At 35.9% G+C, this 72,089-nt stretch overlaps 1 long non-coding RNA gene and 1 other non-coding gene across 2 annotated transcripts; one reads left to right on the forward strand and one right to left on the reverse strand.

Moving 5' to 3' along the window:
• The first annotated feature begins 34,402 nt into the window (after positions 1 to 34,402).
• LOC121206342 (small nucleolar RNA R71) lies at positions 34,403 to 34,509 on the forward strand. Its single transcript, XR_005901414.1, has one exon. It is a non-coding gene; the product is annotated as a small nucleolar RNA R71 (small nucleolar RNA).
• Positions 34,510 to 36,775: 2,266 nt separating this feature from the next.
• On the reverse strand, positions 36,776 to 37,785 carry LOC121223763 (uncharacterized). The gene is made up of 2 exons (XR_005921111.1): positions 37,701 to 37,785; positions 36,776 to 37,181 (listed from the first exon to the last, which is right to left on the reverse strand). It is a non-coding gene; the product is annotated as an uncharacterized lncRNA (long non-coding RNA).
• Positions 37,786 to 72,089: the final 34,304 nt, after the last annotated feature.

Genomic DNA, 72,089 nt, shown 5'->3' on the forward strand with positions numbered 1-72,089 from the left:
ATTAATTAATGAATAAATTATGTAATCGAAGCTCGATGAGTCTATTTTCATATAGAAGAAACGAAACGACCATATGAGCTGTATGTTAGGAGATAATTGAACTCTTGTGAAACAGGGCCAGAGCGATTTCTGGATTCCCTATTCCGACTTTGGAAATTCATTATAAATTAACCAGAGATAATTAGAAGTCATGCCATATGTTCATAGATTCCCCTTTGAGTCTAGTTTCTATAGAAACAAACGACATCAGTATTGAAGCCCTGTACAGGGAGATATCCAAGTCGTAATGCGCAAAGGTCAGTGTAGTCGATCCCTGTAACATGGGAGACTTTGACTAATAAACTGTACTAATTGGCCCAACCAAAAATTCTAGAAAAAAAATATGTAGATGGGTATATGAGTCTAGTTCCAGGGAAAATTTACGGAACTGGATTTCGAGTTTCAGAACTCAAGATATGATTTTTAAAGCGACTAGTACGCAGATTGGCAGCTTGTCTGGGAATTTTTTTTATAAGTGGTTTGAAGTCTGTTAACACCTCGTGTTCGACTCCGGCAACGGTCTCGGGTTCGGGGTGTTACAGTTATGGTTGATAGAGTGTGTAAGAATTGTCCTTTGATGATTCGAGATTTGTGCTTTTCGGCTGATTTGATGTTGCTGCCATTTGATGAATTCGACATAATTCTGGGTATGGACTGGCTGACTTTACATGATGCTATTGTGGATTGTAAGAGCAAGACCATTGATCTACAGAGCCAGAATGGTGAGGTTATTCAGATTGAATCTAGTGATTTGAATAGTTTACCAGTAGTGATTTCTTCGATGCTAGCTCAGAAATATGTGAGAAAAGGTTGTGAAGCTTATTTTGCCTATGTGCTTAACAGTAAAATGGCTGAAAGAAACATTGAATCAGTGCCAGTGGTATGTGAGTATCCAGATGTGTTTCATGAAGAATTATAGGGTTTGCCACCTATTCAAGAGGTAGTGTAACATCCCAAAATAGGGCCTTAATGGAACAGTGGTTGCGAAACCACGAATCCGAGATAGAAAAGTTTATTCCAATTAATTTTATAAATTACCAAGTGATTAGATGCATGTGTTAGAGTATCGATGGAAAATGTTATAGATAGCATGCTTAATTTATCTACTAGGGCTTAATTGCAAAAGTTGATAAATATGAGTTTTAGATGCTAAAGGATTAAATTGAAGAGTATAATTGAAGTAGAGGTCCTTAAATGATAATTAGACCATTAGGTTTTCAAGGACAAAAATGGGCATACATAGATAAAAATAACTAAAATTTTAATGAAGGGTATTTTAGTCATTTGGCAATTAAAAGATTTAAAAAGGGAAAAAGACGGCAAAATGTGCCCATCTTCTTCATTAGGCCAAAATTTCAAGTGTTCTTCATAGCTAGGGTTTTGTCAAGCTTCCAAGCTTCATAGTAAGTGATTCCAAGCCCCATTTTTAATGTTCTTTATGTTTTTGAAGTCCCGGTAACTTGATTTAGCTTATTCTAGCAATAATTTAACCTAGGGCTCATATTTGGAAAAATACCCATAGGTGAAATGTGTTTATTTTGATGTTTTATGGTAGAATATGAAGCTTGAAATTATGTTAAACGACTTGAGCTAAGCGATTTTAAGCGAAAACGAGTAAAACGACATAATTGAAAAAAATACCTAATGGTCATAAGTACATGTTAGAGTGGTAATTTGATGTTTTCGTAGGTAAATAAATGATCAGCATGTCATAAAACATAAGAATTAGGGATAAAGTTTCATTTCCGAGCCTTGGGGCAAAAGTGTAAATATGCAAAAGTTTAGGGGTAAAATCATAATTTTTCCAAAGTTAAAGTTAAGGACTGTTTTGATAAATGTGAATATTAAATAAGTTAAATTTGCTATTATAGATCAAGAAGAACAAAATTTGGGGTTAGACCAAGAAAAGAAAAAGGTTGAGGACTAAATCAAAATATTTGATCGTATTTTGTATCGAGGTAAGTTTACGGTAAATAAATGCAATGTTTTATTATTTATAATTAATGATGTTATTTTTCAGCATCTATATATTTATTTTGTAAATTTATTCCTTGATGATTCAAGTAAGAATTGACGGAGAAATGATACTTAAAAGTCTTGGTTGAACCTTAGGAATGTATAGGATAAAAATGTCATGACATTAGGGTTTAAGGATACCAAGTAAGACCATGCCAAGGCATGACATTGGTAAGTTTTACAAGGTAAGGAAATCATGTAAGACCATGTCAAGACATGGCATTGATAAACTACTATAAGGTAAAGATCCCATGTAAGACCATGCCAAGGCATGGGAATGGTGAGTTCATAAAGCAAGGATACCACGTAAGACCATGTCAAGACATGGCAATGGTAAGTTTGAAAAGGAAAGGTACCCATGAATCTTTAGTATTCCAAATGGTTCAACGGAAAATTTAAAGAGTGTACCAAAGGGAAGGTAAGATAAGTCTATGTTCGAAAGATTTAGGTTATCTTGATAATTCATTTAGAATGTTGTTATTTATTTACATGCAAACTTACTAAGATTTATGCTTACACCCTTTCTTTTCTCTCTTTTTTTATAGTATCACAAAGCCAATTCAGAAAATCGTAAGGACGTCGGGGATTGCCTCACACTATCAACGAGCTATCTCGGTATTTTGTGACTAGAAATACTTTAAGTTATGGCATGTATAGGGACTTGGCTATTTTGTGTGTATGTCCTTATGATATGACTAAAGAATGGTATGTGAATACTTGGTAATGATTAGCTTATGATAACTAAATAAGAACATATTTTGGTATTATGTATACCTAAATGAGGTTTGATGCAAAGAAACGATGAAAGAGTAAGAGTTGGCCATGGAACAGTTAGGAAATAGCAACAGTGATGTGGTTTTGAAAAATCACTAAAAATTTTAGAAATGGAATTAAATGGTGAGTGAGACATAGAATTAAATATCATTGAGTCTATTTTCATAGTTAAGAAACAGAGTAAGTAAAGGAAGTCTATATTCTGAGATATTTAAATTTCTGTAAGACTGGTTTAGAGTGACTTCTTGATCCCCTTTTCCAACTTTGGAAACTCACTAGAAATTTTAAAAAAAGAAGTATAAGTCAAATTTTATATGTATAGATTTATTAGTGAGTCTATTTTCATTAGAAACAAACAGAAACATTATCTGATTTCTGTAAAATGAGATAATCAATTGTTAGTGAAGAGAGGTCAGGTCCGATGAACTACAAAATAGGGGAAAAATTAATGAATAAACTGTACTAATTGGCCAAACCAAAAATTCTATAAAACTTATGGTAAGAAGATATATGAGTTTAGTTTCATTGAAAATTTACGGATTTAAATTTCAAGTTTTGTAACTCGAGTTATAATTAATTTAGCGACTGTTATGCAGATTGACAGTTTTATTATGAATAGTGAAATAAATTGTTTTGATTTGTGTAATTAATTGAAAAATTTTTAATATTCCTGGTTTGGTTCCAAACCGTTGCAATTTCACATTTTAGGGCCTCGGGGGCCCTTTTTATGGATTTAGTGGATGAATACGAGCGAATTAATTTAAAAAAATAAAAAATTATGCCCCGAACAAGTAAGATAAGTGTGGTAATGCCTTGTGCTCGACTCCAGTGACGGTCTTGGGTAAGGGGTGTTACATTTATTGATATTAGAGAAAGAGTTTAGTCGGTTCTAGGAATATTTTAGTATGAGTAAGAGTCTAGCAATACATGCCATACTTATATTTTGATAGTGTGTGTAACACCTCAAACACTTGGCTAAATCTGGTGTGTTGCATCAAAGCATCGTTCAAAAATTGAGTTGTCGGTAAAAGTTTATTTCTAAAAGTAAAACCTTTTGTATGGGGTTAGCAAATCATCTCGTCACAAACGTTTGCTCAAAATATTTTCCTTTGGGATATTAATTCAACTTAAATCGCGAATGCTCTTTTGAAAACTTTGTTGTTTAAAGCTCTTGTTCTTTAGAAAACTGTGAATAGTTTGAAAACTCGAGTTTTCCTAGACTAGAAGTTTAATATAAGAAATCAAAAGCCCATTAAAAGTTAAAAACCCCCAAATGGCCTTATTACATAACTAAAACCCAAATACGAAAGCTTAAATAAATTGAGTTATTAACAACCAACCTGCGGACGTGTGGCCACCACTGAGTCCCTCGCGGCTCCAAATCGTCTAAGGCTGGGGATTACTTGCACAGTAAAAAGAAGGGTGAGTTTACGAAAACTCAATGTGTAATCCCCTATCGGTCAATAGTAACAGTGCATACAGTAACGGTCTGGGCCTGAGCCCTATTCATTAACAGTACAGTCAGGGCCTAAGCCCTATGCAGTAACAATATGGGCCTATACCCAAAATAGTATAATCACAATACAGGTATGCAACCCAACCCAATCCATCCTACTCACCACCCTTACCAACCAACTCACCATGTAGGGATTAAATCGACCTACCTAGCCAACTCACCAATATCGTAGGGTAGCTGCTAATAGTAACGCATCAAAGCTGCTAATAGTAACGCAGCAAAGCTGCTAATAGTGGTAAATGTGGCGTAGCCACTAATGTCAAAATACGTGTCAAAGCCACCAGAACAGTACTTCCTCTAAATCAGAATCCCAACCCCAATGCAGTATGTCATGTCATGGTTTCATACTCAGATACAGTTATGCATATATCATACACTCATCAATTAACCTACCTTTAAGGTATAACAGTCATTTCCACCCATTAGGGGTAGAATAGTAATTTTTACCCCTCAAGGGTGTTTTGGTCATTTTACCCTCTAAGGTCTTGGTACAGATAATCGACCTCTTGGAATGTCCACAGTCGCCTCGAGCGACTTAAGTAACCTAAACAGACCTAATGGTGTAAATGGGCCTAAGACCCATTATTCGGCCCAAGTGGGCCCACACGCTCGTATGGCCCACTTAGCCCAAATTTAGCTAGGGCTATGTGACCTACATAGCCCAGTTCAAAATTTATCACTTACCATGGATTTAATCTGTATGGGGCCCATGAGCCAATTGGGCCCTCCTGGCCCGTTTCGACCTAACGAAGCCCTTAACGGCCTATGCCATGCACATGACATGATAAGCCCAACTACTTCCCACCTATCAATTAGATTTACACAAGTGGGCCCATTCGGCCCATTTGACCCATCAAAGCCTGTCAAGGCCCAGTACACGAGAACGCTCGTGGTGGCCTCTAAAGTCTATCGCCCATGGTTTGTGGGCTCAGTTTACCCCACGAGCAGTCGTACGCTCGTGAGGCCTCATATGCCAAAGTTTCGGCTTTTCAGGTTTTGCCGATTTCCAACAAAGAAGGGCGTGAATACACACCTGTTTATGAGAACACGCTGAAGTCCACGATCACCAACTTTGGCACGTCCTGCATTGAGTCTTAATCACTTCCCCCCTCACCAACTCATCTGGTTCGCTCTATTTAAAGCCAGCTTCTCACCAATGCTCATGTTAGCTTCCCGATATGGGATTACTTTCAACCATTAGGAAAATTCCTTATTTTTCTTTTTTTTGTGACCACTTCAACCACAGAGTTCCAGTCCAACTCCACCTCCTACCCTGCTCAAATAGAAAAATAAATACTCCATTGTGCATCCCAGGACTTGAATCTCAGACCTCACAGTTACACAACATGCCACCTTGCCACTCCACCACGGGCTCTTTCTGTGTCACAAAATATCCTCAATTAATTATAAGGTCTATATGCCAAAGTCCAGGTTCCTTTAAAAGAAAAACCAAAATAAATTGCAAGAGCCAAGAGTTGAACCCAGGCTCCCTTGCAACCTTAATGATGCCACAACCACTAGACCACATGCTTCCTTGTGTCATTTACTTAACACAATAATTTAAAAGGCCATCATTCAAGCATCCAGGGTTTTATTCACTTAAAACCAAAATTTTTGCTAAAGCCCAGGTTTGAACCCAAGATTTCTCAGAAACTTCATAGAGCACTTAACCACTGAAGCAGATACACAGTTGTGTCATTTCCTTGCATAATTAACTATCTATATACAACCTCCCTACGGACCCATACTCAAGGCCTAATACTTTTAGGCCCAAATTCAGGGCGTTACAGTGGGACGACTCCTGACGATTTTAAAATGTTTTCTTTTATAGTTATAGATCTTGAATGAGTTGGTGCACATAGTGTAGAAAGTAACGCGCTTGCTCCCGCAGAAGGGACGGTGCCACCAGATAGTAGTGAAAGGCCCATTATAGTTAGTTAGGGAGGAAGGGCTCGAGAAGCCTTCTTCCAAGCTATGACTGAATGGTTTGCTGAGTTCGTTCGTACGAATCCGACCGTTAGACCTCCACCCCCTTATGATCCGCAAACTACCCATGTAGCTTCCCTAGTTACAGATACAGTTAGAAGAGAGAAGCCACCAGTTGATAAAATTAGAAAACAAGGGGCCGAAGAGTTTCGGGCTACTAAAGATGACGATGCAGAGAAAGTTAAATTTTGGCTCGAGAATACTATCAGGGTCTTTGATGAGTTATCCTGCACACCTGAGGAATGCATGAAGTGTGTTGTATCACTTTTATGAGACTCGGCCTACTATTGGTGGAAGACACTTATGTCAGTAGTACCGAAAGAGAGGGTTACATTGGATTTCTATCAAGAGGAGTTCCGTAAGAAATAAATTAGTCAGAGGTTCATCAAGTAGAAAAGAAAAGAATTCCTTGAACTAAAGTAGGGTAAAATGACAGTGACTGAATATGAACGTGAATTTGTTAGACTCAGTAATTATGCTCGAGAGTTTGTGTCTACTGAAGCTATTATGTGCAAGAGATTTGAAGATCGGCTCAATGATGATATTCGTCTGTCAGTCGGTGTTTTAGAAATAAAAGAGTTCGTCATTTTAGTTGAAAGAGCTTGTAAGGCAGAGGAGTTGCTGAAAAGAAAGAGTAAAGTTGGAATTGAGATGCAAGACACGAAGAAAAGACAGATGAGCAAGTCATTTTAGTCTACATCCAAGAGGCCTAAAGAGTTCTCTACAAGATCTAATTTTTCAGCAGGGTATTCTAGCTGAAACAGAGGTAGAAGATTTATGGGTCAGAAAGCTCAGACCACTTCAATTGCGAGTGTTGGCAGTATTCAGCCTGATAGACCCAAGTGTCCTCAATGTGGTCGCTGTCATCTAGGTTAATGTCGAGCAATTGAGACTGGTTGTTTCCGATGTGGTGCATCAGATGATTTCATTCGGGAGTGTCCTAAGATGGTTAAAAGAGAAGTAATAGCAAGTGTAAGATCAGACAATGCCCCCATTAGAGGCAGACTTCAGAGAAGTTCGGGAATAGGGGCAGCTAGACCCGATGTTAGAGCACCTGCAAGGACCTATGCTATCCATGCTCGCGAAGAGGCATCCTCTCCAATGTAATTACGGGTACATTTTCTCTTAATGATGTTAATGTTATTACTTTGATTGATCCGGGTTCGACCCATTCCTATGTTTGCATGAAATTGATGCCTAGTATGAACATGTCCATAAAGTCTACGGGATTTGTAATTAAAGTATCGAATCCATTGGGTTAGTATGTATTAGTAGAAAATGTATGTAAAAATTGCCTTTTGATGATTAGAGGTTACTGTTTTCCGACTGATCTCATGCTATTTCCATTTGATGAGTTTGATGTGATTCTTGGTATGGATTGGTTGACTGCACATGACATGATAGTGAATTATGGAAAGAAATTTACTGAGTTGAAATGCAAAAATGGTGAAATTCTTCAGGTTAATTTAGATGAATCAGATAGTTCAATTGCCATGATTTCTGTTATGTTTGCTCAGAAATGCTTGAGAAAAGGATATGAAGCTTATCTTGCTTTTGTGTTGAATAATAAAGATCCAAAGTTGAAAATTGAATCAGTGCCTGTGGTATGTGAGTTTCTTGATGTGTTTCAGGAAGAACTACCAGGTTTGCCTTCTATCAGAAAAGTTGAGTTTAGTATTGAATTGGTTCCGGTACAACATCCATTTCTATTTCTCCTTATAGAATGGCTCTAATGGAATTGAGAGAATTGAAAGTTCAGTTGCAGGAACTAACAGAGAAAGGCTTTGCAAGACCTAGTTGTTCACCATGGGGTGCACCAGTGCTCTTTGTGAAAAAGAAAGATGGTTCGATGAGATTGTGCATAGATTATCGGCAGCTTAACAAGGTGACTATTAAGAACAAGTATCCACTTCCTAGAATTGACGATTTGTTTAATCAATTGAAGGGAGCTACTGTGTTCTCTAAGATAGATTTGAGATCCGGATATTATCGGTTGCGAGTTAAAGAGTCAGATGTTCCGAAGATTGCTTTCCGGACTAGGTATAACCATTAAGAGTTCCTTGTGATACCATTTGGCTTGAATAATTCTCCTGCCATCTTCATGGACTTAATGAATCGAATTTTTAGACCTTACTTGGATAAATTTGTAGTTGTGTTCATTGATGATATCTTGATTTATTCTCATGATAATACTAAGCATTCAAAGCATTTGAGAATAGTTTTACAAACTTTGAGAGATAATCCGCTTTATGCCAAGTTTAGCAAAAGTAAGTTCTGATTATGGGAAGTTGGTTTTCTTGGACATATAGTCTCACGTGAAGGTATTAGAGTTGATCCGAGTAAGATTTCAGCCATTGTTGATTGGAAGCCTCCTAGGAATGTATCAGAGGTCAGAAGTTTTCTTGGTCTCGCCAGTTATTATAGACGATTTGTAGAGGGATTTTCCATGATAGCTACTCCATTGACAAGATTGCTACAGAAAGATGTCAAGTTTGAATGGACTGAAAAGTGTCAGTAGAGTTTTGAGAAGTTAAAGGCATTGTTGACTGAAGCTCCTGTCTTAGTACAACCAGAATCGGGTAAAGAGTTTGTAATTTACAGTGATGCATCCTTGAATTGACTAGGCTATGTACTTATGCAGAAAGGAAAGGTAATTGCTTATGATCTAGACAGCTAAAGCCACACGAGAAAAATTATCATACATAATTTAGAACCAGCAGCCATTGTATTCGCGTTGAAAATCTGGAGACATCACTTGTATGGTGAGAAGTGCCGAATATTTTCTGATCATAAAAGTTTGAAATACTTGATGACTTAGAAAGATTTGAACTTAAGGCAAAGAAGATGGCTAGAGTTGATTAAAGATTATGAACTAGTGATCGATTATCACCCGGGCAAGGCAAACGTAGTTGCTGATGCTTTGAGTAGAAAATCTTTATTTGCATTAAAAAGTTTGAACACTAGTTTAACCTTATTGGATGATGGTTCTATCTTAGTCGAATTAAGAGCTAAGCCAATATTTCTTGAAGAAATTTTTGAAGTTTAGAAAGATGACAGTGAGTTACAAGCCAAAAAAGCTCAGTGTGAGTCGGGTATAGAGTCAGATTTTTAGATCAGTTCTGACGGTTGTTTAATGTTCAGAAATCAGATGTGTAACAAAGAATGATGAGCTTATTCGAAAGATTTTAGAGGAAGCACATAGCAGTTCTTTGTCTATTCATCCAGGTATAATGATTTGAAGAAAATGTATTTGTGCGCAGGAATGATGAGAGATATCTCAGAGTTTGTTTCTAGATGCTTGATCTGTCAACAAGTAAAAGCTGAACATCAGGTACCTTCAGGTTTATTGTAGCCTATGTTAGTTCCTGAGTGGAAATGAGACCGAGTTGCCTTGGATTTTGTGACAGGATTGTTGTTGACATTGAGAAAGAAAGATGCAGTATGGGTTGTGATTGATAAGCTAATGAATTTGGCTCATTTTATTCCAGTTCGTATGGATTATTCACTTGACAAGTTGGCCGAGTTATATATTTCAGAGATAGTCAGACTACATGGAGTACCATTATCGATTATTTTAGATAGAGACCCGATATTCACTTTACAATTTTGGAAGAAGTTACAGGAAGCTTTGGGCACAAAGTTGAGTTTTAGTACAGCTTTCCATCTTCAGACTGATGGTCAGTCAGAGAGAGTTATTCAGATAATTAAGGATATGCTCAGATGTTGTGTCTTAGAATTTCAAGGTAGTTGGGAGACATATTTACCGTTGGTAGAGTTTGCTTATAATAATAGTTACCAGTCGAGTTTGAAAATGGCACCTTATGAAGCTTTGTATGGACGTAAATGTCGCACACCTTTGTATTGGACAGAGCTTAAAGAAAATCAGATTTACGGGGCTGATTTAGTTAAAGAAAGTGAAGAGAAAGTGAAAGTTATCAGAGATTGCTTGAAAGAAGCTTTAGATAGACAGAAGTCTTATGTAGACTTGAAAAGAAAAGAGATTGAGTATCAAGTTGGTGACAAAGTGCTCTTGAAAGTATCTCCATCGAAGAAAGTCTTTAGATTTGGCAAGAAAGGCAAACTAAGTCCACGTTTTATTGGACCGTTTGAGGTGATTGAAAGAGTTGGACCATTTGCATATATGTTAGTTTTTCCACTAGAGTTAGAGAAGATTCATGATGTGTTCCATGTGTCCATGTTACGTCGTTATCGTTCTGATCCTTCACATGTGATTTCCCAGACAGAGGTTGAGATTCAGCAAGATATGACTTATGGTGAAGAACCGGTAAAGATTTTAGCTCGAGAGGTCAAGCAACTAAAGAACAAAAGTATTGCACTTGTGAAAGTATTATGGAATAGGCATGGGGTAGACGAGGCTACATGGGAGCCTGAAGAGGTTATGTGAAAATAGTATCCAAATCTTTTCACAGGTAAGATTTTTGAGGACGAAAATCCCTAAAGGGGGGAGAAATGTAACATCCCAAAATAGGGCCTAAACGGAATAGTGGTTGTGAAACCACAAATCTGAGACAAAAAAGTTTATTTCGATTAAGTTTTATAATTTACCGAGTGATTAGATGCATGTGTTAGAGTATCGATGGAAAATTTTATAGATATCATGCTTAATTTACCTACTAGGGCTTAATTGAAAAAGTTGATAAATATGAGTTTTAGATGCTAGAGGATTAACTTGAAGAGTATAATTGAAGTACAGGTCCTTAAATGGTAATTAGACCATTAGATTTTCATGGACAAAAATAGACATACATAGGTAAAAATAACTAAAATTTTAATGAAGGGTATTTTTAGTCATTTGGTAATTAAAATATTAAAAAAGGTAAAATGAGGGAAAAATGTGCCCATCTTCTTCATTAGGCCGAAATTTCAAGGGTTCTTCATAGCTATGGTTTTTAATGTTCCAAGCTTCATAGTAAGTGATTCCAAGCCCCGTTTTTAATGTTCTTTACATTTTTTAAGTCTCGGTAACTTCATTTAGCTTATTCTAGTAATAATTTAACTTAGGGCTCATATTTGGAAAAATAACCATAGGTGAAATGTGTTTATTTTGATGTTTTATGGTAGAATATGAAGCTTGAAATTATGTTAAACGACTTGAGCTAAGCGATTTTAAGCGAAAACGAGTAAAATGACATAATCGGTAAAAATACCTAATGCTCATAAGTACATGTTAGAATGGGAATTTCATGTTTCCGTAGGTAAATAAATGATCAGCATGTCATAAAACATAAGAATTAGGGATAAAGTTTCATTTCTGAGCCTTGGGGCAAAAGTGTAAATATGCAAAAGTTTAGGGGCAAAATCATAATTTTACCAAAGTTAGAGTTAAGGATTGTTTTGATAAATATGAATATTAAATAAGTTAAATTTGCTTTTATAGATCAAGAAGAATGAAATTTGGGGTTATATCGAGGAAAGAAAGAGGTTGAGGACTAAATCAAAATATTTGATCGTATTTTGATCAAGGTAAGTTTGCGGTAAATAAATGCAATGTTTTATTATTTATAATTAATGGTGTTATTTTTCAGCATCTATATATTTATTTTGTAAATTTATTCCTTGATGATTCAAGCAAGAATTGACGGAGAAATGATACTTAAAAGTCCCGGTTAAACCTTAAGAATATGTAGGATAAAAATGTCATGGCATTAGGGTTTAAGGATACCAAGTAAGACCATGCCAAGGCATGGCATTGGTAAGTTTTACAAGGCAAGTAAATCATGGAAGACCATGTCAAGACATGGCATTGATAAACTACTATAAGGCAAAGATCCCATGTAAGACCATGCTAAGGTATGGCAATGGTGAGTTCATAAGGCAAGGATACCACGTAAGACCATGTCAAGACACGACAATGGTAAGTTTAAAAAGGAAAGGTACCTGTGTATCCTTAGTATTCCAAATGGTTCAACAGAAAATTTAAAGTGTACCGAAGGGAAGGTAAGATAAGTCCATGTTCGAAAGGTTCAGGTTATCTTGATAATTCATTTAGAATGTTTTTATTTATTTACATGCAAACCTACTAAGCTTTATGCTTACTCCCTTTCTTTTCTATCTTTTTTTATAGTATTGCAAAGCCAATTCGAAAAATCGCAAGGACATCAGAGATCGCCTCACATTATCAACGAGCTATCTCGGCATTTTGTGACTAGAAATACTTTAAGTTATGGCATGTATAGGGACTTGGCTATTTTGTGTGTATGTCCTTATGATATGATTAAAGAATGGCATGTGAATACTTGGTAATGGTTAGCTTAAGATAGCTAAATAAGAACAAGTTTTGGTATTAATACTTGGTAATGATTAGCTTATGATAGCTAAATAAGAGCAAGTTTTGGTATTATGTATGCCTAAATGAGGATTGATGCAAAGAAACTATGAAAGAGTAAGAGTTGGAGATGGAATAGTTAGGAAACAACAGCAGTGATGTGGTTTTGAAAATTCACTAAAAATTGTAAAAATGGAATTAAATGGTGAATGAGATATAGAATCAAAGATTATTGAGTCTATTTTCATAAGAAAGAAATAGAGCAAGTAAAGGAAGTCTATATTCTGAGATATTTAAATTTCTGTAAGACTGGTTCAGAGTGACTTCGTGATCCCCTGTTCCAACTTTGGAAAATCAATAGAAATTGTAAACAAATAATTATAAGTCAAATTTTATATGTATAGATTCCATAGTGAGTCTATTTTCATTAGAAAAAATAGAAATATTATCCTATTTCTTTATAATAAGATAATTGATTTTTAGTGAAGAGAGGGCAGGTCCTCTGAACTGCAAAATAGGGGAGCTTTTAATGAATAAACTATACTAATTGGGAAAACCAAAAATTCTGGAAAAATTATGGTAAGAAGATATGTAAGTCTAGTTTCAGGAAAAAAATTATGGGTTTAAATTTTGAGTTTTGTAACTCGAGTTATAATTAATTTAGTGACTGTTATGTAGATGGACAGTTTTATTTTGAATAGTGAAATAAATTGTTTTGATTTGTATAAGTAATCGGAAAATTTGTAATGCTCCTAGTTTGGTCCCGAACCATTCCAATTGCACGTTTTAGAGCCTTGGGGGCCCTTTTTAGGGATTTATTGAATGAATGCGAGCGAATTAATTTTAAAAAAATAAAAAAATTTATGCTCTGAACAAGTAAGATAAGTCTGGTAACGCCTCGTGCTCGGCTCCGGCAACGGTCTTAGGTAAGGGGTGTTACAGGTAGAGTTTGGTATTGAGTTAATGCTTAGGATGAATCCGATATCTATTGCTCCGTACAGAACGACACCTACTAAATCAAAAGAATTTAAAGCTCAGTTGTAAGAGTTGACATATAGAGGTTTCGTGCGACCGACTTTCTCTCCGTGGGGTGCACCTGTGTTGTTTGTAAAAAAGAAAGACGGGACTATGAGAATGTCCATCGACTATAGATAGCTTAATAAGGTTCCTATAAAGAATAAGTATCCGTTGCCACGGATTGAAGATCTGTTTGACCAACTGAAAGGGGCTATAGTGTTTTCGAAGATAGATTTGAGATCAGGCTATTATCAGTTGCGAGTTAAAGACTTTGATGTGCCAAAGACTGCTTTCCGAACAAGGTATAGCCATTATGAGTTTTTAGTTATGCCTTTTGGATTTACTAATGCACCTGCTGTTTTCATGGATTTGATGAATCGGATCTTCAAACCGTATCTGGATCGATTTAATGGTTGAGTTTATAGATGACATTTTGATCTACTCTCATAATGAAATTGAACATGCCGAACATTTGAGTCTTGTGTTACAAACTTTGCAAGATAAGCAGTTGTATGCGAAGTTCAGTAAATGTGAGTTCTGGTTAAGCGAAGTCAGTTTTCTGGGCCATGTTGTATCAGCATTGGGTATTCGGGTTGATCCGAGCAAAATTTTAGCTATACTTGATTAGAAACCTCCGAGGAATGTTTTTGAAGTCTGAAGTTCTGTAGGACTTGCTGGTTATTATAGATGATTCGTGAAAAGTTTCTTTATGATTACAGCCCCGATGACGAAACTATTGCAGAAAGATGTTAAATTCGAGTGGTCAGAAAAGTGCTAGAAAAGTTTTATCAGTTGAAATCCCTATTGACCGAAGCTCCAGTACTAGTTCAGCCATAATTGGGCAAAGAATTTGTTATCTATAGTGATGCACCTTTAAATGGTTTGGGTTGTGTTTTGATGCAGAAGGCAGAGTTATAGATTATGCCTCGAGACAGTTAAAGGCACATGAAAAGAACTATCCGACACACAACTTATAATTGGCGACTATTGTGTTTACATTGAAAATATGGCGCCACTATCTGTTCGGTAAGAAATGTCATGTTTATTCTGATAAAAAAAAGTTTGAAATACTTGATGAATCAGAAAGATCAATTGCTAAAAGACTATGAACTTATGATTGACTATCACCCGAGTAAGGCTAATGTTGTTACTGATGCTTTAAGCCAAAAATCACTGTTTGCTTTGCTTGTAATGAATACGCATTTGGCTATGTCTGATGATAGTTCGATAATAGATGAATTAAAAGCAAGACTGTTATTTGTTTAACAAATTTGTGATGCGTAGAAGGTTGATAATGAGTTGATAGCAAAACGAGCTCAATGTGATTCAAATGCTGATTCAAAATTCAGAGTTGATGCTGAGGGTTGTTTGAAGTTCAAAAACCGAATATGTTTCCTGAGAAATTTAGAGTTAATTCAAATGATTTGAATGAGGCTCACAGCTGTCGATTATCTGTTCACCCAGGTAGTACAAAGATGTATAATGATCTGAAACAACTTTACTGGTGGCATGGTATGAAACGAGATATTTCTGACTTTGTTGTAAGATGTTTAGTCTGTCAACAAGTAAAAGCTGAGCATCAGGTACCTTCTAGATTGCTTTAGCCGATTATGATACCTGAGTGGAAGTGGGACAGAGTCACGATGGATTTTGTATCTGGTTTACCGTTGACACCGAGCAAGAAAGATGAATTTGGGTTATTGTTGATAGATTGACTAAATCGACTCATTTTGTTCTGATACGTACAGATTACTCGCTTGATAAGCTGGCTGAATTATATGTTTCTCAGGTTGTGAAATTACATGGTTTTCCTATTTCTATTGTTTCGGATAGAGGTTCGAGGTTTACATCACGGTTTTGGAAGAAACTACAAGACGCACTAGGTACGAAATTACATTTCAGCACTCCTTTCCATCTGAAAATAGATGGTTAGTCTAAGTGAATCATTCAGCTACTTGAGGATATGTTGAGATGTTGCATTCTCGAGTTTGAAGGTACGTGGGAACGATACCAATCTCTGATTGAATTTGCGTATAATAATAGCTTTCAGTCGAGTATCAAAATGGCACTTTATGAGGCTTTGTATGGTCGTAAATGTCGTACACCATTGTACTGGACTGAGTTCAGTGAAAATAAGATACACGGGGTCGATTTGATCAGAGAAATTGAACAGAAAGTAAAAGTGATCCGTGACAGTCTGATAGCAGCATCAGATCGTCAGAAATCATATGCGGACTTGAAACGTAAAGATATAGAGTTTTAGATCAGAGATGAAGTTTTCTTAAAAGTCTCACCATGGAGAAAATACTCAAATTCGATTGCAAAAGCAAATTGAGTCTGAGATTCATTAGGCCGTATGAGATTATGGAGCGTATCGAGCCAGTTGCTTATAGACTATTGTTGCCACCTGAGTTGGAAAAGATCCACAATGAATTCCATGTTTTGATGCTTCGTAGATATCGATCTGACCCTTCACATGTGATTAGTACGTCTGAGATTGAGATTAAGCCCGATATGACGTACGAAGAAGAACCGATTCGTATTCTAGCTCATGAAATTAAAGAGTTACGAAATAAGAAAATTTCGTTGGTTAAAGTACTGTGGCATAAACACGGAGGTTAGGAAGCAACGTAGGAGCCAGAAGATGAAATGAGAGAACGCTATCGGAACCTATTCACCGGTAAGATTTTCGGGGACGAAAATCCTTAAGGGGGAGAGTTGTAACAGCCCGATTTAGACCCTAATCAGAATGGTGGTTTTGGGATCACGAATTTGAGTCAGAAAAATATTTTAAAATTATTTTCTGTGTTTATTTTGTGTGAATTTATATCTGTGGAATTTTCGTGATTTAATTTTGTTGTTTAGGTATCTGATTTAATAAAAAGGACTTAATTGCTAATGGTTTCTTAAATGGGAACCTTTATGCTGTAAATAGTCCACTTATACATTAGTTGGACGGTATTAGGTTTATTATATAAAGTTTTTATATTAATTCATTAAGGTTATATTGGTAAATTAAACTTAAGTTATAATATGTTATAATATATATAATAAAACATAAAACAAAGTTAATATATGTGTTTTATCATTTTTCTTGCCAAAACTAAAACAAAGAAAAGAAAGAAATATAAAAGCTAGTGTTCAACACTTATTCAAGCTCAATCAAGGTTTGTTTTTGTTCGGTTTTTGATAATTTCTACGTTTTTGAGATCGTTGCTTCGAGTACTACAAAACCCATGCTTGAATTTTTGATTTTGATGAATATTTTGAGTTACGCCATTGATGAGAGCTTGTGATTTTTTTTGTTTGATGATGAAATATGAAAGATATGTTTTAGATTAACATGTTTTGTATTGGAGTTTTTGATGATTTTGAGTAATTAGGACTAAATTGCAAAAATAATAATTTGAGGGACTAAAATGTGAAATAAATGAATTATATGAGCTTGTATGGATATGGGGAATATTCGGCCTAGCTTGGATATGGAGAAATTTTGTGTATTTTGTGTTTTGTACAATAGGGACTAAATTGTAAAAATTGTAAATGCCAGGGGTAAAATGGTAATTTGCCCATTTATGTGTTTTTGGACTAAATTGAATGAAAATATGTTTGAATGGGCTTAATTTTAATATGTTTAGATCAAAAACCAAAGAAATCGGATTTGGATCGGGGAAAAACGAAAGTTTTCGACTAGTCGCTCCGTTCCGTTTTACATCGTTCGGGGTAAGTTTATAAGCAAATAGACGTGTTTAATTGTAGTTAAATGCTAGATATATATGCTATTATGAAATATATGAATTTATAGTTGTTATGGTCGAATATGAAAAGGCTTGACTACTACATCTCTGAATTCGTTTCGTCCGAGTTACGACGCCCGAAAGCCCCGTATGAACCTTAGGAATAGTTAGGATACATATGTCATGACATAGGATTCTGATTTATGTGTGCGAGTAAGACCATGGTATCGATATGTGATTTCGATATATGTGTGCGAGTAAGACCCTGTCTGGGACAGTGGCATCGATATGTGATTACATGTAAGACCACGTCTGGGATGTTGGCAATGTACGACATATGTGTGATTATCCCCAAATGGTTCATCGGGCAAAGGTAAATTGAGTTCGAATGTGTAAAACGAGCTAAATGCTAGGTATGAATTAACTTGTTACCTACTTGAGAAAAGGTAAGTAAACACCTTGGCTATTTGTTACAAATCTTATAAAGTGCAAATAAAGAAAAATATGTGTATGTGATATGTGTATTTGGTTTTGTGAATAAGTAGCAAGTATGTTATGAAAGTTCTTATATATATGTATATATGATGAGATATATTCGGTTATATGATTAGTATGTGTATATGAAACTATATTGTGACACATGAGCTTATGTGTTTATGGTATGTGAACTAGGTTTGTGATGATTATTTGGTTGTGAAAGTTAAATGGTGAAATGATAATTAGTTAGATGAGCATTCGACCAAAGTGATATTTAAGAACGAAGGTACATATAATATGAATTTTATATGTTTGGATTCGAATGTGTTATAAAATTATAAGTTGTCTTGGTTTAATTTGGTTGATAATGTTATTGAGTTTTTTATTTGCTTACGACTTACTAAGCTTCCAAAGCTTACTCTGTGTTTTTATGTGTGTTTCTATTTTTTTTAGATTTAGGATTCAAGTTACAAGCTCGGGGATCGTCAGCAAAGTCTATCACACTATCTACAACTTCTGTATTTAAACAATCAAACTCGAATTATGGCGTGTACAGGCTGGAATGTGTTTTGATATGTTGGATTTTGGTTTTGTATAATTTGAGCCATGCGAAAATAGATTAATTTCCATGTTAATTTCAGTTATGTTTGCTTATGTTTTGAGTTTATTTTGGCTATGGTATCTTATGCTATGGATGAATAATATTTGTGATATGTTTTTTGTGGTGCATTGAAGTTGATTAGTAATTTGGATGTGTTTTGAAAGATTCGACTATAGTATACCTATAAGTATGAACTATATTTGCTATGTTACTCTCGATTAAAATGATTTGGCTATGACTTGTAATAATAATAATAATAATAATAATAATAATAATAATAATTTCATGTGGTTGACAAGTACATTCGGTTGATTGTTGAAATAAGATAATGAATATATGTTTGGATATTAGTTCGGTATATATATACTTGTGATATGTGGTTGATTATAATGCTAATGGTTGTTTGTACAATTGGTCATGTTAATTTTGTTATTCAGTTATTATTTCCATGTGATATATGCTTTAGAGTTGGTTGATGATTACGGGTATATATATAAATATTTGTAGATGAAAAATCGGCAATGGTGTACATATATGTATATTCATAGTTGTATTTAATTGACTCAACCATGTTTCATGATAACATAAAATATATATATGTGTAATTATAATATGGATGATATGTTTACGGGTTTTGCTATATAAATTCATTGGTTACTTGTAAGATTTATGTTTTGAATATATGACAACTTGTGATTCGGTATTTTTTATATAAATATTATGCACATGATGAATGGATTTTATATATATATTTAACTCATCTTAAGGTAGATATTTATATAGGTAAACTTTGTTATTCGAATAAACAAAAGATAAATACGGTTTTTGTATCAATCTCTAATGGTATATTATTTTACAATTCTAGTTAGTTTATTTAAGTAGTATAATTTGGTTGGTAAGTACACTCAATAGAATGTGAATTTAGGTAATGAAAATGTTGATTGATGATTTGGCTTTTGCACTTATGTAATTAAGTATATAATGTTTCGGTTTGATATATGTAAGTGTATAAATATGATGTTGAATATATGTATTTAGTTTTAGTGAATAAATATGGTTGTTCGAGGTATTTTGGTTGAGGTTCATTATTGACTTATATTTTAATATGATTTGTATATTATATTATGGTTAATAAAATCATGCTTATTATTTTAATTGAACTTATGTTTTATATATATATATAAATATGACTTCTATAAATGTGTGGTTGTTTGAAAATGTGTTTTTGTTCGTTAATGCCTCGTAATCGTAATCCGACGACGGATACGGGTTAGGGGTGTGACAGTTCACGCTTTCGCCTAGCCGCCGAAAGCCTAAACTAGCTTTTCCTTTCCTTTTTCCTTTCTTGTCAAAGGCTCCAACGAATTTGATTCTTCACTAAAATAAATCATACAGAAAATACAATTAATATTCAACCATAGACTCACCTAAAACAACCAACAACACAGGTCTAAGTTAGTTCCTGCTGGAACTGAAATTTTTGACTAGCCTAGCCAAAACGTAGAAATATCAATTCCTACTCATTCCCTTTTCTTAAAATCAATACTCTAAACTACTCAAAAACTTGGTTTTAATATTTCGACATACAATGGCCATCTTTTGTTAAAACTTAATAAAACCTTAAAAATTTTAATGAAACTTTAAAGAGAGTTTAGAAACCTTCTAATCACATAAAATTGAGTTGAAAAACACTTTGAAACATTAATTACATTAAAAATGCCAGATTTCACCATTAATGACCCAAATTCTGACATTTACACAATTTAATAACTTAAAACTCGATTTAAATAGCTAGATTACATTAAAAACTAATAGAAAAATGAAACATTGCCTTAGTTGGGGAAAGAACGAACGTTTGGTGCAAATCCAAGAAAACCCACAAGTTACACAATAGTAAAATCAGTAGTGTTTTTTATGCTTTTTGTGGAATTTTAGGGAGGTTTAATGCTTGAAAGATGATGAAAATCAAGAGAATTGAAGTTTGGAAAGTCAAATTGGGTGAATGGTGTTTAGGAAATTCAAGGGATGACAACAAGAGATGGGGGGAAATAATTTTCGTGAGTTTATTATATGTAGGTGGGGGAAAAAATAAGGCAATTTTTAAAACTTTGGGATATTTACCTTTGTGGTACTCCTAACTTTGACCTAATTTTCAAAACAACCTACTTTTTAAATTAAAGGTCTTTTCTATATTATTTTCAAAAATTGATTTAAGTTCCTAAAAGCTATAGTCGAATATATTTTCAAGTTACCATATTTCTAAATTTCTGAACTCATTTTAAGCTAAAATCCCTAAATTACCCTTGAAACTTCTAGCCCAATTTTTGGGTGTCACATGGTGATAAATTAGAGAAGATGTTTGAGGTCATCAAGTGGTTGAAGCTTCTATCTTACTTTAGTATCTCAACGTATGATATTCTACCATTTTCTGTCACTTCTGAAGAGCATAAAAAAATTAATTTATTATCAACATGCTTAATAATATTTGGAAAAATATTCCATGGAAACTCGATCTTTCATGAGTTTGGAAACCACATTACGTCCTTTCGAAATCTTTTACTTAGTAAATACACATTTTACTGATCCTTATTTACTAAGGGTTTCTTAGCATTCGTGTGAGGTAACAGGGACGTGTTAGGTTTGAAACAGTTTAATCACACAAATCTAAAAACTATGCAGATAATAGAGCCTGGTTAGGGTTGTCATGCAACTTGCAATTTAATCGGGTTAGGATCTAAATTGAGCATGCACATTTCAATTATGCGTCCACTAGCCGTCGACTGGTTAAGATCGCATAGCTAATTCAGGTGCATTTCAATCACGTATGAACGAAATACAGGCTTGATTTTAATTGAAAACATGATCGATTGAGGCACAAACATCATAAGCATGAATCTAATAAATGTTATTTAATCAAAGCAATCATCCTAGCTTAAATAAAATTAAGCTATAATTTTTGTAAACAATAACATTGAACACATAGCTAACATTTTTAAATTCAATTAAATAAAAGAAAAATTAAACCAAATTCAGAGTGGCTGTCACCCAAGACTCTGACTAACGAGGCTTCTTCGTTCCTTTGCTTCGCTTATTTGCTGATGGCTCTCCAAGGTGGCCGACCAAGGGTTATTTAAGAAGCTCAAATGCTAAAATCTTTATGAAAAGATGATAATAGGTGTGGGGAGAAAAGAAGAATGCTAAGAGAATTTAGGAAGGAGAGAATGATGAATGATGAGGGATAATTAGAAATGCGAGAATAAGGTCTTATTTATAGGTGAGGAGAAGGGGATAGTTTACTAAAAATAAGAGTTTTCATCTTTTGAAGCATCTTTCATGGGTGGCTGGCCATAAATTCAGAAAGTTGAGCTGATTTTTGCTTTATTTTTGGTCTATTTGAGTGCCACAACAACTCAGGACTGAGACTCGATCAAGTGCAAATCTTCAGGTAAATCTTTAATTTCTTCAACTCTTGAAGGACCTTGTGCAATTAAACCAAAAAGTGGTTTATGGACAGCCATGTGCAGCCGAATTTTTGGTTGACTTGGTCCCCAAGTTGGATGGTTTTGTAATCCAACAAAGCTATCAGACCTGTCCAGAATAAATCAACAAGTTATAGGACCAAAGAATAAAATTATCTAATTTAATTTATTAATTTAAAACCCAAATTATTAATGAAAATATTTTAAAATGAATTATTAAATATAATTTTATATTTTAATTTAATAATGCATGGCCCACTTTATGTCTTAAAAAATATAATGTATTCAAATTAGTATAAAATAAGCCATTTATTGCATGAAAACTATATAATAAAGCATAAAATCACATTTTAATAATTTCTATGTCCTAATTTCATATTTTCACATATTTCATTAATTTATTACTTAGTTTTACCAACGGATTTAAGTAAAAAGGTGATAAATTACATAGGAAAATTTCTATATATTTTTTTCCGTTTACACACCCCCAAACTTAAATCATTGCTCATCTCGAGGAATGTTTATGCACAACAAAAGGTCTTGCTAAGGCAAAAATTGCTAATTGTGTAAGTAGCATCAATATATATCCCATAATCATGCATTAATAACTTCATGCTCTTTGATCTTCTTTATTAACAACTAATTCATATGCAAACATTCCTTAAGATTACCCTAAGCTTCAAAATATGCCAACATGAATCATAGTTTGCATGTATGTCACAGCCGTAGACAACATTCTTCATTCAACATAATTTCCTATCAATCAAGCAAATAATCACAAGGCTTATTTATGATCTTCATATGTTGAACTTAGGACTTCCTCTCCATTAATGTAGTTGACATAATTATGAAATTAATGGTCTTTTATAAAGTTGTAATGGGGCTCGGTTAAAGGTAGGGATTTTAAGAGATGGGACATTTCGGTTTTGAAAAAAAAATCTTAACCTTTAACTTTGTCTTGGTTTTCTCGTAATACAACCTTTTTCTTTAAGTGAACATTTGGAACACCCCCAAACTTATTTTGATCTTAAGCTCATACATTTTTCCTTTTTGGAGACTGAGCGAACTTTTCTTCGCTCTTTTTTTTTAAGCATGAGCACATACATCTTTTTGAAAATTCCCTCCAATGTTGATTACTAAGAAAAATTTAGCTAAGATGGATGCACAAAATTAGGATAACTTAAAAAGATGGTAATTAGCTTATAATGTGGGTTCATTGCAATAAACAGGCCTTTAAGCTCAAAATTACAGTTTCAGGGGTCTAATATCATAAGGTTGGCTTGAAAAGGCTCAAACGGTCCAAAGAAATAGTGCCTATATCATTTTAGATTTTTATGTCCCCTAGGATTTCACCTCAAGAAAATTATTAAGTCAATTCTAAAGATATAAACCTTCATGCATGTCTAATCTCAAAAGGAACTAAGTTTTCATGGCAAACATTACTAAGGCTAAGATCATACAAGCATTCCATTTTTCATGATAACATACTTTCACACAGATAAAATCATCATTCATACTTGCATACAAATTATCTCATTAACAAAAAATATCTCTAAACATTCATTTATTAAAACATACTTATGAAAGAAATGATTGAAACATACTTGAAATTTTCTTTAAAAGTTTGAGCAATTTATTTGCCTTACCCCCTTTAAAAAGAAGCAATGTCCTCATTGCAAGAACAAAGTAATGAATGAAAATTGAAAACCATGTAGGGTTGTAAAGAAAGAGAGGTGAGTCATTAAGACTGCTTAAATACCAAGTCTTTCCTAATAACCCAATCCTAGACATGTTCATTCCCATTACCACATCATTTAGTCTTTTACTTTCTAAAGAAGTGTTAAGTTTATTCATGCTTGTTATGTTTTATTCTACACAAATTAAATCCTAATTACGAAAGAAATAAATTCCTAAGGACCTAAAAATAAATAAATAATCAGACAAAAATCCCTCCTTTTATTTTCTTGACTCATTCCCCTTGCCTTTTTCAACTCCATCTCCGCTTGCATCGTCAGTATCTTCTGTCCATGTCTCAAAGATAGCATCTGGGAACTCAGGAACAAAAGTATTAGAGATATTCTTAAAACAATTTTGAATTGAGTCATCTCTAATTTTTGCATATTTCCAGTAAGTTTGTTGTTGATTATGCATGAACTTGCACATATCCATCAAAATTGACAACTTCGATGTCCTTGAAGTACTTGCAGAAGTTAGCATGAGAGTTGTATATTCAGGTTCAAGACTTAGCTTGACTGGTTCTTCTTCTGGCTCAACCCTTGGTTCAGGGTTTTCAGATCCTTCAACTGGTTTAGGACTGTTTAGTTCCTTATCAGATTCTTCCTCTTCAATGTCTGTAACTGAATTAGCTTTAGTCTCAGTCCTATCTGTTGATTCCTCGGTATCCGGCTCAGTTGGCTCTTCTTGCTCACCTTGATTTAGCTCATGCACCCTCCCTACTAACCTTTCAAGATCATAATTTGAAATTCAGCCTTGAACATATAGCCCTTTCAGATCTACTTGTGTTTTAACACGGGCCCTTAAGCAAAGTGAAATGATTAATAATGGGAAATAAGTACTTCCTGCTTTCTTTTTAGTACAATCATGAATCTTCTTGAGAATAATTTTCCTAACATAGACTTTTCCATCAAGATTGCATATAACAAGAGCATCCGTTCCATCGAGATGGTAGAACTATGAGAGATAGGTATAAAATTGTAGCGAACAAAATAAAACCATGCCTTTGCTACTGGTTTTAGGTATTCCTTTCGGCAAGAATGGCTCCCATACTTCCTTATAATCCATTGGAATCCCGGATTTGTCACAATATCAAGCACTTGTTGAAGAAAATCCCTATTGATATTGTTCATCATAGGGTAGTACTCATCTTCTTCAACAACAGGTAAATTAAACAAATCATTGATGAACTTAGAAGTAAGAGGTACCTTTTTCTTTCTAATGATGACCTGAGTAGCATCTTGTATCGTCAAACATGCATAGAATTCTAGAATTAGTTCATCGAGGAGTGAACGAGCATCACAAAATCATTCTTACTTGAGAGTATTGATTATCTTTCTAATAGGCACAGGAACAACCATCAAATCATTACTCTTTAAGTTAAAACCTTTTCCGGCATCATAGGTTGATGCTTGAAAATTGAATCAAATCTCTCTTTCACTTCTTCATCGATCAAAATTGAGTTTTCAGAAGTAGTCTTTGACGATCTAGTTCTTTTGCGAGACAAGGTATCTTTTCCAAAAAATTCGGCAAAGTTTTTGCTTACTGGGGAAGAAGAGAAATCAGCAAGTGGGTAGAACGTGCTACAACAGAAATTTTACGACGGTAAGAATGGTGTGGCAGTGACGGTAATGTGCGGTAGTGACGGTGATGTGTGGCAGCGGCAACAGCTATGTGTGGCAGCAACGGCAGTGCTTTGGCAATCTCTTTGCGACGGCAATAGGGAATTTTGGAAAAAGGGAAAGAGAACTAGGTTTTCCTTCCGAATTTGAGGTTTACGGCACAAAAGAGAGATTTAGGGATTTTTACGGTGTAAGCAAATTGCTTTGAGGGATATGAAAATTTGTGGAATGGAGAGGGGTTTGTATAGGGAAAAATTAGGGCATCATGTAGCAAAAAATTAGCTACATTAGGGTTACTTGGGTGGCAAGTAATGGGAGTGGCGGCTATAGGTATGGATTTTCCCTCCTTTTTGCTGTCTTGGGCCTCAAATTCAGACTGTATTTTCAGGCTTACTCAAGAGAAAAAAAACTGATTAGTACTTGGGCCAAATTTGACCCCCTTTAGAAATTTAAAATTGAAACAAAAAAAAATTAAACTTAAAAATTTTAAATCTCAATTAGAAAATTTCTTCTCAATAAATTACATTAAATTAATTCCCAGGAAAGGTTGGAGGGGTCACAGTGGTCCCGCTTAAGTTCCAATCTCCTTAGACAGAATTATTTAAATCTACTTAATTAAAAAAAATTCTAACTATTTATTTATTTGCAAAACAAGTTCATGAAAAACTAAGGGTTTGTTAATTTGAATGAGGATTCAACTCGCTCAACTTCACCATCCCAATAATGTTTGAGACGTTGACCATTAACTTTAAATGTGCCTCTGTCATTGTCGTATAATTCAACAGCTCCATAAGGATACACTTGGTAGATGGTATAGGGACCATTCCATCAGGATTTAAGCTTCCCAGGAAATAACTTCAACCTTGAATTAAAAAACAAAGCCTTCTAACCTTCTTTAAACTCGCGAGGTTGTATATGACCATCATGCCATCTTTTTTATCTTTCTTTACTCATTTTGGAATTCTCATAGGAAAACAGCCTAAACTCTTCCAAGTCATCCAGTTGTAACATCCTTCTCTCACCGGCTTGCTTAAGATCAAAGTTCCATTGCTTCAAGGCCCAGTGAGCTCTATTCTCCAACTCTAATGGCAAATGACGTGCCTTTCCAAAAACTAACTGATAAAGAGTCATTCCTAACGGTTTCTTAAATGCTGTTTGATAGGCCCATAATGCATCATCGAGCCTTCGAGACCAATCTTTTCTGCTAGGGCGTACTACCTTTTTCAAGGATACCTTTGATTCCACAGTTTACTCTCTCAACTTGCCCATTGGACTGGGGATGATAGGCAGTAGCAATCTTGTGCTTCATATCATATTTTTCAAGCAACCACTTAAGCCATTTGTTCACAAAGTGAAAACCATCATCACTAATAATAGCTCTTGGTGTCCCAAATTATGTAAACACATGCTTATGTAGGAATCGCATGACTACCTTAGCATCATTTGTAGGGTATGCTTCAGCTTGAACCCACTTAGATACATAGTCCACAACTACTAAGAAGTATTTTTTCCCGTACGAAGAAGGAAATGGGATTAAGAAGTCAATGCCCCATACGTTGAATAATTCAATCTCCAAAATGTTTGTCAAGGGCATTTCATTCCTCCTTGATATATTCCCGGTCCTTTGGCATTTATCACAGTTCTTCACATAAGCATAAGCATCTTTAAATAGTGTAGGACAAAATAAACCTGCTTGCAAAATCTTAGCTATAGTACGTGAACCACCAAAGTGTCCCCCACTTGGGAATGAATGGCAATGATACAAGATCTCAGTAATCCCACTTTTAGCTACACACTTTCAGATTATATTATCTATACACTGTTTAAACAAAATTGGATCCTCCCAAAAATAATACCGACTATCATGAACGAATTTTTTCCTTTGTTGGTATGTCATTTCTTGAGGAATTATTCCACATGCAAGATAATTGGCAAAATCAACAAACCAAGGTGTTTCATGAATTTGATTTACCTCAAACACTGTATCTTTCTCTCACAACAAATAGAACAGTTTAGAAACTTTTGAAAAATCATTGATAAAACTTTGGTAAAAATCGGCATGGCCTAAGAAACTTCTGACTCCCTTCACATTCATTAGGGCTGGTAATCTTTCAATTATGTCCACCTTTGCTTTATCGACTTCAATTCCTCTCTTCGAGATTTTATGCCCTAAGACAATCCCTTCCTTAACCATAAAATGGCATTTTCTCAATTAAGGACAAGATTCATCTCTTCGCATCTCTTCGGTACCTTAGCCAAATTACTAAAACAAATATCATAAGTGTTACCAAAAACAGAAAAATCATCCATGAAAACCTCAAGAAAATTTCGACCATATCAGTAAATATTGCCATCATGCATTGTTGAAAAGTTGTAGGTGCATTGCATAAACCAAAAGGCATTCGCCTAAAAGAAAACGTACCATATGGAAAAGTAAAGGTTGTCTGATGTTGGTCTTCTGGGGCTTCAACTATTTGGTTATACCCAAATAGCCATCTAAAAACAAAATAGAATTCATTACCTGGCAGTCGATCTAACATCTGATCCATAAAAGGCAATGAAAAATGGTCCTTCTGAGTAGATTTTTTCAACTTTCTGTAATCAATACAGATTCTCCAACCAGTAACAGTTCTCATTAGAATTATCTCGTTCTGCTTATTTTCAACAATCGTGATTCCACCTTTTTTCGGCACACACTACACCGGACTTACCCATGAACTATTAGAAATAGGATAGATGATTCCTGCATCTAACCATTTGATTACTTTCATTCTCACAATTTCTTTTAAAATAGGATTGAGCCTCCTTTTCCCATCAATTCGAGCTCTTTCCCCTTCTTCTAAAATAATATTATGCACGCAAAAAGAAGGGCTTATACCTTGAATATCAGCTATGGTCCAACCAATTGCTTTCTTAAATTTCTTTAGAACAATAATTAGTTGCTCTTCTTGATCTTTCTTCAGTTCTATTGAAATAATCACAGACAAAGTAGAACAGTCACCTAAATAAACATATTTTGTGACACCCCTAAAGTGACCCTAGTCGAAAAGTGGTTTCGGGACCACGAAATCGAGTCACAAAAATAATTAGATGTTATATTCTGTGCTTATTGTATATGGAATTTGTATGTGTGAATATTTCGTGCCTTGATTTTTATCAAGGCGGTGTTAATTTATAAGAAAGGACCCATGTGATAAGACTTGATAATGTGATAGGTGAAATTTAAAGTGGCCAAATAATGCATGAGTTATTGACATGAGGGACTTGCATGTCAAATGGACCACTTTTAATTAGTGGCCGGCCATAATGATAGTTGATAGATATTATATGCATTTCATTTTAGCATGATAATAGTTAGTGGCTTTATATTATGGAAGAAAGAATAATTAAAAGAAGAAATGGGTGATAAAAACAAAGGTGGTTCATCCTCACTCTACCATTGTCGTAACTTGAGATTAGAAAGAAAAAAAAAAAGAGAACATGCATGTAGTTCATCTTGGAGGCCGAACAAAGGAGAAAGAAAATAAAATTTGTGGCTTTGAAGTTTCGGCCATTTGGAAGCAACAATTCAAGGTGAAATTCAAGTTGTTTTGTTAATTTTTAGTATCATTGAATCCCTTACTTAATTTTCTCTAAAACCCATGAGTTAAAATTTGTTTTGGTGAATAATTGTTGTTCGGCCATGAGTTGATGAGCTAAGAAATTTGAGTTTGATGTTAGAATTTATAAATCAAGTGTTAGATGAATGCCTTTTGTGTTACGATTTTATGTGATTTTTCCTAAATTGTCTATGAATTTTTGGTTGTTGATTTCATGGTAATGGTATATTGAATCCATGATTTGAATTCATGAAAATTTAGTAAGGTTGCATTCGGCAACTTGCTTGGAATTAAGAAATGATGTCTAAGCTTAGGTGATTTCGATGATGATATATATATTCATAAGTATATTTAGCTGATTCGGCTTTGGTATTTGCATAGAAAAAAATATGTGTGAAGTTAGTTGTTGTGTTTGGTTAAGGTACTATAAATAGCTTATGATTAATTCATCTTTGGTAAGTTTCATGTATGATATGCTATGGCTTTGAGAATGCATTTTATAAATTAGTTCGAAAAGGAGTGAAATAACAATTATATGTTTGACTATGTATTGGATATTTTGGTTTGGTTTGTCAATGCAATGTATGCGCTTAGGTTATGCTTAAATGGTTAGTGGAAGTAAATGATGTAATGTCAACCATAATTTTATATGTTAACAAATATTATGCTATTTGTTATGATTGGTATGAGTTAAAAATGCGGATATGTATAGATAAGCAAAAGGATATGTTTAGTATTTAGTTAAAGTAACGAAATTGTACTAAAGAGAGTATTAATGCATGTTTGGTACTTGAGATGATTGAGGTGGTGATCTCGAAGCTAAATGTTATAAGGAATAAGTGTATTTCTTGCTAACCGAATTATAATATAATCGAATGTGGTTTTACACAATAGTGATGTGATAAGTTTAAATTTGGTTCATTAGCTCAAGAACTCAAGGAAACAAAGTCGGATCGTGGAAAAAGGGAAATTGGTCGAATAGTCGGAATTGACGTACATTAGCGATCGAGGTAAGTTTTAAGTATTAAAGCCTATAATGTGATTGAGTATGATATGTTAAGCACATATTAAAAGAATCATAACTCTATTGTAAATCTTTATGCATATAGCCTAATGGTTATTATGAAGTATAGGTAAGTTATTGATATGATATGTTGCCAAATGGATATGATATTATGAAGTGCTGAAAGGATATGTCAGAAGAGTAAAATTGTGATAAACCTGCTCAGGACAGCAGCAGTAACATGAATTTAGAAAATCACCATAAATTCATGGATTTGAATTAGAGGCTGAATGAGACATGAAATTAAATCTTAATGAGTCTAGTTTCTTATAAAATAAACCGTGTAAGCAAAGGAATTTCTGATAATGAGAAATTTGATTCGTAGTGAAGAGTGGTCAGATTAGTCAAGCAGTGAAACAGGGGAAAACTTTAAGAAAAAATCTGGTATTGATTGGCCAAACCTAAAATTCTGGAAATTTTATGGATGGAAGACATACGAGTCTATATTCAGGAAAAATTTACGGAAAGTGATTTGGAGTTTTGTAGCTCCAGTTATAAATAATTTAGTGACTATTGCTCAGGAAAAACAGCTTGTGCTGAATTTGAGATTGTGTTGTAAACCTTGATAAACTTGTTTTAGTTGCTTATAAGCTATTGATTAAACCCATATGTGAATTCTAAATTGTGATAAGGCCTAATGGCCGATGTGATGAATGTGAAAGTGTATATATGTGATAAGGCTTAATGGCCGATGTGATGAATGTGAAAGTGTATATATGTGAATAGGGCCTAATGCCCGATGTGATGAATGTGAAAGTGTATATATGTGATAAGGCTTAATGGCCGATGTGATGAATGTGAAAGTGTATATATGTGATAAGGCTTAATGGTCGATGTGATGAATGTGAAAGTGTATATGTGCGATAAGGCCTAATAGCCGATGTGATGAATGTGAAAGTGTATATATATGTGATAAGGCTTAATGGCCAATGTGATGAATGTGAAAGTGTATATGCGTGATAAGGCTTAATGGCCGATGTGATGAATGTGAAAGTGTATATATGTGACAGGGCCGAGTGGCCAATGTGATGGATGTGAAAGTGCATAAATGTGATAAGTCCCGAAGGGCATTTGTGTCAGTACTATATCCGGGTTAAAACCCCGCAGGCTTTATGCGAGAATATTATCACTGATTAATGTCCTTAAGCTTCGTGCTTGTACTATATCGAGCTCTAAAGACCCGATGACTACGTGTGGGGATTTTGTCCGGGTAAGACCCGATAACTTCGTGTGGAGATTATGTCCGGGTAAGACTTCGTAATAAGAATTGCTTATAAATATATTCAATGCGAAAGGTTAAACAGGTATGTACTCCAAGTTTATATGTGAGCTTGATTTGCACTAAATCATAAGGTAGTTATGTGATGCATACGAGAGCAATCTATGAGACTATTCCTATGATTATGTGACATCGGATCAGTGTGAGAGGTGATGTGAAATCATACGATATATCTATGTCACATGAGCTCACTTTTATGTGAAAGTTTATCTGCCTATTGTATATGATGAGATGTGCAGATTCGGTAAAGGGATGGTATGCCCGAAGGAAGAGTGAAATAAAAATACGAACAACTATGTTATAATTTGATTGTTATCTGTTGACACTGCTTAAAACTTACTAAGCATTGTAATGCTTACTCCGTTTACTCTGTTTCCTCTGTTTTATAGATCTCATTGCGAAGCTACAGGCTCGGGGATCGTCAGCAACTAGTCACACTATCACTATCCACTGTTTGGTACTGCTATGTTTCGGATTGTCTTATGGCATGTATAAAATAGACTAGTGGCGGAAGAATATTTTGGTTAATGTATATAGCCATGCGAAAATGGCTTATATATGTTCGAGCATAATGTTATAATCATTTGGTATGGAATGGTTAATCGCTATCATGATTTGTGCTATTTATGCAAAAAGGGCTAGTTGAATCATGGAAACTATGAAATAGGTAAAGTCTACCTTAAAGGCAGATGCTGGCAGCAGCAGTGATGTAGATTTGGAAAATCACTAAAAATAGTAGGATTGGAATTAAATAGTGAATAAATTATGTAAACGAAACTTGATGAATCTATTTTCATAGGAAAGTAACGAAATGATCATATGGACAGTATGTTAAGAGATATTCAGGTTCTCGTGAGACAGGGCCAGAACGGTTTCTGGATTCCCTGTTCCAACTTTGGAAATTCATTATAAATTAACCAGAGATAATTAGGAGTTATGCCATATATGTCTGGATTCCTCTCTGAGTCTAGTTTCTATAGAAACAAACGGCATCAGTATTGAAGCCCTGTGCAGGGATATATCCAAGTCGTAATGCGCAAAGGTCAGTGTAGTCGATCCCTGTAACATGGGAGACTTTGACTAATAAAATGTACTAATTGGAATGACCAAAAATTCTAGAAAAAATTATGTAGATGGGCATATGAGTCTAGTTTCAGGGAAAAATTACGAAACCGATTTTCGAGTTGTGAAACTCAAGATATGATTTTTAAGGTGACAGTGTCGCAGTTAGCCAACTGCCTGGAAAATTTTAAAATGGACTGCGATAGTAAGCGAATTTAGTCTGTGAACCCCTCGTGTCCGACTCCGGCAACGGTCTCGGGTACGGGGTGTTACATATTTCAAATGGGAAGGAAGTACCTTTAGTTTGAGTTTAGGTGGTTCTTCGATTGACAACTTGGGTTGCACAAATTCTTTGACTTCTAACTGTAACGATTCAAACCGTGTGGATTGAGTAAAATTTCTTGGATTGGCTTCCATCAAAGCCATGCTTTCTCCACCTTTTTCATCCTCCAAAGGGTCAAGATCTAAACCTTTCTCCAATGGATCTTCTTCAAAATTGCTTTCCATAGAAACCAAGGTTTTTATCTATTCCATAATTGAACACTTGCATAGTGAGTTCACCTTTCTGCACATCAATTAATGTTCTTTCCGTGGTTAAGAAAGGTCTCCCAAGGATGATTGGCACTTCCTTATCTACTTCAAAATCTAAGACAATCAAATCAATAGGAAAAATAAATTTATCGACTCTTACCAAAACATTCTTGATTTTTCCTTTGGGATATGCTAAAGATCGATCCGTTAGCTGAAGCGTCACAATTGTAGGTCTCACATCACCTATCCCTAACATCTTGAAAATAGACTTAGGCATCAAGTTGATACTCATTCCTAAGTTACACAAAGCTTTACCACAGTAAGATTCACTAATGTCACAGGGTATAGTAAAGCTTCTTGGGACTTTTAATTTCGGTGGTTGTTTGTTCTGCAAGAACACAGTGTCCTCCTTTGTCAAGGCAACAGTCTCATACTTATTCAATTGTTTCTTCTTGGACAGTATATCCTTCATAAACTTCACATAATTTGACATTTATTCTAAAGCCTCCACCAATGGAACATTGATGTGTAACTGCTTTAGAACATCCAAAAACTTCTTGAATTGCACCTCATGTTTCTGCTTGTCTTGCTGCAATCTTTGCGGATATGGAGGTGTTGGAACTTTCAGTTGAACCAGACAACTTTTCTGGGTAGGTAAATCTGCATCCAAAGAAGATGTTAAAGTCTCTAAATTCATTAAGTTAGGATTTACCTTGTAGTCTTTACAGATTCTGATTCCTTTGGTGTAGGAATTCCAACACCTGGTTGATTATTCTCAACGGGCTTATCATCGACATCAATCAATTGGGGTTCCAAAATTTTGCCACTTCGCAATGCCACTGCCTTGATATGTTCTTTACCCAAATTTCTTGGATTCCACCAGTATCACTCGACAAGGTTCCTTGGGGTCTATTATGAAGCTATGCAGCTAACTGACCCATTTGGTTTTCCAAATTTTTCAATGTTGCTGATTGGCTTTGGATCAAAGCGTCATTTTTTGCCATGTACGCTTTCAACAAGTTCTCCAAACTGTTTGATGCCTCATCTTGAGGAGGTTTTGGAGCTTGCTGATTAAACCCTTGAGATTGGTTGGGTCTATGCTGCAATAAGTTGTTTTTTGGTCTGTTTCCTTGGTTGCTCCAAGAAAAGTTAGGATGATTATGCCATGAAGGATTGCAGAAGTTGGATTGGGGTCCTTGTCCACTCCTAATTTGATATTGGTTGCCCACATAGTACACTAACCCGAGATTTGATGGACAATTTTCAAAAGAATGACCTTCCCCACGGTACACACAGGAAACTACTTCATACGAACTTGGTAAACTGTTTTAACATAGAGGAAATAGACGATACCTGAGCTGATAACGAAATGAGGGCATCAACTTCATGAACTCCGGCTACACATCTTCTTGAAGCTGTTTGATTTTTTGGCCATTGATAGTTATTACTCATGATCCTCTCGAGATCTCATTAGCGTCATTATAAGACTTAGAAAAAATTGCACCATTCGCAGAAGCATCTACCATCAATCTTGTATGTGCATTGAGACCATTATAGAATGTCTCCAGCTGGATACAATGAGGAATCCCATGATGAGGACACTTACGAAGTAACTCCTTGAATTGTTCCCAAGACTCATACAAAGACTCGTCATCGAATTGTTGGAAAGTTGTGATCTTGTTCCTCAACTTAGCATTTTTGCTAGGTGGGAAATACTTAACAAAAAATCTTTCTGCTAATTCTTGCCATGTAGATATGGAACTTAGTGGCAATGAATTTTTCCATGCTCGTGCTTGATCTTGCAACGAGTATGGAAAAACTTCAACCTTAGTGCGTCTTTAGTCACACCGGCTGTCTTAAATGAATCACTCACCTCCATAAATAATCGAAGATGGAGATGTGGATCTTCCATGGGCATACCACTGAATTGGCCCACTATTTGGAGCATTTGAAACATCACTGGTTTCAATTCAAATTGGGTTGCCTCAATATCCAACCTTCTAATCCCTGGATTTAATTCACTGAAAAGTGGCATAGCATATTGTCTGATGCATCGATCCCTGTCATGGCAATGAGGATAGGATATCACACATGATCGACTTTATTACCTTGGTCTTGATTCTGATTTCCAAGGTCCATCTTGACTTGTATTTGAGCTATTTGTTCATGTTTTCTTTGTGTGAAAGTTCACTCAATTTTAGGGTCTACTGGGAGTAAATCGATAATTTGATCTATGCTCATAAACCCTTGAAAATAAAATAAAAAATTAAAAAGAATAAGTTAGTAATGTTAGAAATAAATCAAATTGAAAATAAATCAAATTGAAAATAAATAATTTCATGAAAGAAATGACTATGGCAACACCTGACAATCCCCGACAACGGTGCCAAAAACTTGTAACGCGTAGGTTTGTGCAAGTGTACACAGTCGTTATCAAGTAATAAGTAAGTATCGAGTTATCATCTCCACAGGTATTGTATTTGTGCTAAGTTACTTAATTTGTAAAATTATATTAACAATTTGGTAAATAAAAACACAATATAGTTGAGAAGTGATGATTAAAATATATGAAACTAAATGCAATAATCCCTATTGCAAATTATCCTAAGTATGCAAACTATATGAATGAAATAGATTTTAGCAAAATTAAACACAATTTCTAACAATTGTAACATAAATAAACTAGGAAAATTACTTTAAGTAAACTCAATTGTTTATCAACATGCTTAATAATATTTGGAAAAACATTCCATGGCAACTCGATCTTTCATGAGTTTGGAAACCACATTACGTCCTTTTGAAATTCTTTACTTAGTAAATACACATTTTACTGATCCTTATTTACTAAGGGTTTCTTAGCATTCGTGTGAGGTAATAGGGACATGTTAGGTTTGAAACAGTTTAATCACACAAATCTAAAACCTATGCAGATAATAGAGCTTGGTTAGGGTTGTTATGCAACCTGCAATTTAATCAGGTTAGGATTTAAATTGAGCATGCACATTTCAATTATGTGTCCACTAGCTGTCAACTGGTTAGGATCGCTTAGCTAATTCAGCTGCATTTCAATCACGTTTGAACGAAATACAGACTTGATTTTAATTGAAAACATGATCGATTGAGGCACAAACATTATAAGCATGAATCTAATAAAATTATTTAATCAAAGCAACCATCCTAGCTTAAATAAAATTAAGCTATCATTGTTGTAAACAAGAACATTGACCACATAGATAACATTTTTAAATTAAATTAAAGAAAAGAAAGATTAAACCCAATTCAGAGTGGCTGTCACCTAAGACTCTGACTGATGAGGCTCATTCGTTCCTTTTCTTTGCTTCCTTGCTAATGACTCTCTAAGGTGGTCTACCAAGGGTTCTTTAAGAGGCTCAAATGCTAAAATATTTATGAAAAGATGATGATAGGAGTGGGGAGAAAAGAAGAATGCTAAGAGAATTTAGGAAGGAGAGAATGATGAATGATGAGGGATGATTAGAAATGTGAGAATGAGGTCTTATTTATAGGTGAGGAGAAGGGGATAGTGTAACACCCCTCGCCCGCATCCGACGCCGGGACGGGGTTCGAGGTGCTACTTGACTTTTACTAACACTTCCATACTAAACAGGGCCATGAAATCTCAAATAATTAAAAACTTTTATTTTCACATATAATCTGTCCCATATACGGGCTTACGAGGCCCAAAACATACATCCGGAGTGGTTCGGGACCCAACTAAGAACTCATGAAAAACTTAGGAAATCTCTTGTATTAAGGCTCCACACGCCCGTTAGGTATAGAACACACGCCCGGGTGCTAAGAACACGCCCGTGTCCCGAACCCATGTCCAAAACCTGGACAAATACAAGGCTATTTTCCAAGCCATTTTGTCACACTTACAACACATGCACGCATACTTATACAATAGCATACAACATGGCAAAATTAGGCACTTAAACCTTCCTAACATAACATGACCATGGTAATTTCACATGCAACCATTACAATAAGTTTTTCTTTCATCTTTACCATGTTAATGCTATAGCTATCAACATGTCATCAATGAATCTCAATTCAATCTCTAGGCATATATGTTGTAAGCCACATCATAAGAGATAATAACATACATGCATAAGAATAATCATATGGGCCCATAACGACATTAGCCGACATATGTCAATTTACATGACTAATACTACCTTAATAACAAGCCAATGCCTTTGGCTAAATCATAATATTACATACTCACATTAAAACCCTATACATGCCATAGACTAGAATCACTTGAGTTTACTTACGCCGATAGCGTTAACTCGACATGTGATAATATCTCTGACGGCCTCCAACCCGAGCTAACCTGGAAACTCTAGAAAACATGGGAAAGAAGGGGGGTAAGCTTTCACTTAGTAAGTTCATATGAAAACAATAAGCAACTCATTAACTTGTTTTATCAATGTTTACAACATATTCTCAAGTTCACTACAAGCTATCTTCCTGAGCAACGGTCACTAAATTATTTATATCTGGAGCTACGAAACTCCGAATTAAGTTCCGTTAATTTTCCCTGAAACTAGACTTATTTTACTTTCTTTCATAAAATTTCAAGAATTTTTGGTTAAGCCAAATAGTACAGTTTATTAGTTAAAATCTCCCCTGTTTCAGGGTATGACCACTCTGACCCCTGTGCACTACAAACTGAATTTCTCCTTGTACAAAATTCCAACAACCATGTAGTTTATTTTTCCTAAAAATAGACTCAATAAGGAATCCATGAATGTAAGGTATGACTCTTAATAATGTTTGTACAATTTTTGGTGAATTTCTAAAGTCAGAACAGGGGATCTCAAAAATACGAAAATCATTAAAAACGAGACAAAAACCGTACCTATATAAGCCATAGAAGCTTGGCCGAATGGAGCTCATCCATGGCTGCCATTTTCAGTTCTTTCCCACGGTTGAAGAAGAAAGAATGGAAAAAAATGATAGATTTTATCATTTTTGTCTTATTAGGTTATTTTAATTAATTTACAAAATTACCCTTTTTATTTCAACCAAATATCAAAAATACCAAACAAATATCCATTCACTAACTTATTAAAGGAATAATTATCACATAAGGACTTTCAATTTAAAACTCATAACAATTAGGCACCTCATATATAAAGAACTCAACTTTTGCACTTTTTACAATTTAGTCCTTTTGACTAAATTGAGTGCTCAAACGTCAAAATTTTCGAATGAAATTTTTACGAAATATTTTCATAAATTTATAGACTATAAAAATATAATAAAAATAAATTTTTTTTCTCGTCGGGTTTGTGGTCCCGAAACCACTGTTCTGACTAGACCCAAAATCGGGCTGTTACAGATAGTTTACTAAAAATAAGAGTTTTCATCTTTTGAAGCATCTTTTGAAGCATCTTTCATGGGTGGCTGGCCATAAATTGAGAAAGTTTAGCTGATTTTTGCTTTATTTTTGGTCTATTTGAGTGCCACAACAACTCAGGACTGAGACTCGGTCAAGTGCAAATCTTTAGAATCTCTAATTTCTTCATCTCTTCAAGGTCCTTATGCAATTAAACCAAAAAAGTGGTTTATGGACAACCATGTACAACCAAATTTTGGGTTGACTTGGTCCCCAATTTGGACGGTTTTGTATTCCGACAAAGCTATCTGACCTGTCTAGAATAAATCAACAAGTTAGAGGACCAAAGAATAAAATTTATCCAATTTAATTTATTAATTTAAAACCCAAATTATTAATGAAAATATTTTAAAATGAATTATTAGCTATAATTTTATATTTGATTATTTAACTTAATAATGCATGGCCCACTTTATGTCTTAAAAAATATAATATATTCAAATTAATATAAAATAAGCCATTTATTGCATGAAAACTACATAATAAAGCATAAAATCACATTTTAATAAATTATGTGTCCTAATTTCATATTTTCACATATTTCATTAATTTATTAAACAATTACTTAGTTTTAACAACGAATTTAAGTAAAAAGGTGATAAATTACATAGGAAAAATCCTATATATTTTTTTGTTTACATCTGCCACTGTGCTGTAGATGCACAACATATTTGCAGGTAAAAGTTGCCAATGGTTTGTGGATGTACAACATATTTGCTGTGAAAGGAAAAATACTGCCAATGGTTGTGGGTGCACAACAAATTTGTAGATAGAATGTCAATGGCTATGGTTTGCACAACAAATTTGCATATAAGCTACCAATTCTTCCTTTGTACATGTAGTCCAGCCCATGCAATGCAATATGACATGCTTATAATAGATCAATATGGTAGTAATTAATTTGCTTATAACAACTTGATACGGTAGCAAATAATATGCTTATAATAGATCAATACAATAGCAAATAATATGCTTATAACAAATCAATGCGGTAGCAATTAATATGTTTATATCAAATCAATACAATAGCAAAAGACATGCTTATCATGTGTTCAATTTAACAGTATCATCCAACATGCTAAACATACAATCAGTAATACAGATGCAACATATATATAGTATTCACATATCATGTGTATACACTAACAAATAAGTCATTCAGATCCTGCATTCATGTTATTAGGGGTTCAATTGAAAGAAATAAAACTCTAAAAATAGTTTGGGAACTTCAGGGACTAAATTGAAAAAATCATAAAATTTTGGGCAAACGATAAAATATGGGTCACACGACCATTTGGAAGGTTCTTGGTCGTGTGGTTCATGAGCTAGGCTAGGGTTTCTAGGGTACATGGTCGTGTGGTCCACATGCTCGCGTGGCCCTAATCTTAGGGATGGTTTGCCTCGGTTCGCTGTAAACTCAAAACTATATAGGGTTTTCTATATGTTTTTACCACATTTTTACTTAATTATTATGTTTATCTTGAGTACTTATTATTGAAATAAGTTAATTTTACTTAATTAGTAATTTTATACATGAAGTTGGAAAGTATGTGAAATTATGCTTAATTACATAATTTTCATGCATATTTTGTATTAATTCATGTTAATTTATTAACGTATGTAGTTTTCATTATGTAGGAGGTCCATTAAAGACATGATTTAAATAAATAAAAGATGGCCATGCACAAATTATCCATGTAGACAGTAAACCCATAAGAGATCGAGTTGCCATGGAAGTAATTTCAAACATGTTAGCATGATGAAAGTAAGTTGATTTGATTAATATAATTATCTTAGCCCATTTCATGTTGATTGTTTTTGTTGTTTGATAGCATTAGAAAGAACATAGGTTTTTCTCCTTACTTATTGGTTAAATTGTTCCCATTTAGTTTTCCTTAGCATATATTTTAGCATTTTTAGTTTATTAAATTGCATTTTATATCTAAGGAAATCCTAGCCCATTGTATCCTTAATTTTGCTATCTTTTTGCATTAATGTCGTTGCATGAGTTAATTCTAGATTGCATCTAGAATTGTCACTGCATCTGACAGCTGCTCGAATAAGAACTAAAAATGCGTGAACTGTCCAGTCTAGTATAACCAACCTGTACATATAAGGACAGAATAATTCCGAGGAAATGACACCTATACTATTGGAGGAGGACATAAAAGGTTGACGTGTGATTAAAAAGGATAGCTTTTTCTTGATGATGATCATCTTCATCCTACCTTGAAGCTTACGGCTATGGCAGCTTAATCCTCTTACGGGTGGGCCAACTTGAAAATTGATGCAGAGTAGCTTCTAACAAGGAGACTTAAGTACGTGACATGAGGAAATAGAGAGATTAAGTCGAGTTGTCTAGGAATAGTATTCTCCACTCGTTTCATTCTTATTTCTTTCTAAATACTGGTGATTACTCTCTGTTTTCTATTTGTATGGAAGTACACATGAATTCTTTGTTAAATGTTATTTATTCAATCTTGCTTTTAATGTTTAATCTTGGGGTTTGAATGTATCTTAACACGAAAGTGTTATTGCATTCACTGACACTGGAAAATGAAGTGATAGTTCGAGCCAACAAGTATTACAACGGAAGTTGAGTGAGGATTAGAGGAATTTAGTCCACTTGTTCTTAATAGTGCCATATTGCCATCATCGGAAGGTGGGGTTAATGTGCAGGTTTAAGTCTCAAATTAAATAGAAGAGTGACGCTTGGTAAGATATACATTGAAATTTATTTCCTCGACAATCACCTATTCTTTTATACCTTGTGAGCATTTAGTATTCTGTTGAAGATTCATGTTGGGGATCCCAGTTTATCATTATCATATTTTAATTTATTGTTTTCAAATTGTTACTCTGACAACTATCCTCACAATTTATCTCGTTTCTATCTAGTTATTGCACCAACATTAATAGAGAAAAGACAACCATCCCTATGGGATCAATATCTGACAGACTCTGGGACAGCCCTAAATTGACCCTAGTCAGAAAGTGGTTTCGGGACCACAAAACCGAGTCATAAAAATAATTAACTATTAAATTCTGTGTTTATTATATGTGTAAATCATGTGTGAAAGTTTCATGCTTTGATTTGGTTATTTGTATGTGAAATTTTTAAGATAGGACTCATGTGATAAAAATTGAAAGTGTGATAGGTAAATTTTAAAGTACTGAATAATGCATGAAGTGAAGACATGAGGGATTTGCATGTCAAATGCACCAAATTTTCCTTAGTGGCCGGCCATAAATGATGTTTGATGTAAGATATATGTTTTGTTTTAGAATTATAATAAGGGATGGCTTTATTTTTATTTTAAAATAAAGTGATTAGTAAAACAATAAAAAAAAAGTATACATGCTCATCTTTCTTCTTGATTGCCGAAATGGGGAAAGGGAATTTTGAAGAGGAAAAACGAAGGTATTCGGCCATGGCTATCCTAGTTTAAGGTATGCATTGTGATTTTTCTTTTTAATTGACTATGAGATTAAATTGATAAGTACATAGCTTATTTAACCCATGGTTTAATTTCATGAGTCAATAGATAAATATCCATTCGGCAAGTGCTAAATTGGTGTCATTTTGATAAGTTTTTTTTGGGATGTTAATTACTTGTTAAGTAGCTTAAATGATGTTTGAATGAGTAGAATTCATGGTTGAAAAGTACAAATTGAAAGTGGTCGTATGAGTGTATATACATTTTAGAAAGAAAAATGTTGTTGTTAGTTGAGTTGCATTTGATAAATATTCATTCGGTCAAATGGGAGAAGAATAAGATGAATTTAAATGTTGTGGTTTATTATTTTAGTTGGTTAAATGATGTGGTCATTGCCGAATACAATTGTGTTAAAGGAAATAGGATTAAATGTTGGTTTGATGAACTAAATGCTAATGGATATTAGGATAAAAGGAGAAAAAGGGTTAAGTTATAAGAGAATTGAGGGATATTCATATTTAGACATTTAGGGTTATATAAAATTTGGTCATTGAGTTATGCGTTATGTGAAATATTTAATTTATATACATAATCGGTCATGGTTTGACAAATATGTAACCTATGTGTAAATTGCTACAATTGATCATGAGATAGAATTTGTATATAAAAGTTAAGTTGTGTGGTTAGGGCCGAATGAGATATATAAGATATTAAAACATGTTATAATTATATATTGGTGTACATGGCTGTAATTAATCCTCTACTTGAATTCGATTAGGTATGGTCATGTAAGAGTTTAGTAGGGTTAATACCTTAAAATTGAATGGAGTTTCAGTTAATCTTTTGTGTCGTGTTCGTTAAAATAGCTGAGGATTTGGGTATTATTATACATATTTAGGCTAAAGATATTTCAGCTATGTTTTATATCTATGAAATAATTATAATGGATAACATGTAGGAGTAATTTCGGCTTGTTAAAAATGTGGTACGTGTATGGCAAATTGTATATACAATTTCCATTGAAGTTACCCTCTAAGGTCGAAATGGGTAATTAAATTTTTGGTGTGTATGTAATTTTTTTTTATTTGTAACTTGGCCTGCGAAATGGATGTATGATAGTTGATATGTGTGCTTAAGGTGATGTGATAAAATAATTATGTATATGGTTTGGTTTCATTATTGAGTATAAGGGTTAAATGCTTTAAAGAAGCTTTTAATATTCGAAATGATTAAACAAATTCATTTGTTTAAATTAAGCCCAAGAGCAAAGAGGAATTAGACCAGACAAGGGAAAGGAGAAAGCGATCGAATAGCCTACCCGCAACTGTTCAAAAATATCCGAGGTAAGTTTTCGAGTAATGGAACTTAGATCATGATTCGTTTAGATCATGTTATATAGCGAATCAAAACCATGCTCTTTGTATGTGGCTATTGAGCCGAAAATGGTAATGGTAGATAAGTGCCTTGTGTCTGAGTTCTAGTAATGAAAACGAAATAAAAATGTGTTATGATTTGTGGACATATGTACATGATTATTCGGATGATATCCGGGCTAAGTCCCGAAGGCATTTGTGCAAGTTACTATATCCGGGCTAAGTCCCGAAGGCATTTGTGCTAGTGACTATTTCCGGGCTAAGACCCGAAGGCATGTGTGCGAGTTACTATATCCGGGTTAAGTCCCGAAGGCATTTGTGCGAGTTGCGATATCCGGCTAAATCCCGAAGGTACTTGGTTTGAGAATGAGCGATCTCGCTGTAATAATTTCAATTAATACGCTCGTAAAATCCAAACGATGAGGTATGTTTCGTATATGCATTGGAATAGATGATTCCCTTTAAATAGTATTCGCTCAATCGATTAACAAGCTTCCGGCCTTTAGTTAAGTTGATCTCATATATATGAATATAAGGGTTGGAAATGTGAAGTAAGTATGATTTTGAGAATATGTGTATATGAAATTATTCGTTTAGTCATATGAATGCTATACTTCAGATGTGCATAATTTCATTACTCAAACTTACTATGCATTAAATGCTTATTCCGTTGCTTTGATTTTTCTGTTTTATAGATTTTGTTCGTCAGCTATCAGACTCGGGAGTGTCAAAGTCGAAGTCGTCCACACTATCAAAGCCCTTTTGGTACTCTTTTAGTTGAACTTTGAAAATGGCATGTATAGGATTGCCCTTTGTTGTTAGTCATGTACTTTTTGGTAATGTATATATTTGGATAGCCATGCGAAAATGGCTTATATATACTTTGATCATAGCATTATAATCGTTTTGTATGTTGTTCATTGAATGGAAATGTTTGGTAACGATTAGCCATTGGAATGGTTAACCATGATCATTTTGGTGCTATGTATGACAAATTCTAGTTGATTCATGGAAAACCATGAAATAGGTAAAGCTTACCTTAAAAATAGATGCTGACAGCAGCAGTGGTGTGGATTTGAAAAATCACTAAAAATAGTAGGAATGGAATTAATTAGTCAATAAATTATGTAAGCGAACCTTGATGAATCCATTTTCATAGGAAAGTAACGAAACGATCATATAAGCCGTATTTTATGAGATGTTTAAGTTTTCGTGAAACAGGGCTAGAGCGATTTCTGGATCCCCTGTTCCGACTTTGGAAATTCACTATAAACCAACCAGAGATAATTAGAAGTCATGCCCTATATGTACAGATTCCTTTTCGAGTCTAGTTTCTTTAGAAATTAACGGAATAAGTATTGAAGCTTTGTACAGGGAGATATCTAAGTCATAATGCATGAAGGTCAGAGTAGTCGAACCCTGAAATAGGGGAGACTTTAACTAATAAACTGTACTAATTGGCTTGACCAAAAATTCTAGAAAAACATTTTTAGATGGAAATATGAGTCTAGTTTCAGGAAAATTTTACGGAACCAGTTTTCGAGTTTTGGAACTCGAGATATGATTTTTAAGGTGACAGTGACGTAGTTAGCCAGCTTGTCTGGAAATTTTAAAATGGACTGTGCAAATAAATGAATTAAGTCTGTTAGCACCTCGTGTTCGACTCCGGAAATGGTCTCGGGTACGGGGTGTTACAATTTTATTGGTATCAGAGCCAGGTTTAGTCGATTCTAGGACTACCGTAATACGTTTGGGTCTAGCTATACATGCCATTATGTGTTTATTTGATAGTGTGGGGATTTCTGACAGTTAAAAATGTGTTTACTTATAGAAATGGATCCCGATCCCAACCGAGCGGTAGCTGATGATCTTGAGAGTGTAGCGCCTGCTCCCGCGCAAGGGACAGCGCCGGCGGACTCTCAACCTATTGCTAGTAATCAGAATGATGAAGCTAGACAAGCTTTTTATAGCGTGATGAATGATTGGTTCAACCAATACATTCGAACTAATACGGCTGTTCCACAACCTCCATTCCGGACTAATACAACCCCCGCACCTACAATAACTCTGGTAACTGACCAAATAAGGTCAAATAAGTCCTCAGTTGACAGAATCCAAAAACACGGGGCTATTGAATTTAAAGCTACGGATAGCGATGATGCCGAGCAAGCTGAATTTTGGTTGGACAACACTATTCGGGTACTCGATGAACTATCTTGCACACTCGATGAGTGCCTAAAGTGTACTATCTCCTTGCTACGTGATTCTGCCTACTATTGGTGGAATACGTTGATTTCTGTTGTGCCTAGAGAGCAAGTAACCTGGGAGTTTTTCCAAACCGAGTTTCGAAAGAAGTATATCAGTCAGAGATTCATTGACCAAAAACGGAAGGAATTTCTTGAATTTAAACAAGGTTCCATGTCGGTTACTGATTATGAATGAAAGTTTGTAAGGCTTAGCCGGTACGCTCGAGAATGCATTTCTTCAGAAGCTGTGATGTGTAAACATTTCGAGGATGGACTGAACGATGATATAAAGCTGTATGTTAGCATTTTAGAAATCTGATAATTTGTGGTGCTTGTCGAACGAGCTTGCAAAGCCGAAGAGCTCAGTAAGGAGAAAAGAAAAGCTGATATGGGAGCAAAGGAGTTTCGTAAGAGATCTTCGGGAAAGCCCTTTCAACAGTCATCGAAGAAATTTAGAGATGACTTAGGCCGGTCTAGAGACACTTCAGGTTTTTCTAGACGAGATCGTGATCGACCCCCTGTGAGTACACGAGTCACTTCGGTCGCCAGTGTTGGAAATGATCGTCGAGACAGAACGGAGTGCCAGTATTGTGGTAAATGGCATTCGGGGAGTTGTAGATTCCATGACCGCTCCTGTTACAAGTGTGGATCAGTTGACCACTTTATTAAAGATTGCCCGAGATTGTCTGAACAGAATGTAAATCAAAGTGGGAAACCGGGTGCTACCACTGCTCGAGGTAGACCATCTAGAAACACGGGAAATCCTAGTGGTGGTCAGAGAGGATCTAGAGACGCTACAACCAGATCTGAGGCTCGTGCTTCTGCTAGGGCTTATGCTATACGCGCACACAAGGATGCTTCCTCGCTAGATGTTATTACCGGTACTTTTACTCTCTTTGATACTAATGTGATTGCTTTGATTGACCCTGGTTCTACTCATTCTTATATATGTGAAACCTTAGCATCCAGTAAGACTTTACTTGTTGAGTCTACTGAGTTCGTAATTCGAGTGTCGAATCCCTTGGGTCGTTATGTACTTGTTGACAAAGTGTGTAAGAAATGTCCCCTAGTAATCCGAGGTTCCTGTTTTCTGGCCGATTTGATACTTTACCGTTTGGTGAATTTGATGTTATCCTCGGTATGGATTGGTTGACCGTACATGATGCAATTGTAAATTACAAAAGAAAAACCATTGATTTGAGGTGTGTAAACAACGAGATAATCTGAGTTGAGTCTACTGACTTGAATGGGTTGCCAGCTGTAATATCATCGATGTTGGCTCAGAAATATGTAAGAAAGGGGTGTGAAGCATACCTTGCGTATGTACTTGATGACAAAGAGTTAGAAAAGAAGTCTGAATCTGTGCCGGTGGTTTGTGAATATCTGGATGTTTTTCCCGAAGAATTACCGGGTTTACCACCTATTCGGGAGGTAGAGTTTGGTATTGAGCTTGTACCTGGGACTACACCGATTTTGATAGCTCCGTATCGTATGGCACCAACGGAATTGAAGGAATTGAAAGCTCAGTTGCAAGAGTTGATGGATAGAGGTTTCGCTCGACCAAGTTTCTCACCTTGGGGTGCACCAGTATTGTTTGTGAAAAAGAAGGACGGAACCATGAGGTTGTGCATCGACTATCGTCAGCTGAATAAGGTGACAATAAAGAATAAATATCCGATACCGCGTATTGACAATTTGTTTGATCAACTAAAGGGAGCCTCAGTGTTTTCAAAGATAGATTTGAGATCGGGTTATTATCAGTTGCGAATTCGGGATTCGGATATACCCAAAACTGCTTTCAGAACGAGATACGGTCACTACGAGTTCTTAGTGATGCCGTTTGGGCTCACTAATGCCCCTGCGGTATTTATGGATTTGATGAATCGGATCTTCAGACCGTATTTGGATCAGTTTGTAGTTTTGTTTATCGATGATATTTTGGTCTATTCGAGAAATGAAACCGATCATACTGAACACCTGGGATTAGTGTTGCAAATTTTACGGGATAAGCAGTTATATGCTAAGCTCAGTAAGTGTGAGTTCTGGTTAAGAGAGGTGAGCTTCTTGGGTCATGTGGTATCTGCATCGGGTATTCGAGTTGATCCGAGCAAAATTTTAGCCATACTTAACTGGAAGCCTCCGAGAAATATTACTGAGGTTCGGAGCTTTTTGGGACTAGCCGGCTACTACAGACGGTTTGTAAAGGATTTCTCGATGATAGCCACACCAATGATGAAGCTATTTCAAAAAGATGTTAAGTTCGAATGGACGGAAAAATGTCAGAAAAGTTTCGATCAACTGAAAACGTATTTGACTGAAGCTCCAATTGTAGTGCAGCCCGAGTCAGGCAAAGAGTTTGTCATTTATAGTGATGCATCCCTACTTGGGTTGGGTTGCGTATTGATGCAAGAAGGTCGAGTTGTGGCCTATGCGTCGAGACAATTGAAGCCACATGAGAAAAATTATCCGACCCACGATCTCGAGCTAGCTGCCATCGTATTCGCTTTGAAAATATGGCGACATTACTTATTTGGTGAGAAGTGCCATGTATATTCGGATCACAAAAGTCTCAAATATTTGATGACTCAAAGAGACTTGAATCTGCGACAACGGCGTTGGCTTGAGTTGTTGAAAGATTATGAGCTTGTCATTGACTATCACCCGGGAAAGCCTAATGTGGTTGCATATGCTTTAAGTCGTAAATCACTATTTGCTTTACAAGCTATGAATGTACACTTGTCTGTTCTATCCGACAATGTGTTAGTAGCAGAATTAAAGGCCAAACCATTGTTGATTCATCAAATTCGTGAAGCTCAGAAAGTCGATGATGAATTGGTCGCAAGACGGGCTGAATGTGTTTCGAATATGGAATCAGAGTTTCAAATTGATGATAACGATTGTTTGAGGTTCAGAAGTCATTTGTGTGTTCCAAGAAATTCAGAACTTATTTCGATGATTCTGAACGAAGCTCATTGTAGCCGAATGTCAATTCACCCGGGGAGTACGAAAATGTACAATGATCTGAGACGTCAATTTTGGTGGCATGGTATGAAACGAGACATTTCCGATTTTGTTTCGAAGTGTTTAATATGTCAGCAAGTGAAGGCGGAACATCAAGTGCCTACGGGTTTACTTCAGCCGATCATGATACCTGAATGGAAATGGGATCGAGTCACGATGGATTTTGTATCTGGGTTGCCAGTATCGACAAGTAAGAAAGATGCGATTTGGGTTGTTGTTGATAGACTGACTAAGTCGGCTCACTTTATCCCCGTACGTACGGATTTTTCATTGGATAAACTAGCTGAAATGTATGTTTCTCAGATTGGGAGATTACATGGGGTACCTATTTCTATTGTGTCGGATAGAGATCCGAGATTCACCTCGCGATTTTGGAAGAAATTGCAAGAAGCTTTGGGTACCAAGCTGCATTTTAGCACTGCTTTTCATCCCCAAACCGATGGTCAATCTGAGCGGATAATTCAGATACTCGAGGATATGTTGAGATGTTGCATCCTTGAGTTTAGTGGTTCATGGGAACGGTATTTACCTTTGATTGAATTCGCTTACAACAATAGTTTTCAATCAAGTATTAAGATGGCACCTTACGAGGCTTTGTACGGTCGTAAATGCCGTACACCATTGTTTTGGACGGAGCTCTGTGAAAGTAAAATTTTCGGAGTTGATTTGATTAAAGATGCTGAGCAAAAAGTAAAAATAATTCGTGAAAGTTTGAAGGCAGCATCCGATCGTCAGAAGTCGTACGCGGATTTAAAACGAAGAGATATTGAGTATCAGGTGGGAGACAAAGTGTTTCTTAAGGTTTCACCTTGGAAAAAGATACTCAGATTTGGCCGTAAGGGCAAACTGAATCCTAGATTCATTAGGCCGTATGAAATCTCCGAATGAGTTGGTCCAATTGCATATAGGTTGCTTTTACCCCCTGAACTTGAAAGGATTCACAACGTTTTTCATGTTTCGATGCTTCGACGTTATAGATCTGATCCTTCGCACATAATTAGTCCATCAGAGGTTGAAATTCAATCTGACTTGAGTTATGAAGAAGAACCGATTCGTATCCTCGCTCGTGAGTTGAAAGAGTTACGAAACACAAGGATTCCGTTAGTAACGGTGTTATGGCTCAAACACGGGATCGAAGAAGCTACTTGGGAAACCGAGAACTCTATGAAAGAACGATACCCAAACCTATTTACCGGTAAGATTTTCGGGGACGAAAATTTCTTAAGTGGGGGAGAGTTGTGACAGCCCTAAATTGACCCTAGTCGGAAAGTGGTTTCGGGACCACAAAACCGAGTCATAAAAATAATTAACTATTAAATTCTGTGTTTATTATATGTGTAAATCATGTGTGAAAGTTTCATGCTTTGATTTGGTTATTTGTATGTGAAATTTTTAAGATAGGACTCATGTGATAAAAATTGAAAGTGTGATAGGTAAATTTTAAAGTACTAAATAATGCATGAAGTGATGACATGAGGGATTTGCATGTCAAATGCACCAAATTTTCCTTAGTGGCTGGCCATAAATGATGTTTGATGTAAGATATATGTTTTGTTTTAGAATTATAATACGGGATGGCTTTATTTTTATTTTAAAATAAAGTGATTAGTAAAACAATAAAAAAAAGTATACATGCTCATCTTTCTTCTTGATTGCCGAAATGGGGAAAGGGAATTTTGAAGAGGAAAAACCAAGGTATTCGGCCATGGCTATCCTAGTTTAAGGTATGCATTGTGATTTTTCTTTTTAATTGACTATGAGATTAAATTGATAAGTACATAGCTTATTTAACCCATGGTTTAATTTCATGAGTCAATAGATAAATATCCATTCGGCAAGTGCTAAATTGGTGTCATTTTGATAAGTTTTTTTTTGGGATGTTAATTACTTGTTAAGTAGCTTAAATGATGTTTGAATGAGTAGAATTCATGGTTGAAAAGTACAAATTGAAAGTGGCCGTATGAGTGTATATACATTTTAGAAAGAAAAATGTTGTTGTTAGTTGAGTTGCATTTGATAAATATTCATTCGGTCAAATGGGAGAAGAATAAGATGAATTTAAATGTTGTGGTTTATTATTTTAGTTGGTTAAATGATGTGGTCATTGCCGAATACAATTGTGTTAAAGGAAATAGGATTAAATGTTGGTTTGATGAACTAAATGCTAATGGATATTAGGATAAAAGGAGAAAAAGGGTTAAGTTATAAGAGAATTGAGGGATATTCATATTTAGACATTTAGGGTTATATAAATTTTGGTCATTGAGTTATGCGTTATGTGAAATATTTAATTTATATACATAATCGGTCATGGTTTGACAAATATGTAACCTATGTGTAAATTGCTACAATTGATCATGAGATAGAATATGTATATAAAAGTTAAGTTGTGTGGTTAGGGCCGAATGAGATATATAAGATATTAAAACATGTTATAATTATATATTGGTGTACATGGCTGTAATTAATCCTCTACTTGAATTCGATTAGGTATGGTCATGATAAGAGTTTAGTAGGGTTAATACCTTAAAATTGAATGGAGTTTCAGCTAATCTTTTGTGTCGTGTTCGTTAAAATAGCTGAGGATTTGGGTATTATTATACGTATTTAGGCTAAAGATATTTCAGCTATGTTTTATATCTATGAAATAATTATAATGGATAACATGTAGGAGTAATTTCGGCTTGTTAAAAATGTGGTACGTGTATGGCAAATTGTATATATAATTTGCATTGAAGTTACCCTCTAAGGTCGAAATGGGTAATTAAATTTTTGGTGTGTATGCAATTTTTTTTTATTTGTAACTTGGCCTACGAAATGGATGTATGATAGTTGATATGTGTGCTTAAGGTAATGTGATAAAATAATTATGTATATGGTTTGGTTTCATTATTGAGTATAAGGGTTAAATGCTTTAAGCTTTTAATATTCGAAATGATTAAACAAATTCATTTGTTTAAATTAAGCCCAAGAGCAAAGAGGAACTAGACCAGACAAGGGAAAGGAGAAAGCGATCGAATAGCCTACCCGCAACTGTTCAAAAATATACGAGGTAAGTTTTCGAGTAATGGAACTTAGATCATGATTCGTTTAGATCATGTTATATAGCGAATCAAAACCATGCTCTTTGTATGTGGCTATTGAGCCGAAAATGGTAATGGTAGATAAGTGCCTTGTGTCTGAGTTCTAGTAATGAGAACGAAATAAAAATGTGTTATGATTTGTGGACATATGTACATGATTATTCGGATGATATCCGGGCTAAGTCCCGAAGGCATTTGTGCAAGTTACTATATCCGGGCTAAGTCCCGAAGGCATTTGTGCTAGTGACTATTTCCGGGCTAAGACCCGAAGGCATGTGTGCGAGTTACTATATCCGGGTTCAGTCCCAAAAACATTTGTGCGAGTTGCGATATCCGGCTAAATCCCGAAGGTACTTGGTTTGAGAATGAGCGATCTCGCTGTAATAATTTCAATTAATACGCTCGTAAAATCCAAACGATGAGGTATGTTTCGTATATGCATTGGAATAGATGATTCCCTTTACATAGTATTCGCTCAATCGATTAACAAGCTTCCGGCCTTTAGTTAAGTTGATCCCATATATATGAATATAAGGGTTGGAAATGTGAAGTAAGTATGATTTTGAGAATATGTGTATATGAAATTATTCGTTTAGTCATATGAATGCTATACTTCAGATGTGCATAATTTCATTACTCAAACTTACTAAGCATTAAATGCTTATCCCGTTGCTTTGATTTTTCTGTTTTATAGATTTTGTTCGTCAGCTATCAGACTCGGGAGTGTCAAAGTCGAAGTCGTCCACACTATCAAAGCCCTTTTGGTACTCTTTTAGTTGAACTTTGAAAATGGCATGTATAGGACTGCCCTTTGTTGTTAGTCATGTACTTTTTGGTAATGTATATATTTGGATAGCCATGCGAAAATGGCTTATATATACTTTGAGCATAGCATTATAATCGTTTTGTATGTTGTTCATTGAGAGGTATGGAAATGTTTGGTAACGATTAGCCATTGGAATGGTTAACCATGATCATTTTGGTGCTATGTATGACAAATTCTAGTTGATTCATGGAAAACCATGAAATAGGTAAAGCTTACCTTAAAAATAGATGCTGACAGCAGCAGTGGTGTAGATTTGAAAAATCACTAAAAATAGTAGGAATGGAATTAAATAGTGAATAAATTATGTAATTGAACCTTGATGAATCTATTTTCATAGGAAAGTAACGAAATGATCATATGAGCAGTATTTTATGAGATGTTTAAGTTTTCATGAAATAGGGCCAGAGCGATTTGGATCCCCTATTCCGACTTTGGAAATTCACTATAAATAAACCAAAGATAATTAGAAGTCATTCCCTATATGTACAGATTCCTTTTCGAGTCTAGTTTCTGTAGAAACAAACGGAATAAGTATTGAAGCCCTGTACAGGGAGATATCTAAGTCGTAATGCATGAAGGTCAGAGTAGTCGAACCCTGAAATAGGGGAGACTTTAACTAATAAACTGTACTAATTGGCTTGACCAAAAATTCTAGAAAAAACTTTTTAGATGGAAATATGAGTCTAGTTTCAGGAAAAATTTACGGAACCAGTTTTCGAGTTTTGGGACTTGAGATATGATTTTTAAGGTGACTGTGACGCAGTTAGCCAGCTTGTCTGGAAATTTTAAAATGGACTGTGCAAATAAATGAATTAAGTCTGTTAGCACCTCGTGTTCGACTCTGGAAACGGTCTCGGGTACGGGGTGCTACAGACTCACATATGTCTACTACTTACCTCGATAGTGTAGGATTGCACATTATTGCTGTGACGTGAAATAGCCGATCAAGTTTTTGGTGCAATTGCTGGGGATGATGTTTGTTTGCGTTTATTTTTTGTTTTGGTGTGGTTTTGGACTGTATTTTCCTTATATAATATTTTGTTTTCACTAACTATTTTTTCTTTGTTGCTATTCCTTCAACTTCATTTTAGGTGTTTTATGACTCGAAGCAAGTCAGAGTTTCTTGCCGATTTTGATCCAGAAATTGAAAGAGTTGTTCGGAGTAGACTTCGAAAACAAAGAAATATGGCTCTACCAGGGAACAATGTAGCCATACCCCTGATGGAACAGCAAAATGTGAATAACCCATTGTTGCCGCAAGATGCTCCCATACTAAATAGGACAATACGAGATTTTGTTGTACCTGTCTTGGATGAGTTACAACCAGGAGTTGTTAGACCAGTAATCCAAGCTGGGAATTTTGAACTCAAGCCAGTAATGTTTCAAATGTTGAATTCTAATGGAAAATATGCTAGACTGCCACATGAAGATGCGAGAGAACATCTTAAATCCTTTTTATTGATTTGTGCTTCCTTTAGTCAATAAGGCGTTCTTGATGATGCCTTGAAGATGCAATTATTTCCTTATTCCTTACAGGGAAGATTCCGTACTTGGTTTTTTGGGCTACCCGCTGGATTAATTACTTCTTGGGATGCACTAGCAACATAGTTTTTTTTTTACGATTTAACCTGCTGACAATGAATGCTCATCTTCGAAATGATATTACTACTTATCATCAGCTGGATGATGAAAATCTTCACACCATATGGGAACGTTATAAATCTTTACTTTGATGTTGTCCTATACATGACCTTCAACTAGAAACGCAAATTGAAATTTTTTATAATGGGCTGAATTTACATACAAGGAATCTTGTCAACACATCAGCTAATGGATCTCTTCTGGATTGTACTTATAATGATGTTTTGAGAATTCTTGAGAGAATTACTCAGAATGATTATCAATATCCTATCTTCAGAGCTGCACAAGTAAAAACTACTCCAGGAGTTCTTGAGTTGAATGCAATAACCGCACTAAGTGCTCATGTTTCTTTTCTCACAAACATGATTGAAAATATACAAGGGACTAGTGGCGTTGCACCTATACAAGTCCCTTAGCAAGTTTATATTCCTACTTTTTGTTGTGAGATTTGTAGTGACAACCATAGCTATGAAGATTGTCCACAACATGTAGAGAATGACTGTTATATTAGTAATATCTGCAACAATTCTTATGGTAACTCTTACAAAAACTCTGTACGCAACCAACCGTTTTGGGGAACTTAGAATGCTAGACAAAATGCTGCAAAATGTAGATATGGGAATACATCTACTCATGGCAATTATAATCCAAGACAAGGGAATTACAATCAACCACAATAGAAATACAATTGGCACACTCAGATGCATCCATAACAAGGCCAGACACATCCAAACCAAAATTCGATGCAGCCACAACACTCTTCAATATCGAATCAGCATGTTCAAGGACATCAACAGCCATCGTACACTCAAGCATCCACTTCTGACCTGTTAGCAACTCTTGAGGCATTAATGTGAGAGCATATTACTCACATGGAAGCTATCGTACAAGGGAATTCATCTTCCATTCGAGCATTGTAGGCACAATTAGGAAAACTTGCTTCAAATCTAAATGCTCGACCACCAGATTCATTACCCAGTGACACGAAAAATCCCAGTCCGAAGGGGAAAGAACATTGTAAGGCTATCACTCTTAGGAGTGGTAAACAAACTGGCAAACCGTTTATAGACTTTATTGAGCTGTAACACCCCAAACCCAACCCAGACATTATTGCCAGATCTGATGTGTCACATGGACTTAGGACTTAGTATGCATTCGTTGGTTTAAGTGATTGGGGTGGTCTTTGTAAAAACAGCGGTTGAATGAAAAGCCAGTTTATCAATCTTTAGGCTATCCATTTGTTGTGCTAGTTGAGTCTTGGAAAATGTTCATTAATTTTGAAAACCCGCGCAGCCTAACACTACCAGTTTCGACATAGTATAAATATATTCAGAAAATAAAACCATAGCGGAAAAAGAAATTTAAATAGCCGCCTTATTACAACTTAAAACCCAAAATTAAATTAGAATATAAAATAATAAAAATAAACTAACTTAGAAAACCAACTTTGCAGATGATATGGCCACTCCGAATCCCTCACAGCTCCAAGCCCACTATGGTTGGGGATTTCCTGCAGAGATGAAAATAAAGGGTGAGTTCAGTAAACTCAGTACGTAACATAACCCAACCATAGCCCAAAACAGATCAAACCTCAGAGTCAGACTTATCTGGGCCTTGGCCTAGTATAGAAATCAGAATAAAACCCATAGGCCCATAGCAGATATAGAACAAATATATCATGAATGCAGAAATCCCAACCTAGATCCATCCAAAATACCCCCGTGCCAGCCTTACACCATGTGGGGAGACTACTCGACCCACCAACCGCTACACACCACAGAAATTGCAGCGAAGTCACCAGATACAGATATTGTGGCTAGGCCACCAGAACATATATATATATATATATATATATATGGCGAAGCCACCAGATTGCAGTGAGGCTGCCAGATATTGTGACGAAGTCACCAGAACAGATATATGTGGCGAGGCCACCAGATTGCAGCGAGGCTGCCAGAACGCTTCCTCCATCAATATAAACCCATGTCCCATGCAACTGAAATAATATGTCATGGCATACGTATACAGAAACAGAACATCATGCTTTTCAGAAAAAATAACCCTAGGGGTAAAATCGTAATTTTGCATGCATAAGGGTATTTCAGTAATTATTACCTATTGCTAAGGTTTCATGCTCATTCTAACGCTTACCAAGTAATCAGAAGTACTTACCTCGTCTTTTTACCAAAGTGGGCCCGTTGGCCCATTGGCCCGTTTTCGGACCATTAAGCCCAAAAATACCATTGTGCAAGAAAATGCACACTCTGCACTCTAATCATCCAAATACACCATATTCATTAACAACTATCTCACGAGCGTTCGCACGCTCGCGAGTTCACAAAATACCAACGTTTCGGTATTTCGGCTTTTACTGATTCAGTCTAAGGGAGGATGTCGATTACACACCTGGTTGATGACGATTGATGACGATATCTCCCATGCGATTATCTTACAATCGACCACTAACACATTAGACTTACGAATTAATGATAACTAACCCAATCATCACACAAATTAGTTATTTACGCACGAGGGGCAAAATAGTCATTTAACATCCTAGGGGCAAAATGGTAATTTTACCCCACAAGGGTATCTCGGTAATTCTACCCTACAGGGGTATTTTGGTATTTCCACCCTACAAGGGTATTTCGGTAATTCTATCCTACAGGGATATTTCGGTAATTCTACAACTTATCCACTTGGGCCTACGGACCCATTGGGACCACATGATTCATTTTAGCCCATCGCGGCCCTAAATAGCCATCCTACTGCTAGAGTAATGAGAAATACACACCCGTTAGGAGACTGCAGTTAATCCGCGCTCTAAACACTCTTAGCTGACGCCTAACGCAAACGAACACGTCATAAAGCGAAAGGGATCAGCCAAGAAGCGTATGCCTACTCTCCTCATGGTTTGCTCTATTTAAAGCCAGCTCTCCATCTACTGTTATGCTAGCTTCCCGATGTGGGATCCCTCTATCACCAGAGTTTGAAAGCAGCACCAACTCTTGTTGTCCCAACATAGCAAAATAATCAACCTTTGCGTGCCAAGGGATTCGAACCAAAGTCCTCTCACATGCCAACTCACGCCACCACCACTAGGCCATCAACTCATTTGTGTCATAAATCCAACACATTAAACTTTAAAGGCACCTACTTGCTTCCAGATTTATTGAAAAGAAAAACCAAAATATATTGCAAGAGCCAAGACTTGAACCTTGGACCCCTTGCTTCCTCTATGGCGTTACTTCGTTGTCCCCTAAGTGGCGCCACCTTGCCACTACACCACACTCCTTTTTGTGTCATATTTTACCCCTTTACTCTTAAAAGCCCAAACACCAATTGCATCACCTGCTCATAAAATTAAAATTCCGAAGACTACCACGAATTTAACATAAGTTTGGGCCTTCTAAAGGCCCAATAACCTACTAAAATATATATATTAACCAACCAGAACACACACAAATTTTAAAAATCACAGAAACACAAAAAATCCGAAAATTGGGGCGTACAACTCTACCCTCCTTAAAGAAATTTCGTCCTCGAAATTTTACCTGAATCAAACAGATGAGGATATTGTTAACGCATCGCCACTTCTGGCTCCCAAGAGCTTCCTCCACCTTTACTAGCGGAACTGATTTCCTCCTCAAAATCTTAACATCTCGATCCAAAATCTGCACAGGCTCTTCCTCAAGAGTCAAGTCTATTTGGACCTTGATCTCTGCAATCGGCACAACATGAATTGGGTCAGAACGATACCGCCTTAACATGGAGACGTGAAAGACATCATGAATCCTATCCAACTCTGGAGGTAGCTCCAACTGATAAGCCACTGGACCCATTCGTTTAAGAATCCGGTAAGGCCCAATGAACCGCGGACTTAACTTGCCTTTCCTCCCAAACCTTAATATTTTCTTCCAAGGTGAAACCTTCAAGAAGACCATATCACCCAAAGAGTACTCAATTTCCTTGTGCTTCAAATCTGCATATGACTTCTGTCTATCAGATGCTTCCTTCAACTGGTCTCTAATCAACTTGACCTTATCCTCAGTATCTGCCACCAACTCAGGTCCAAGAACCTGTCGTTCACCCAACTCGGTCCAACAACTAGGTGTACGAGATCTTTGCCCATCAGTGCCTCATAAGGAGCCATTCGAATACTTGCTTGATAACTGTGGTTGTATGCAAACTCTCCCAACTGCCTCGAAAGTCAATAACGTATCCCTTTAACATATCTTCCAGAATCTGAATAACCTTTTCCGACTAACCATCAGTCTGAGGATGAAAGGCTGTACTAAAGTTCAACCGCGTACCCAACGCCTTATGAAACCTTTGCCAAAACTGAGATGTGAATCTAGGATCTCGATCAGAAATAATCGACACTGGCACTACGTGAAGTCGCATTATTTCCGGCACATACAATTTGGCTAACTTCTGAAGTGAATAATCAGTGCGGACAGGTATGAAATGAGCAAATTTGGTCAACCTATCCACAATTACCCAAATCGAGTCCTTCTTCGACGGTGTCAAGGGTAACCCACTCACAAAATCCATGGTTACCCTCTCCCACTTCCAAAGTGGTACCTTCACTGGCTGCAAAAGTCCAGAAGGTAATCGATGTTCAGCTTTCACTTGCTGACAAGTCAGACATTTTCCCACAACTTTTGTTACCTCTCGCATCAATCCAGGCCACCAATACAACTCCTTTAAGTCGCGATACATTTTACTCCCTTCAGGATGCATAGCACACAGACCTCCATGAGCTTCTTTCATAATTGCTTGCCTCAAGTCAGAGTCCTTCAGAAAATAAACTCTACCTCGGTAACACAGAACTCCCTTATTGTTCAGTCAGAACTCAGAAGTATCCCCATTCTTAACTTGCCTGAATCGAGAAACCAGGGACTCATCCCTCAACTGTTTTTCCTTAATCTCATCCACCCAGGTTGGCCTAACTTGTAGCTCTGCTAACAGACTATTGTCGTCATACAGACTCAAACGAGCAAACATGGCTCTCAGATCAGATACAGTTCTACGACTTAGGGCATCAGCCACCACATCAGCTTTGCCTGGGTGATACTCAACCGCGCAGTCATAATCCTTAAGCAACTATCCATCTCCACTGCCTAAGGTTCAGCTCCTTCTGAGTCAGCAAATACTTAAGACTCTTATGATCTGTGTATACAATACACCTTTCTCCGTATAGGTAATGTCTCCAAATCTTAAGCGCAAAGATTACTGCTGCCAACTCCAGATCATGAGTAGGATAGTTAAATTCATGTGGTTTAAGCTTCGCAATGCAGAAGCAACCACTTTACCCTCTTGCATCAGCACATAGCCCAACCCTACATGTGATGCATCACTGCATATGGTAAAATCTTTTTCAAACTCCGGCTGAATCAGTACAGGTGCCTCGGTCAGAACTTTCTTCGGCTACTCAAAAGATTCTTGTTGTTTCTCAGTCCAAACAAACGATACTCCCTTCCTTATAAGCTTTGTCAAAGGCGCTGCCATCACAGAAAATCCTTCCACAAACCTTCTATAGTACCCAGCTAAACCCAAAAAACTTCGAATTTTCGACACTGACCTCGCTGGCTTCCATTCCAGAATCGGTTCAATCTTTCGAGGGTCCACTTTGAACCCTTCAGAAGAGACAACATGCCCCAAGAAAGTTACCTCTCTCAACCAGAACTCACACTTACTGAATTTCGCATAAAGCTCATTCTCCCTCAGCACTTGCAGCACAATACGAAGGTGCTCGTCATGCTTCTCCTCAGTTTCAGAATAAACCAGAATATCGTCGATAAAGACAACTACGAATCGATCCAAGTATGGCTGGAACACTCGATTCATCAGATCCATAAATGCTGCAGGTGCGTTCATCAACCCAAATGACATGACCAAGAACTCATAGTGGCCATACCGAGTTTTGAATGCCGTCTTGTGAATATCCACCTCCTTAACCCTCAACTGATGATACCCAGATCGAAGGTCAATCTTGGAAAATACTGAAGCTCCTCTAAGTTGGTCGAATAAATCATCGATTCTCGGCAGTGGGTACTTGTTCTTAATCGTCAGTTTGTTCAACTGCCGATAATCGATGCACATCTGCATTGACCCATCTTTCTTCTTTATGAACAACACTGGTGCTCCCCACGGAGACACACTTGGTCTAATGAAGCCTCTATCCAATAACTCTTGAATTTGGGCTTACAGCTCCACCAACTCCTTCGGTGCCATCCTATAAGGTGCAATGGACACCGGTGTCGTTCCAAGCAATAAGTCGATTCCAAACTCAACCTCTCGGTTTGGGGGCAAACCCGAAAGCTCCTCTGGAAAAACATCTTGAAAATCCTTGATGGTTCTAATCCACTGTCAGATCCTCATTTTTTGATTGGCTTACAAATGCCAAATAAGCCTCACATACCTTTCGAATCCACTTCTCGACTCTCAATGCCGACACCACATTAGATAGATAATCTCTATGCTCGCCTATCACCAAAACCTCCTCATCCTTTGTGGTCTTTAACATTATTCGCTTAGCAGCACAATCCAGAGTAGCCCTATGCTTAACAAGCCAATCCATTCCCAAAATGAGATTGTATCCTCCGAAAGGTAGCTCCATCAGATCTCTAGAGAAAACTTTTCCTTGAGTTTCTATAGGCACATCTCTATACAGTTTATCTACCCTAACCGAGTGACCCAAAGGACTTAGTACAGATACCCCACTCACGGTCTCCTCAGAGCGCACACCCAGTGACCCAGATATAGCACATGCAACATATGAATGGGTAGATCCAACATCTATCAACGCAATGTATGGCATACTGGAAATCAGAAACGTACCAGTTATGACGTCAGATGCATCACCCTCCTCTCGGGGACGAGCTGTATACACCAACACTGACTGACGAGTCTCAACAAATCCAGCACCCCTGCCAGGCGCTTCTCTTCCTCGACAGTTTCCATTACCACCTCTGCCTTGCCCACGTCCTCTTGAAAACTGTGGTCCACCCCTCACTGGTTGAGCGACCCTCTGCTCTAAAACTTGAACTTGATCTGGTTCCTAGGGACAATCCTTTACCCTATGCTCCATAATTCGCATCGGAAACAAGCACTAGAACATTTCTGACACTCACCCATATGCATCTTCCCATAATTCTTACAGCCCTGCGGTCTAACAGCATTCATCGGTACTGCTCGAACTGGCTCCATTACCCTTGCTCTCTTAACATTCTTGTTCATACCACCTGAAAGTCCTGAATCTCTTCTAAAATGGTTCTGATCTTTCTCACGATTCTGTCTTTCTATATGCTTCACTTCCTCAACTATCTTAGCTTTCTCCACTAAAGCAGCGAAGTTACGCTCCCTCTGTGGAGCAATCATCACCCTAAGTTCATCTCTCAGACCATCCTCGAAGCGTACGCTACGCTCATACTCTGTAGCGATAATCCCAGAAGCATACCAGCTCAGTCTCAGAAACTCAGACTCATACTCAGCCACTGACTTACTCCCTTGGACTAGGTTCATAAATTCTTTCCGGCGAGCGTCCATGTAACTAGCCCCAACATACTTTCATTTGAAGGCTGTCTTAAGCAGCTCCCAAGTCACACTGTCAACAGGAGTTTCATCTCTCATCGTGAGCCACCACTGATAAGCCTCATCCCTGAGTAACGATATGGCTCCCTTCAGCTTCTGCTCCACAGAGAAGTCCAGATCATCCATAATCCGCTTTGTGGCTTCTAGCCAATACTCAGCCATATTCGGAGCTACACCAGATACGCCCCTAAATATCTCTGCTCCATTGGCTCGGAGCCACTCAAAAATAGACCTCTGAATTTTGTTTCCTGTACTTGCCCCAGCAACCCTTTCCAAAACTCAGAGCATTGCTTGGGACAGAGCATCGTCCCCGGCACCTCGATCATGAGACTCTACCTCCATTGCCGGTGGTACCGGTGCATCTGCTACCGGCACATGTCCTGAAGACGAAGATTCAGCCTGAGCATTACCTCGGCCACGTCCACGGCCTCTTCCACGAACTGCTCGTGTACTCATTTCGTATTATCTGATTAAGAATTTTATGAATCAATTTAACATTTCAGTGTTTATTACAAATGTCTTATGAATAACAGTAATTCAGAGTTTGAGTTTGTTTCCTTTTGCTCTACTTATCAGAGTTTCTACGGTTCCAGTGTTACCCTAACTAAAGTACCATGATAAGGTTTTGTACAGGCATATAACAGATATTTCAGAAACAATCAAAAAGGCTTAGAAAACTTACAGACTTGGGCCGGAGATTCGGTGTGCCATATTCTAAAAAAAAACCTAATTTTAGAAAACCGATTTTAATCTTTAAAATCATCTATTTGTAAAGAGAAAATATAGGAAACATTCTCGAAAACAATTTATAATCAAGTTCCAAAAAAAAATTGATTTTTGAAAACCTTTATTTAGTGTTTCTTTACGAACTCCCATTTTTAGACCTATTCCACAGCCGAGTTGTTGCAACCTGGCTCTAATACCACTAAATTTAACACCCCAAACCAAACCCAGACGTTATTGCCAGATCTGACGTGTCACATGGACTTACGACTTAGTATGCATTCGTTGGTTTAAGTGATTGGAGTGGTCTTTGTAAAAACAGCGGTTGAATGAAAAGCCGGTTTATTAATCTTTAGGCTATCCATTTGTTGTGCTTGTTGAGTCTTGAAAAACATTCATTAATTTTGAAAACCCGTGCAGCCTAACACTAGCAGTTTCGACATAGTATAAATATATTCAGAAAATAAAACCATAGCGGAAAAAGAAATTTAAATAGCGGTCTTATTACAACTTAAAACCCAAAATTAAATCAGAATATAAAATAATAAAAATAAACTAACTTAGAAAAACCAACTTTGCAGAAGATGTGCCCACTCCGAATACCTCACAGCTCCAAGCCCACTATGGTTGGGGATTTCCTGCAGAGATGAAAATAAAGGGTGAGTTTGGTAAACTTAGTGTGTAACATAACCCAACCATAGCCCAAAATAGATCAAACCTCAAAGTTAGACTTATCTGGGCCTTGGCCCAGTACAGAAATTAGAATGAAACCCATAGGCCCATAGCAGATACAGAACAAATATATCTTGAATGCAAAAATCCCAACCCAGATCCATCCATAACACCCCCGTACCAGCCTTACACCATGTGGGGAGACTACTCGACCCACCCAACCGCTACACACCACAGAAATTACAACGAAGCTGCCAGATATTGTGACGAAGTCACCAGATACAGATATTTATATGTGGCGAAGCCACCAGATTGCAGCGAGGCTGCCAGAAATTGTGACGAAGTCACCAAAACAGATATATGTGGCGAGGCCACCAGATTGCAGCGAGGCTGCCAGAACGCTTCCTCCATCAATATAAACCCATGTCCCATGCAACAGAAATAATATGTCATGGCATACGCATACAAAAACAGAATATCATGCTTTTCAGAAAAAATAACCCTAGGTGTAAAATCGTAATTTTGCATGCATAAGGGTATTTCAGTAATTATTACCTATTGCTAAGGTTTCATGCTCATTCTAACGTTTACCAAGTAATCAGAAGTACTTACCTCGTCTTTTTACCAAAGTGGGCCTGTTGGCCCATTGGCCCATTTTCGGCCTATTAAGCCCAAAAATACCGTTGTGCACAAAAATGCACACTCTGCACTCTAATCATCCAAATGCACCATATTCATTAACAACTGTCTTACAAGCGTTCGTACACTCGCGAGTTCACAAAATACCAACGTTTTGGTATTTCGGCTTTTACCGATTCAGTCTAAGGGAGGGTGTCATTTACACACCTGGTTGATGACGATTGATGACGATATCTCCCACGCGATAATCCTACAATCGATCACTAACACATTAGACTTATGAATTAATGATAACTAACATAAATCCACGTCAACTAACCCAATCATCACACAAGTTAGTCATTTACACACGAGGGGCAAAATAGTCATTTAACACCCTAGGGGCAAAATAGTAATTTTACCCCACAAGGGTATCTCGGTAATTCTACCCTACATGGGGTATTTCGATATTTCTACCCTACAAGGGTATTTCGGTAATTCTATCCTACAGTGGTATTTCTGTAATTCTACAACTTATCCACTTGGGCCTACGGACCCATTGGGATCACATGGCCTATTTCAGCCCATCGCGGCCCGAAATAGCCGTCCTACTGCTAGAGTAATGAGAAATACACACCTATTAGGAGACTGCAGTTAATCTGTGCTCCAAACACTCTTAGCTGACGCCCAACCCAAACAAACACGTCACAAATCAAAAGGGATTAAGCAAGAAGGGTATGCCTACTCTCCTCATGGTTTGCTCAATTTAAAGCCAGCTCTCCATCTACTCTTATGTTAGCTTCCCGATGTGGGATCCCTCCATCACCAGAGTTTAAAACCAACACCAACTCTTGCCTTCTCAACATAGCAAAATAATCAACCTTTGCGTACCAAGGGATTTGAACCAAAGTCCTCTCACATGCCAACTCACGCCACCACCACTAGGCCATCAACTCATTTGTGTCATAAATCGAACACATTAAACTTTAAAACTCACCTACTTGCTTCCAGATTTATTGAAAAGAAAAACCAAAATATATTGCAAGAGCCAAGACTTGAACCTTGGACCCCTTGTTTCCTCTATGGCGTCACTTCCTTGTCCCCTAAGTGGCGCCACCTTGCCACTACACCACACTCCTTTTTGTGTCATCTTTTACCCATTTTCTCTTAAAAGCCCAAACCCCAATTGCATCACCTGCTCATAAAATTAAAATTCCGAAGACTACCACGGATTTAACTTAAGTTTGGGCCTTCCAAAGGCCCATTAACCTACTAAAAAATATATATTAACCAACCAGAACACACACAAATTTTAAAAATCATAGAAACATAGAAAACCCAAAAATTGGGGCGTTACATGATCACCTCAAGATATGGATGGAGTGATCACTGATGAGAAGTTTGAATTTGAAGAGTTTGTCTATGCATCAAACAAAGAAGTTCCACAAATTGTCACTTATATGCCTTATGTCCGATCGTCAAAATTGTTGACGCAATCAAAGGTGTCAGCACAAAGATTCCAGAAGAATAAGCATGACAAGTAGTATTAATAGTTCCTGGACATACTAAAGCAATTGCAGATCAACATTCCTTTAGTAGATGCTCTGGTACAAATTCTAAGTTATGGGAAACTTATGAAAGACCTCTTGTCCAAGAAGAAGATGCTCACTGATATTGAAACTATTGCACTCACAGAAGGCTGTAGTGCTATGTTGATAAATAATTTTCCCCCTAAATTGAAAGATCCTAAGAGCTTTACCACCCCATGTTCAATTGGCAATCATTATTTGGGCAAGACATTATGTAACTTGGGAGCTAGCATTAACCTAATGCCACTATCTACTTTTAGAAAGTTGGGATTTGGTCATATGGAATCTACTACACTTACTTTACAACTAGCTGATTGATCCTTGGCTCAACTTGAAGGTCAAATCAAGGATGTCCTAGTTTTTGTAGATAAATTCATTTTTTCAGCTGATTTTATCAGATTTGACTACGAGATAGACAAGGAGGTCCCCATAATCTTGGGACGACCATTTTTAGCCACCGACTGAACTCTTATTGATGTTTGCAAAGGTGAACTAACCATGCGACTTAATGATGAGCAAGTCATCTTCAGTGTTTTTGAATCTATTCAATGTAAGGACAAATAAGAATTCTAATCTGTCGATGTGCTAGATGATCTAGTTGAGGAAGAATTCAATGACAAAAGTACAATACTTTTTGAAGTGTTTGCAGTGACATCTAATGCCGAGTCCTTAGACAATTGTGACAGCATGGTTGAAGCTAATAAGCTTGAACTCAAGCATGGATGGCAGATTGAATCCTTGGGCTTAGCCAACAGAACGACTTCAATTTTCAAGCCAGTAATTGAAGAAGCTCCTACTTTGGAATTGAAGCCACTACATCCTCATCTTAAATATGTCTTTCTGGGTGACCACAATACTCTCCCAGTTATTGTCTCTGCAATATTGGATGTAACTCAATAAGAGAAATTGGACCATATTCTCAAGTAACATAAACGAGCTATTGCTTGGAGTATTGCCGATATTCAAGGTATTAGTCCTTCTTTTTGCATACACAAGATCAGGTTGGAAGATAAAGGCAACCAATTTATTGAACAACAAAGAAGATTAAACTAGAAGATGAAGGAAGTTTTCAAGAAGGAAATCATAAAATGGCTTGATGCTGAAATTATTTACCCGATTTCTAATAGCAATTGGGTAAGTCCAGTGCAATGCGTACCTAAAAAGAGTAACATCACTATGGTTCACAATGATAAGGATGAATTAATTGCTACACATTTTCCCACGGGATGGCGAGTTTGCATGGATTATCGCAAATTGAATGCGGCCAAAAAGAAGGATCACTTCTCATTTCCTATCATTAAACAAATGCTGGATGGGCATACTAGAAAGGCCTATTATTTCTTTTTAGACGGCTATTCTGGGTACAATCAAATTGCTGTTGCACAAGAGGATAAAAAAAAAACAACCTTCACCTGCCCTTGTGGTACTTTTGCTTTTTGCTGCATGCCTTTTGGCCTTTTCAATGCAACAATCACATTTTAAAGGTGCATGATGGAAATATTCTCTGATATGATCAATGACTATTTAGAGGATTTTATGGATGATTTTTCAGTCTATAGGAATGATTTTGTGTAACAACCCGATTTAGACCTTATTCAAAATGGAGGTTTCGAGACCATGAATCTGAGTCAGAAAAAACATTTTAAAATTATTTTCTATGTTTACTATATGTGAATTTATATTTGTAAAATTTTCGTGATTTAATTTTGTCATTTGAGTGCCCGATTAAATAAAAGGACTTAATCGTGTAAAAGGAAAATTTGATGGTTAAATGTGAAAGTGCCTAATTGTTGTTGTTTTTATAATATGAAGCATTTATGTTGCAATTATGCCATTGATATTATGTATGGACGGAATTAGACATATAATATATAGTTTTATTATAAAATCATTAAGGTTAAATATGTAAACTTATTAATATGTTAATATATCATAAAACATAGAAAAATTAAAGCCATTTTGGTGTTCATACTTGTTCTTGCCGAATACAAAAGAAAAGAAAAAGAAAATAAAAGGGTTTTAAAGTTCGACACTATTGAAGCTTGATTCAAGGTGAGTTTTAGCTTAGTTTTTGATAATTTTTACGTTTTTGAGATCGTTGCTATGTTATCTACAAAACCCATGCTTGAATTTTTGATTCTGATGAATATTTTGAGTTATGCCATTGTTGAAAGCTTGTGATTTTTTTCTTGTTTGATGGTGGAAAATAAAAGATATGTTTTGGATTGATATGTTTTGTATTGGAATTTTTGATGATTTTGAGTAATTAGGATTAAATTGCAAAAATAATAAATTGAGGGACTAAAACGTGAAATAAATGAAATATATGGACTTGTATGAACATGCGTAAAATTTGGCCTAACATGGTGTATTCAAATTTTGAATATTTTGTGCTTTTTGAAATAGGGACTAAATTGTGAAAAATGTGAAACGTCAGGGGCAAAAGTGTAATTTTCTCATTTATGTGTTTTTGGACTAAATTGAATGAAAATATGTTTGAATAAGTTTAATTTTAATATGCTTAGATCAAGAACCAAAGAAATCAGATTTGGATCGGGGGAAAAATTAAAGTTGTCGACTAGTCGTCCCGTTCCGGTTCTTCATCGTCTGAGGTAAGTTTATAAGCAAATAGACGTTATTAATTTTAATTAAATGTGAGTTATATATGTTGAAATGAAATATGTGAATATATATATGAGTTAGCTGAATGTGTACAAGCTTGGCAGCTATGCTTATGAATTCGCTTCGACTGAGTTACAACGTCCGAAAGCCCAGTATAAACCTTAGGAATAGCTAGGATACATATGTCATGACATGGATTCCGATATGTGATGTGTGAGTAAGACCATGGCATCGATATATATGTGCGAGTAAGACCACGTTATATAAGTTGGCATCGATATGTGATTCCGATATATGTGTGCGAGTAAGACCCTGTCTGGGACAGTGGCATCGATATGTGATTACATGTAAGACCACGCCTGGTACGTTGGCATTGTACGGTATATGTGAAAATCCGAGTTTTCTATCCAATTCCGAATGGTTCATTGGGCAACGATAAGTTATGATCGAGTGTGTAAAACGAACTAAAATGACCAGGTATGAGTTAGCTTATTACTTACTTGAAATAAGGTAAGTAAGTACTTGATATTTGTTACAAATAATTTATAATGTAAATAAAGAATATATGTGAATATGGAAAATGTATTCGACTTTTTGAATGTATAATGTGATTATTTATGAAATGATACTTGAATATGTGAATATAAGGTTATGTATATTCGACCAATGTGAAGTTGTATATGGAAGTGTATGTTATATATGTATTTATGATCTTGAAAATAAATGTGAATATGATAGTATAAATTAATTTGCTTGAGTTGAATTAATGTTAACATTGAATTATCTATGTGCTTATGACTTACTAACCTATGATAGCTTACTGTATGTGTTTGTTTGCATTTTTTTATAGATTTTGGAGTCAAGTTATGAGCTCGGGGATCATCGTCAAAATCTATCACACTATCAACTGTTTTCGGTATTTTTATATGTGAACTTTCGAATCTATGGCATGTATAGGCTGGATTATATTTTGAAATGATTGATTATGGTTAATGTAACCTTGAGCCATGCAAAGATTGCTTAATACTTTGTTTTGCTCGAAATTAATGCTTCGTTTTGATGATGGTTATGCTTGGTTGTGATTTTGGTGTTTCGGCCCTTATATATATTCATGTGAATTATGGTTGATTATAATGCTAACGCTTGTATAAATATTCGGTCTTGGTTTGAACTTATATTGAAAGTGTATCCAAGGTATATAATGTTTGTGGAGTTGGTTTATGTGTTTCAGCCATAAGATATATAATGGTTGTTAAATGAGCCAAGGTATATCATGTATTAGTTAGGTAATAATCAAGATATATGCATGGGGTATATTCGGAGTTCATTTATGGTTTATATTAATGATATGTATAATCTGTGATTTGTTTGTCATCGTAAGTCTAACATATTAGGATTTAGACTTTATATTAGGAAATTGGATTGATGGTAAAATATATGTGTTAATGTATTCGGTTATGATTTGTTAGTTGAACTCATATATAAATATATATATGTATGAGCTTATATTATGGATGGTATATGTGTATGTTAATTCATTTTCATGCTAAGATATATGCATATAGGTGATAGGGTAAAATGAAGAAAATGAAACCTTGAACATAGCATGATTTTCAAGCATGGTTATATTCGGTTAATGTAATGTAATAAATGACTAAATGAATAGTGAATTTTGTATTGGTAAAACGAATAGGTAATATGATTTTATATAATGCATTTATGATCGGTTTGGACAAAATGAGGTGATTATGTGCAATTGGTTTTGTTAGTGTTATTTATGCATGAATTTTTATTTGATGTACGATTGAAATGTAATTTAGTTTAAAAATTTTGCACGTTATATAAGTTACATTAGAGTATTATTCGGCTATATGGTTATGACATTGAAGTTGGTTATGAGTTTAGACACTCATTAATGTATTAATATGTTTGATTTGTAAAATGCACAAATGAATGTCATGTTAATCAAATGTATTGACATATATTCAATATTTGTGTTTGAATGTCTTAATGTTTATACGTGGAATTTGTCATGTAGATATCTATGTTATGATTTGATTAGTTGAATACTATGTAAGAGATGCAAATATATTTTGTTTAATAAAGTTGTATTATCTTAGGCATAAATAACAACAATTAACATCTTTTAAACTATGTATGGTACGGTAATACCTTATAACCCTAATCCAGCGACGGATACGAGTTAGGAGTGTTACATTTTGATCATTGTGCTAACAATTTGAATAAAGTATTGAAGCGATGTGAGGACCCACATCTTGTCCTGAATTGGGAAAAATGTTATTTCATGGAAATTGAAGGCATTGTGTTAGGCCATCGCATCTCTAGTCAGGGCATTCAAGTAGACAAAGCTAAGGTGGAAATCATTGAGAAATTAACTCCACCGACAAACATGAAAGGTATTCACATTTTTTTTAGACAGTGGGGTTTTACCGAAGGTTGATTAGAGATTTTTCAAAAATATCAAAGCTCTTATGCTCATTGCTGGAACAAAATCGAAAATTTTTCTTTGATGATGCATGTCTAGATGCCTTTATTCAATTAAGAAAGTAGCTAGTGAATGCACCCATTGTCGTTGCACCAGATTAGTCTCAACCTTTTGAAGTTATGAGTGATGCAAGTGGCTTTGCTATGGGTGCGGTTCTAGGACAACGAAAGGGAAAATATTTCACACCATCTATTATGCTAGCAAAACTCTTTCAAAGGCTCAATTCAATTATACCACCACAAAGAAAGAATTGTTGGCTGTAGTCTTTGTTTTCGACAAGTTTCGTTCCTACCTTGTCGGTGAAAAGGTTATTTTATTCACTGATCACTTGGTGTTGAGATATCTTTTTTGCGAAAAAGGATGCCAAACCAAGACTGATACACTGGATATTACTGTTGCAGTCCCGAAGGATGATGCAAAGATAGTGCTAAAATTTTTTCACGAGCATTTACTCACCCGCTTCGGCACACGAAAGGCATTGATTAGTGATCAGGGTACATACTTTCATTGCAACCAAGTGGAAACTGCACTAAAGAGATAAGAAGTTAATCATAGAAGGGCAACTACTTATCATCTGCAAACAGATGGACAAGCCAGAGTATCAAATCAAAAAATTAAGAACATTCTTGAGAAGGTTGTAAATCCTTCGAGGAAAGATTGGTCTTCCCAATTAGATGACGCTTTATGGGCATTACAGACAACATATAAAATTCCATTAGAGATTTCGCTATATCAATTAGTTTATGAAAAAGCATGTTACCTACCAGTTGAATTGGAACATAAAGCAATGTGGGCAATTGAGCAAGTGAACATGGACAATGAAGCGACTAGAAAGAAAATGCTATTAGATATCATTGAAATAGAAAAGATTAGGAGAAATGCCTATGAAAATGCTGTGATTTATAAGGAAAAGACCAAACGATGGCATGACAAGATTATTTTACAGCAACAATTTATCGCGGGTCAACAGGTTTTATTATTCAATTCTCAACTTAAATTGCGTTCACGTTGATCTGGACCTTTTGAAGTTGTCGATGTATTTCCTCATGGTGCAATCACAATTTGAGATTTACGTGATGGACACCAATTCACAATAAATGGACTAAGGCTGAAACACTATTTTGGCAACAGGGATCAAAAGCAGGTAGAGTCCATTAAATTGGTCGAAAAGATTTAATTTTTAATTATTACTTCATGATTTTAGTTTATTATATTTATGTTTTGTTAAAATTTTTTCCTTCCTTTTTGCAGAATAATTAGGTACCATTGTCGACGTATTGAAATTTTGCTGTTAACGCATTCCGTAATTCTATACTACAATTTATAACTTATCAGAATTCAGGGGAATTCATTAATTCTGTAATTCTCAGCGGGCAAAATTTCTATTGGACACAACTATTCCTGCCAGCTTTTTATCTCTCCACAAAACAACACATCTCTCTATCTTCCTCTTTCACTCACTATAAATCTCCCTCCACTGTATCGACTGTAGCATATTCAAGCAACCATTTTTAGTTTCCTTTCCTTCTCAAGATCATATATTTCAACTTTAAATCATTTTCCCTTAAAAAAAGATGGAAAAAATGAGAGCTTCAATCAAGAAAGCCACCAAATCTGCTAAAGAATATGGGTCCTCTGCTACCACAGTTCATGAATAGGAATCCCCCACGCCAGTGCAGAAAAAGGAGCCAGTAATATTTTTGAATAAATTGGGAAATTAACTATTTCAAGACACATGTTGAAGTGAAACTTCCACCCCAAACAGGGCATTTCCCTTTTGCAACAACAAGACTTGGGTAAGCAAGTCTATGAAATCATCTCAAAGTTAAAATGGGAAACTTTTTGCACCTATTCTGGAAGCTATTCCCCTTCACTGGTACATGAGTTTTATGCTAA

Source organism: Gossypium hirsutum, chromosome A01, assembly GCF_007990345.1.
Source record: "Gossypium hirsutum isolate 1008001.06 chromosome A01, Gossypium_hirsutum_v2.1, whole genome shotgun sequence".
In the NCBI taxonomy this organism is placed as follows: Eukaryota; Viridiplantae; Streptophyta; class Magnoliopsida; order Malvales; family Malvaceae; genus Gossypium; species Gossypium hirsutum.